Here is a 72,089-nt window from a genome sequence, read left to right as displayed (position 1 = left end):
TTATATAAAAGTTACGACAGCGCAAGTTTTGGTTGTATAGAAGTTTATTTTACGTTATTTCAACACAATGTTAGAATTACGTAAAATAAACTTCTATACAACCAAAACTTGCGCTGTCGTAACTCTATTATAACATGTGTGTTGCTTGGGTGGTCAAAGACTTACAGTTGATGGATAGTTGGATTTAAAGTTCCACCAACAGGCGGCGCTAGAGAACTTTCATACATCTCAGGATCCCTATATAGTGGAGCGGATCTGGTTGGATGGTTAGAACACATGACTATCACGCCGAGGACCTGGGATCGAATCCCACTCCCGACAAACTCACAAAATGTGAGTTTTTCCTTCGGAAGGAAAGTAAAGCGTGGGTCCCGAGATGAACTAGCCCAAGGCTAAAAATCTCGTTAATACAGATAAAAAAGGATCCCTATTACATAGAAATACGATTTCTTCGGCAAAGTTGTTTGGTAAGTAAAGGACTTGCAGTTGATTAACCAATAGATGCGAGATATTGCCACCAGAAGACGTCAGTTTCCATTTTGCAAAAGCAGTAAAGGGATTAGAATTTCTTGAAAAGTATTCTACAAGCTGCAACTTTTTCACTTTGGACACATTGTATTCAAATCAAATAGTAATCAAAGATCAATATATAATCCTTAACTTTCAAAATTTAATTTGATTGGATTCACTTATTCCTAAGATATAAGAGTTAATAGAACAACAGTCTAAAATATGATTCTGCTTAAAGCTTTCCATATTTGTGTAGAGCTAACCAATCAAGTCCAAATTTGTAGAAATTACAGATAACAAGACGAGGAACTATCAGTCAAAATTTGAGAATTTTTGATACATTTTATAAAAAGTTACGGCTTGTTGAATATGTTTTGGGTAATTAATGAAATTGGCATGCTTTTGAAAATTTGCAACAACCACCACTGTGTGGCAGAAATTAATACCATACGGCTATTAAACTGAAAGTCCTTGATCTACCAAACAACTTTAATGAAGCAGCCATCTTTCCAATTAATCACGATCCTGAGATAAGTAAAACTAAAAATGTGTATGCCCTCTAGTAGCCTCCTAGTGGAAGCATTTGAAATCATACGGCCCATCAATTGAAAGTTCTTGATCAGCCAAACAATTTTGTCGAGGACACCTACTGTCTAAATTGTTAGGATCTTGAAATATATGGAATGGATATTACGTCAGTGTTACATCTATTTTTGATATAACAAGAATCACCGACAAACAGACGAAACACCTACGAAATTGAAACTCATATTTCTCAGGACTCTAATTACTTAGACTTTAGACTTTTAGAATGTTGATGTCTTTGGAAAAAAAATTATCTTGTCAAGAATTTTCAGTTTAAATGCCATTTGGTTCAAGTTTCTAACTGACTAGTGGTAGTAGAAATTTTGAAAAATCATGCACTTTATATTTAAAAAATGTTCAACATGTTGTAACTTTTTATAAAGTGTCCAAAAATTTTGCCAAAAAATAGTTTCTCAATTAGTCAAAATTGGTTGAAAACTTTTTGAGAAATTCTAATCGTTTGTAAACTATTGTAAATATTTACGCAGCGAGTGCGTAGAACAGTGGAACGAATTCCGATTTTTATTCCAAAACTTGTTTTCCGGAAAGTTAAAACCGAAACACTAAATGACGATTAGACGTTCAAACAAACACCTTAACGATAAAACAGCACAATTTTCGAATCCTTGAAAAAGGTCCAATAAGGACCGAAACGTCGGGTTAAGAAAACATATAGTTGTTTTTAATTGACCAAATTAGACTGAAATGCCAATAAATTCCCCAAAGATATATTCACAAATTCGGGCAATTTTGGCTGATTATTCTGATTCTAAAATTATGCGCATTTTCGTGACGTTACAACGCGAGCAGAACCCTGTGAAACTGAACGGGCGTTGTAACAACGTCACGAAATGTAAAAATCCAAAAACGAATCCGAAATGTATATGTTTTATTTCACTGCATGGAAGAACAAACCAATAAACTTCAATGGTGGGAGAAATTTTCAGTTTAAATTAAAATCCGAGCAAATTTTTCAAGATGTTGGTTGCGCGGTAGAGGGGGTCGAATTCAAACGCGTTGTAACGTCACGCTACAAATAAGCATTTTAAACAAGTTTTTCTAATGAAAACTTTATGTTAAACAGGCCAAACATATCGGAAATTTTAGAAGGAATCTGAATATGACAATATATTTTGAGGTTTGCAGTCGTTTTTATGAATTATAGTGAAAAATCTGACTACGAATGCGTAGAAACGTTGTAACGTCACGGTAGAATGTGTCTTATCTCGACGGCGTGATGAAAATTTTAAATATCTGGCGGTGTAAAATAATGGATCTCAGCGCATTAGTTTTCGGAACAAAACTAGAAGAATATGGGTGTTAAGTATCAGCGAAAATGGGTGCCGGTGTCATTAACCTTCATGAAGGAGTATTAATACTACTGATAGCAATAACTTGGCCCTCCGAGCCATTTATCACAAAACGGATTTTCAATAGAATAAAGTCCCCCTTGAAGCAGGGAAGATAATGCAATGATGTATTCACAAATTCGGGTAAATTTGGCTGATTATGCTGATTCTAACATGATGTGCATTTTCGTGACGTTACAACGCGAGCAGAACCCTGTTTGAAACTGAACGGGCGTTGTAACGTCACGAAATGTAAAAGTCGATTATCCAAAAACAAATCCAAAATTTAAATGTTTTATTCCATTTAATTGAAGAACAAACCAATAAATTTCAATGGTGGAAAAAAAATTCAGAATATCATAAAAATCCGAGCAGATTTTTTAAGATGTTGGTAGCGTGTTAGAGAGGGTCGGATTCTAGCGCGTTGTAACGTCACGCTACAAATACGCATTTTGAACACGTTTTTCTAATGTAAACTAAATGTTCAATAGGTCAAATATATCAGAAATTTTACAAGGAATCCGAATATGAAAAAATATTTCAAGGTTTATGCTCGTTTTCATGAGTTATAGTGGAAAATCTGACTACGAATGCGTCAAAACGTTGTAACGTCACGGTAGAATGTGTCTTTTACACGTCATGATACAGAATAAGATGTTTAGCAACAATCGTTTTTTGTTAAATTTGTGGCTAAACTTATATGATGAAACTACTAGTAAATCAGTCTGCAAAAATTTCTCCTTCGTAATGTTTCACACAAGTACCTAACCATAAATTTTCTTATAAGTGGTTAGCTGTAGGTATTACCTAGTTGATGCAACGAAAAAAAGCGGGCTGTCGTTGCTCTTTTTATTTTAAAATTCAATATTTTCGACCCTATGTCAAAATATTAAGAATGGGGGTGAGATTGGGTCAAGCAAGTTATTGAGTGCACATAACCTTAACTAAAAATTCAACTTGTTATACAGTCCCCATTTGACGTTAGAGTGGTGCCATGTTTACCGTTTCTTCATAAAAGCACTTCTTTTTCGAAAATATGTCGAAGAAGTGTCAAGCGAGTGTGTTCCAACGTTTAGTGCCTAAAATCATTTATAACAATAAACCCATGCGTTTGGACAGCTCCTCTAATCATTAGCTAATCTTTAGTGTACTGCAATATTATCGTCGCACCACCAAATCGAAGTCGTCGCTAGAAGCACATGCGAAGTTGCAGCTGCGAAGTAAATTTGAATCTATTTTTTCTGTTGCGCATCATTAAGCTAATTAAGAGCAACAATATGCACTAATCCAAATTGAGTTGCGACATTTCTAAGTAGGTTAAAAATCGATTTTCGCACGTTCGGTCACTTCGTATTTCGACCAAAAGCATAATATCGTAAGCTCACAAAATAGACTTGATAGCGTTCTTCTTCTCCACTTATTTTTGAAATTTTAAGGAAATATCGTGAAACTACCAGACGGTAGTGGGACCCAGGAAATACTGGGGCTATAAAACCGGTAACATAGCACAATGTCGGAAAGTTTTTTTTTTTTTAATTTTATTTCTGTGTTCAATGTCGGAAAGCAAAGGAACGTCGAGATGCGACATACGTGATTGCTTATTGAGTATTTAACTTGAACTTCATGAATTAAGAGTGGCATATAAGGATCATTCATAAAATACAAAAAAATACTTAAGAACGAAAAATAAGTCTACCGTTGTACTAGGACTCACACAAAATTTATTAAAAAATCCATTTAAATGTTATTGCGGGTGAGGGTCTAACAATGTGAAACGTTGTGTAACATAACATTTGAACAACCCTTTATCTTGAGATGGAGTGATTTGCTTTGGCAATACAGGGGCTAATGATCATGTACATAAGAGTTTATAAAGGAGGGTTTGAATAAAGATTTCTTATGCAGTATACCGTATGCGTGATAATGTTTGCACCATCGTTTAATAAAATTCCAGTTTTACTTGTGAAGACAATGTATTGGTTTTATTTGCAGGCATTTAAGCTATAACTCATATCATAGTAGGCTGTGAATAAAAGTGTTGGTTTTCTTAGTTTTACACTTGCATAATGACTAAGTGGCAACCTAGCTCGTGATTTGTCCACGCGCAAATGTCGTGGTAGTGTCAAAGTCAAGATTAACAATTTTTGAATTTATTTTTTTATTTTGACATTGCCTAATGGTGTAGACATTGACACACAAACAAAACTTATAATAACTATTGATTCTGGAATTTGGTACGGATCGATAGGTTTTCGAAAATCGAAAAAAAACGGAGGTTGCGTTCGGGCAAATTCAAGACTTTCTTATATGGCGCTACTCGTAGCTCCTGGTAATAATGTAAGTTTTTTTTCTATGGTCGAAGGATCATAAAGGCCACCGTAATTTTCCTTTTCAATATGCCATGCCGTTAAATCGCTGATTTCGCGTTTCGTTGCCATTTTACTCATTGAGCGCATATAATTCACCCAAATCTTATTTCTGGTGGCAGCGATAGCTTTCTTAATCCATGTTAACCTTGGACGACCAGTGGACACCTTCGGGAATAGTTGCCCTTGCTTTTAATCGGTCTAAGACTGTTTTACGGTTCTCCTGAACACTCCTGAAAAAGTCTTTTTTAACATTTGCGCGTGGACAAGTCCCGACTACCGCTGCTACCCCTTCATGGTGCAAATTTTAAACTTAAGAAATCGGATTTTTTTTACCCGCAACCTACTGTGATATGAGTTAGAGCTTACGTGCATGCAATAAAAACCAAGACATTGTGTGTACAGGTGATATGGGTACCTTATTTGCACGATGGTGCAAACATTATCACGCATACGGTACTGAAAATATCATGTTTTTTCAATCAATCTTTCATTGCGCCCCTCCCTCATTGCAACCCTCCCTCTTCTCATGGAATTCGAAATATTAAATGAGGATGATTGTGGTATCTAAAAATAGTGATACAACATACAAACGTTATTTTATCAAATTTCAACCATGTTTTCAGTTGTATTAGCCCTCTTAGGTGGATGAATCATCTTTTAAAATTATCTAAGTTTTTATTCGTCATGGTTACATTGTATTTAAAGTAGGTTCACTAGATATGATCAATAAAATTAAATTATATTCTCAGATAGGCGATTTCGAATATTTTGACCCATTCTCACCCCCTCTAAGGGGTGAGATTGGGTCAATTTTCAATCATTTGTAGTTTAGTAAGCAATTCATATAATGTGATACTTTCTTGCTTAACTATCATTACCACATAGAAGAGTATACATACCAAATAAAAAGTTATTCCGACTTCAACTGCATTTGTTATTGTTTGTCAAACAATCTTTGAGTATCCTTTTTTGACCCATTCTCACCCCCAACGACGGTATCATTGAAAATAATGCAAAAAAATGATAAAATAATAATTTGAAAGAACAAAATAGTTGTGTGACTTAGTTTTTTTCCTGAATCGCAAAAAAACATGAAAAATATAAAAATACGAATAATAAATACACAACATTGAAAACAAAAAGTTAAAAAATCTTTAAAATCCTGCTTTTGGGGGCCCACTTTATAGGGTTTGCCCCGGGCCCCCCGAAGCCCAAATCCGGCACTGGATGTGCCTAGACAGAGGCGAATTTCCGGAGAGGTGCACTCAGCGAATAAAACTAACAAAATTCATAATAATACCTTATGAATTTTTACCATAACTCAACTGTATGAATACTATAAGAATACCTTATGTCAACTAGTTTTCATAAGTTTTCCTTATGACATGCAGGGCGCAAAATTTTCGAGCAGACGAGTTGAAGTTCACCGTGCGGCAATTTTCATTCACTTGCCTGCATATTCATATTCAGCTGCTCGATACTCATTTGTCAACTGAATGAAAGTCAATGAATATTTGTAAACATCTTACAAAGTGTTAAATTACTGATAAAATATTAACGTTTCGATTACATTTTACGCTGCTCTACACAGATCTTTTCCCATTTGATTATTGTGGAGTATTTTTGGAAGGAATCATAGCCATAAACGTAGGTAATTATGAAGATGTTTCTCGATCGGCTTCGTATTCAATGACTACGAATTGACTGACTGTGTGAAGAGGGAGAGCGAAAATGAATTTGTTTGTTTTGAATGTTCAGTGCAGAATCATTCAAATTCGTGCTGTTTTCAGTCAATGACTATGAACATTTTGCACCCTGATGACATGACATAAGAAAATCTTATGAAAATGAGTTTTCATAAAATTTTCCTCATGTCATTCATATAGTTCAATTATGGCAAAAATCTTATGAATTTCCTAAGATTTTTTAGTTGCTGTCGGGAAAGGCAATCTATCTGCCTTCTGGACACCGCCGGAAACTATTGGAACGAATCATTTTGTCGATGGTCTATACCGATAAACCAGATGACTCTGGGCTCTCGGATAACCAGTTATGCTTCCGGGAAGGGTCGATCGACGGTGAACCTTATTAGGGCTGTAACCAAAACGGCCGAGATAGCGCTCCAAAAGAAGCGAACGGGATTCCGCTATAGACGAGTGACAGAGGTGAATGAACGGTTATGTTTAAAGCCTCTCTAATAAAATAAAATAAATAAAAAAATATAGACGAGTGCACCGATGAACTGAATTCATCGCGTTCCGAGAATTTTGACACTACAGCGGGGTCGTTCCCAATCAGAATCAGAATTCAATTCTGATTGGAAATCTTTCACTTCTGATTGGAAGCGACCCCGCTCTAGTGTCAAAATTCTCGGACCGCGATGAATTCAGTTCATCGGTGCACTCGTCTATTGCGCGGTAGTCACGCTGGACGTACAGAACGCGTTCAACAGCGTCAGCTGAGCCGCCATTGAGTGCGCCATTCATAAACTAGGAGTCCCGGGAAGCCTATGCCGGATACTGGAGAGCTACTTCCAGAACAGAATGCTAATCTACGACATCGAGGAAGGCGAGAGCAGTTACAACATCACCGCGGTGTACCTTAGGGTTGCATCAATCGCGGCGTATGATGGCATATCGAGCCTCACACTTCCACCGGGCGTAAGCTGGTCGGCTTTGCCGATGATATTACGAAGGTGATGGTAAGCAAGTCTGAACAGCAGGTAGTGGTCGCCACAAGTGGGTGCGCGATAAACTTCAAGCTCTCACTGAAGCAATTGGTAGGCAAGATCGACGATAAGCTGAAATTCGAAAGCCACGTGGTATATGGCTGCAACAGGGAAAGCATGGCGATAATGGCATTGTCAAAGATACCTATAATGTCAAATAGCTCGGCAACAGTCTCGAGTAAGCGTAGGTTCGTTGTCATCATCAAAGCTAACGGAGTGTGAGCTATTCAAAGTAACCAAAAGTTCAGATAAAAGGGTTCTTTCTAAGCTAAGCAGCTTATTTCAGGTTTCTCGTTAGCCTTCTAAGCAGCTTCATTTTTAAGTAATTTTGGAACTTGAAAGTTCACATAAGCACGCTGGATAGCCTTCTAAGCAGCTTTTGGCAGAACTTTGACAAAATTCATGCAGAAACAAAAATGTGTTTTCAGAATCACACTCTGTTGGTGGGTTTTGTGATTCATGTCTGGAAATTGCTTCTGATATTTATGTTAGAATTATTATATTGCGACATTTGCACCCATTTAGACTCGGCCCAAATTCATTATTATCACAGTCGAATTTCGCACACGACTTCGCAGCGGCTAGCGTACACAAGTTCGGATAAGTTCATGACAGAGGTGTAGGATGCACAGCAGCTAAACAAAATAAGTTTGATTATTGCGAAATGTCGCTGGAAATTGATGATTCTGTGCATTTTCAAATTATCACAGCAGTCTAAACATTAGTGAGAAACCCAATAAGGCAACTGATTATTTTGTGAACCATTGTCACTTCAGCCAGCTTGCCTTCTCCAATGTACGGACAGAAGAGCTATATAAGGGAACCTAAGAAAGTGCACGGGGAGTTCTTACATTGGAGAAGGCAAAGGAAGTATCCTATTGGGTTTTTAAATTTAGAAAAATGAATTGTTTTTTCGATTTCATACGAAAGAGCATCTTTTTCTGAGCCACTATGATTTTTTTCAGATTTTTAGAACTTTATTTTGGTGCCTAAAACCAATTTCAAAGAGATTTTTCGAAATCACCTTTTGACAGCTGAGCAACTGCTTGACAGCTCCGCCCAGTACAAAATGCGACGAGGGGTGATCCGACAAATCGCTCCCATACAAACTTCAAATTGATTTTTAAATAGGTTCCCGGGCACCAAAATTCATGAAAATTTGGATTTCGGTTCAGTTTGGCATGCAGATTCCGAATATGGAATTATCTCAACACCGCTAAAGAAGCCAATTGCGAGAGTGCGCGAGAATTGTTATCGTTGTGAATAAACGGTTGAAAGTATTCGAAGTGTTTCAAGTGTGCAAGCGATCCGAACGTCTTCCCAAACTTGGTTGGATAGATAAGCCAACAATTTGGGGGCTCGTCCGGGAATTGTCGGAATCGCAAGTGTGTCGAAGGGCACGAGAAGATTGAGAAGAAGAGGGAATTATCAGGTCGAGTACTTCTGAATACAGCAGCCCAATTGTTTTAGCGCACAAAAAGGATGGGACCAGGCGTCTGTGCGTTGATTACAGAAAACTCAACAAATTGATCGTGCGGGATCATTTTCCAATACCATTGATAGAGGATATAATAGATGATCTTCATTCCGCGAGAGTATTTTCAACATTAGATCTTGAGAATGGATTTTTTCACGTTCCAGTAGATGAGGCGAGCATAAAATTTACGGCTTTTGTCACTCCTTCGGGGCAATACGAGTTCCTTAAAACTCCGTTTGGGTTGAGTATTATTGGCGAAAAGTACAACAGAGACGCTGCACAGTGGCGGGCCTCCATACAAAAGTCGGACAAAACCTCAAATGTTAACCGAAATTGCTAAAATTCACAGGTTATGATGATTTTAGTTCCCTAAATCTATTTCTGATATAGGACTTTTCATATATTTTGGTTTTACTATATTAGGGTGGTTCAAAATTTTGAAATCTGCTGATTATGAAAAGCATGTAAAAATAATCGATAATAAGCTATCACGATGTGCTTTCTGAACGTAGATTTTGATTAACCTTTTAATTTGGGGGTTCTTAAATCATGTATTGGTATTGAAATAAACTATAATTGTGTATTTGTTGCTGTTAGGGTAGACCAAAATCTACAAAACTACATAAATCATTAGAAAAAATCAAAAATCGTTTACCTACGTTTTTTTTTCCAATGGATCAATTCAGATACACACCAATGTTGGCTGACAAAACGTGATCTATTCTCAGGGACTGCCTATAGACCACATGACATTTTACGGTGGGTACACGGAGGTGTGTCAATTCAATCGTTATGGGGTCGGATAGTCTAATATAGTGAACTGCGTAAAATTTGAACTGCTTTTTATCAATCTCGTTTCAACAACTTCAAATATGCTCTTCCGAGTTTGCGTTGTAAGGTACAACGATCTGTGCTATTATTTGTCGAAGCAACCGAAACTACCCCATCTATAATGAATACACAATTCATATCCGAAATATTGAAGGGAGTTTTTGATAAACGATCATCAGAGATCGGTAATCATATTGATGAACAGTAGAGTTCCAGCAAATATTTTCAAAATCTTTATCACTCTGTGTGTTCAGTTTTACGCCGTTTAGTGAATTCCTTTTATATTTTATAGATGGTTGTTGCTTTGAACTGTAGCGATGTGCGCGTAGAAAAGAAACGCGAAGATGTCGACGAATTTGTGTCACTGAAGATCCGACCAGTTTAAGAAAATCAATGAGCAATGGTTCGTAGTTATTTTTACATGTTTTTCACGATTGTTTTTGTCTTTCTTTTATTTTGAAGGTTAATATTTAGTTGTATCTGGTGAAGCAACATGTAGGTAGTGTCTAAGTGAATAAAGGCTACTTAGTCATCACTCCTTTCCTCTCCAGCTTACTGTTTTTACCTGGATCACCCACTTTCTTGTGTTTTTCTATCAAAAGATAAAATAATATTAAAATAATAATATTTAAAAACGTTAAAGCTGTGGCAATTACATTATCAGACCCCCCCCCCCCCCCTCCCCTCCTCCTATGACCATCTGACTTGGTGAAAATTTCTTACAATAATGAAAATTACACTAAACTGTTAGTATTCTGAAGTCAAATTAAGCTATGTTAAGATTAAATTTAAACTTCAAACAATATCACTTCCCATGCGGCTCCATTGTGACCTGATAGAAAAAAAAATTCGCGCTTAGCGCAAAAATGCGCAAACAGTGACCTATATAGCCAAAAATTAGACAAAATTGCACGTCAGATCCGGGATACGGCGTCGTTTTCTGATGTTTCCTAAACAAGTACTGGATCTCTGTAATACGAAGTTTTTTCCAAAATTTCTTAAAAGTCATTATGTTTGCATATTGTAAAAACATACAAAATTTGTGATTGAATCCCAAACAATCCCTGAAATGTTATGGTTATCCATACCCAAAAACATAAAAAATATTGTCACACTATTCAAGTCTTCCTAACTTTTACAACGAACTCATAAAGGAAGCTCAAAAAATAAAGACAATAAATACTAATATTGTAGCACATAAAACTTCAACTTTGAAAAAATCTACAAGACTAAATATTCGACCAAATGACTTGAAAATTTGGGGTTTTCTTAGTTGAAGTATCTATAATGGGAGAAAAATATTAGAAAAATAAAATATTGAAGTCGATTTTTGAGGTTTTGTCCGGCTTCCGGCCACTGTGCGCTGATCCACCGAATATGCAACTGGACAAACCAGAAACTATTAGAAAAATAAACCGAAGTTCTGAACTCTTTTCTTTCAGTGTATGAATCGCAAAGTTGAATTTCAACCGGGCGCGTATTGTTGTATTCATGGAATTGTTAGACCCCTCGATCATGCATACGCCAACCTATATTGTTTCGATCTCTATAATTCAGTGTATACCCGAGCACGTATCTGAACGGACTGGAAATAAAAGGAACTCATTACTATCAGTTTAATTACGTTCACAGTCAATCTTAATCCGAACATCCGCGCGTAAAACATGGTGTCAGCGGGTTTCGTGTTGAAATTTAGCTCGTACGCGTGAAATTTGTTACGAAACGTTCGGAAAATGTCGATTCAAGATTGAGAAAAAAGTGCGGAGAAAGTACAGTCAGGCGCTCGGAATCGTGGCGAGTTCGTGAGACGGCTCGTTGGTATTGGTGTAAACCTGTGTATACGAAGTTGCTGCTGCTGTGGTAGTGTTGCTAACGTTGAAGTTGTTGCTGCTGCTGCCACCACCGGCGTGAACGGTACTCGGTGGATGGATTCATGGTTGTATAGTGAACCGTGTCAGTGTGTGCGTGATTTGTTTTGATTGCTTGTGAAACGAAGCGCTGCAAAATGGAAGAGATACGCCAGCTAATTTCGCAGCAGAACGCAATGTTTTCGGCTATCGTCGATAGGATGGCGAACCTGCAGTCCAATGCGCAAGTTCCAGGGCAGCCACAGCCAGTTCCTCAACCTCCGCCTTTGTGCCTGGAAGGCGATATGGAAGTGAACTATGACTTTTTTGAACGAAATTGGCAAAACTACGCCAATGCGATGGGCATGAATCAGTGGCCTCAGGGTGAAAATTCAAAGAAAGTGAGCTATCTGCTATCAGTGATTGGCTTCGATGCCCTGAAAAAATATTTTAATTTTCAACTAACGGCCGCACAGCGTGACAGCCCTGAAGATGCTTTAGCAGCAATAAAAGCGGCTGTGGTGCGTCCTCGAAATTTTAATATTGATCTGATGGACTTCCTGACCGTGAAACAGGAATCAGAGTCTATTGACGAATACGTGACCAAACTAAGAGTATTGGTTAAACCGTGTCAGTTGGGTGCGTTGGAGGAAAAGTTCATCATCTACAAGGTGGTTACTTCCAACAAGTGGCCGCACCTGCGGAAGCGGTTGCTGACCAACAAGGATATAACGTTGGAACGAGCAATCGACGAGTGTCGTCTCGAAGAGGTGACAGCGAGAAAAGTACTTCAGCTGTTCAGTGAAGAGAAAGGTGAAGTTTGCCGAATCCAGTCGAAAATCGAAAAGAAGGAGAAAAGGTGCAAATTCTGTGGAGGCCGTCATATTTTTGAGAAAGGTGTTTGTCCCGCTTACGGCCAGCGGTGCCGAAAGTGCGGCGGAAGAAACCACTTCGGGAAAATGTGTGAAAAGAACAAGAATAAGAAGAGAAATAAGAAAAAAGTGAAAAAGGTATCGGGTGTATCAAGCGAAACGGAGGACAGTGAAGCAGAAAACAGTGAAGTGATGTCGAGCTCGGACAGTGACAGTTCTGAACCAGAACGAGAAATCGGCAAGATATACAACAATGCCTCAAGTGGAGGACACGTTCTGGCCGATTTGCAGCTCAAGGTTGATGGTGTTTGGAAAAATGTAAAATGTGAATTGGACACGGGAGCTAATACAAGTTTAATCGGATTTGATTGGCTGAAAAAACTGTTCGGTGCCACAGATCCGGTTATATTGCCATCGAAATATAAGTTGCATAGTTTCGGTGGTGGACAAATTCCGGTTCTTGGTGAGATCAAAATTCCGTGCCGTCATAAGAAAGAAAAGTACAAGCTTGTGCTGCAAGTTGTTGATGTCCAGCATCGACCGGTGTTATCCGCTAACGTGTGTGAAACGCTCAAACTTGTGAAATTCTGCAACACCGTTTCGTACAAACTACCCGAAGACAAAAGTGATGAACCATATATATGGAAAGTGAACAAAATCGAAGCGAACAAAATTGTGGAAAAGTATGAGAGTGTCTTCAAAGGAGTCGGTAAGATTACCGGTGAAGTATCGATTGAAATCGACCCCAGTGTACCACCAAGCATTCAGCAGCCTCGCCGGATCCCGATAGCTCTTCGCGACAAACTTCGGGAAGAGTTGAACAGAATGGAGAAGGAAGGAATCATTGTGAAGGAGCAGCGCCACACAGATTGGGTGAGCAACATCCTACTTGTGAATCGGTCAACCTCAGGTGAGTCAGTAAGAATATGCCTTGATCCTATACCGCTGAACAAAGCCATCAAGCGTCCCAACTTGCAATTCAACACCCTGGATGAAATTCTCCCTGAACTTGGTAAAGCCAGAGTATTCTCGACCGTTGATGCCAGGAAGGGCTTCTGGCATGTGGCTCTGGACGAAAAAAGCAGCCTCTTGACGACTTTCTGGACACCGTTCGGAAGATACAGATGGGTCAGGTTACCGTTTGGAATTTCATCTGCTCCAGAAATTTTTCAAATAAAGCTTCGGGAGGTCATTGACGGTTTAGATGGAGTGGAGTGTCTAGCCGATGACTTGCTCATATTTGGTCGGGGTGACACACTAGAGGAGGCAATGGCGGATCACAATAGATGTCTAGAAAAGTTGCTGTCTCGACTAGAGCAATGCAATGTCAAGTTGAATCGTTCAAAACTGGCCTTATGTCAGTCATCAGTGAAGTTTTTTGAACATACTCTCACTGATGGCGGAGTTCGTGCGGATGAATCAAAGCTCGCAGTTATTAGAAACTATCCTCCACCAAGAGACCGCAAGGAGTTACACCGCTTTGTCGGCATGGTGAATTACTTAAGCCGGTTCATTCCCAACCTAAGCGCTAATTTGCACAACATCCGCCGCTTGATCTCCGATAAAGCAGATTGGGTCTGGGGTTCGACTGAGAATGCCGAGTTCCAGAAAGTCAAGTCGTTGGTTGCTGACATAAATACACTGCGGTACTATGACAGAGAGAAGCCTTTATGGGTAGAATGCGACGCAAGTTCATTCGGTCTAGGTGTTGTAGTTTATCAAGACAACGGAGTAATCGGCTATGCCTCTCGTACGCTGACTCAAACCGAAAAAAACTACGCCCAGATCGAAAAGGAGTTGCTGGCGGTACTTTTCGCCTGCATTAAGTTCGATCAACTGATAATCGGGAACAAAAGGACAACGGTGAAGACCGACCATAAACCGTTGATCAACGTTTTCAAAAAACCACTTTTGAAAGCGCCGAAGAGGCTTCAACACATGCTTCTCAACTTACAGCGATACAACATACATCTACAGTTCGTAACCGGCAAGGAAAATGTAGTGGCAGATGCGTTGTCTAGGGCTCCCAGCTTATCTCCAGTCGATTCAGAGCAGACCTGTAAAATGAGTATCTACCGTGTCTTCGGCGAAATAGAAGATATCAATCTTTGCAGCTACCTAAGTATCAGCGATGAGAGGATCAACGAGATCATCGAAAGGACCGCAGAGGACAACGTGCTGCAAACAGTATTGCTGTACATTCGGCAAGGATGGCCCGATCGAATTGAGCGGGTTCCAATGGAGGTCAAGCCCTTCTACAAGTATCGAGATGAACTTTCTACCCAAGATGGCTTAGTTTTTCGAGCTGATAGAATCGTTATCCCATTCTCCCTCCACCGTTCCATGGCAGACAGGCTGCATGTGGGTCACACAGGTATCGAGTCTACCTTGAAGTTAGCCAGAGAAAATGTGTTTTGGCCCGGGATGAACAACCAAATCAAACACCTAATACAAGAGTGCTCTGTCTGTGCTAAGTTTGCATCCTCCCAACTCCACCCTCCAATGAAATCACATGCCGTTCCCATCTACCCTTTTCAACTAGTGTCGATGGATGTTTTCTTTATGCTGTATAAAGGAAAGCAAAGAAAATTCTTGATAATGGTAGACCACTATTCAGATTATTTTGAGGTGGACTTGTTGAATGATATGACACCCTCTTCGGTCATAGAAGTGTGTAAACGCCATTTTTCCTGTCATGGCACCCCTCAACTTGTGGTCACAGACAATGGATCGAACTTTGTCAACGAGCAAATGAAAATTTTTGCGAAGTCCTGGGGATTCAAACACTCGACATCTGCTCCGTACCACCAACAATCGAATGGGAAAGCAGAGGCTGCAGTCAAAATTGCGAAAGATCTTCTACAAAAATCTCAGGAGTCCGGTCAAGATTTTTGGTACATGCTGCAACACTGGAGGAACACTCCTAATAAAATCGGCAGCTCTCCAGCGTCTAGATTGCTTTCCCGCAGCATAAGGTGTGGCATTCCAATACCCGCGACAAATTTGATTCCAAAGGTAGTACAATCAGTACCGGAGTCGATACTCCGTAATCGACGCAAGATTAAGTACCAATACGATAAACGATCACGGGAACTTCCGCAAATAGAAATAGGATCGCCTGTGTACGTCCAACTCCGTCCTGATACATCCAAGCTGTGGACACCTGGGGTTGTCTGTGATCGGTTGAGTGATAGATCGTACTTGATTGGCGTAGAGGGTACTAAGTATCGCCGAGATGCAGTGCACGTCAAACCTCGTAAAGAATCTACAGCCCCATTGATTAGTGAACAACCTATTCCAAACGGTTATCCTGATCGTCGTCCAGAAGCCAATATGCAACCCACTGTTCACGCAGCTTCTCAAGAATGTCACCAACCAACTGTGCCTTTGGTTATACCCAATCAGGAAGCAGCCGAGTTTATTCCGCCAACATCTGTGGAGTTGCCGACGCTGACAGAACCGCGGCTTCGTGATCCAGTAGATCCCGACCCTCCAGTGAAGAGAACAGAAAAATCTAAAACACCAATAACTAGCACGGACCGTCCGAAGAGAGAATCCCGTCTGCCAAGCAGGTTCAAAGACTATGTATTGTTCAAGTGACTTTTCGTTAAAGAAAGGGAAGATGTTGTATTCATGGAATTGTTAGACCCCTCGATCATGCATACGCCAACCTATATTGTTTCGATCTCTATAATTCAGTGTATACCCGAGCACGTATCTGAACGGACTGGAAATAAAAGGAACTCATTACTATCAGTTTAATTACGTTCACAGTCAATCTTAATCCGAACATCCGCGCGTAAAACACGTATATCGAAGTTTTCTTTTATCACGATTTCCCCCACGTAAAAGTATTCCGGCTATTTTGGGTTTGAGTGTCCACCCAAGGCCAACAAGTATTTCACCAACAGTATTTCAGCGTTTTATTAATGATATCTTTCGAGAGCTTATAGAGAGAAAAATTGTAATTATTTACATTGATGATTTGCTTATTCTTGCGAAAGATGAAAAGGAGGCTTTGGAGAGATTAAAAATGGTTTTAGAGATAGCGGCGAAACATGGTTTGAAAATAAAATGGAAGAAATGTCAACTACTAAAGACAAAAATTGAACATTTGGGGCATGTAATTGATAATGGTGTGATTCGCCCAACTCCAGATAAAACGTTAGCTGTGTATAATTTTCGAGAACCCACAAATTTCAAGGAGATTCAACAATTTTTGGGGCTAACTGGCTATTTTCGGAAGTTTGTAGAAGGATATTCAATTATTGCCAAACCACTTACCGATTTATTACGAAAAGAAATGGTATTTTCATTTGGTCCAAAGGAAAGAGATGCCGTAAAAAAGCTCAAAGATGCGTTATGTAATGAGCCTACGTTGAAACTGTATAGTCCATATGCACAAACAGAGTTACACACAAATGCTTGTAAAATAGGATACGGAGCTATTTTACTTCAAAAGTCTTCTAGCGAAAACAATTTTCATCCAATTTATTAGGCCGATGCAAATATTTAATTTGTTTTATGTCACCCCCCCCTTCAAAAATCCCAAAATACTGAAGGGGCGAAAAAAAAAACATGGCGTCTCATGACTCCATTTTCAATAGACAATTTTTTTAACAAGCAGCTATTTTTCAATAGTTGAAAAATATTTTTTCAATAGTTGGTAAAAATTCAAATTTTTCAATAGTTTTTTTTTGTTTGTTCCTTATTTATTTTTGTCCCCCCCCTCGTACCTGATGAGAGGTTTAAGACATAAAAGAAAAATAATATTTGCATCGGCCTTATTATAGTAAAAAAACGTCCTCTGCTGAATCAAAATATCCTAGTTATGAGTTAGAAGTCCTTGCAATAGTATCTGCACTGAAAAAAATTAGAGTTTACTTACTTGGTGTTCCTTTTTTTATTGTTACGGATTGTGCTGCATTTAAAATGACAATGGAAAAACGAGATATTTCTCCAAGAATTGCAGGGTGGGCACTTTTGTTAGAAGAATATGAGTACACATTCATTAGAACATCGTCCTGGAGAGCGCATGAAACACGTTGATGCACTTAGTCGTAATCCGGTTGTGTTACTATTACAAAGCAATTTTATAGAGCAAATCAAAGCTTGTCAAAAGAGAGATGAAAAACTTGCTGCAATAATTCAAGCTCTGGCAGTAGGCAATTATAGCGATTATTTTTTGGATCATGGATTTTTGTATAAAAGTCATGCAGGAGGAAAGCTTTTAGTTGTACCGAGATTAATGCAAAACGCTGTTATTCGACAGATTCATGAGCAAGGACACTTTTCAACAAGAAAAATGAGCGAGCTTATTATGAGAGAATACTGGATTGATAACTTGTCAGCCAAATTAGATAGGTTCGTGAAAAGTTGTGTTTCCTGTATTTTAGCAAGCCGCAAAGCAGGAAAAAAGGAAGGGTTTTTGTATCCAATTCCCAAAGATGGCATTCCACTTACAACTTATCATATCGATCATTTGGGTCCTTTAACTGCGTCGAACAAACAATATCGCTACATATTCACTGTCATAGATGCTTTTAGTAAATTTGTATGGATTTACCCAGTAAAATCAACAGCAGATGAAGTCTTGAAGAAACTCGATTTACAAAAGAGTGTTTTTGGTAGTCCAAAGAGAATTATATCTGACAGAGGTGTAGCTTTTACTTCAACGGTTTTTGAATCGTATTGTGAAACAGAAGGAATTGAGCATTTACTAATAACAACGGGAGTACCCCGTGGCAACGGCCAGGTAGAAAGAATTCATGGTGTGATAGTTCCAGCGTTGGTAAAACTTGCCATTGATAATCCAGAATCTTGGTATAAGTATGTAGGCGATTTGCAAAGATTTTTGAACAACACTTTACAGAGAAGTATTGGCAGGACTCCTTTTGAATTGTTATTTGGCACGAAAATGAAGACACGTGAGGATGTGAAACTAGCAGAAGCGGTAGAGCAAGAATGGATAAACCTTTTCGAAGAATCGAGAGATGAGATTAGAGAAGAAGCGAGAAAAAATATTCAGCAAGCACAAAAGAAGATGAAAAAAACAATTTGATCAAACTAGGAAAGAATCAAATGATTACGATATTGGAGATTTAGTAGCAATTAATCGAACTCAATTTGGAACACATCTTAAAATAGCAAAGAAGTTTTTAGGACCATACCGTGTGATTAAGAAGAAGAGAAATGATCGTTATGATGTAGAGAAAGTAGGTAACCATGAAGGACCCAATCGTACATCCACTTGTGCCGAGTTCATGAAGAGATTCATTCCCTTAGACGAAGATAGCGATGATGAAATAAATGAGGGTAGCGATAGTGAAGACGTCATTCGGGTCGAATGACGGTCAGGATGGCCGATTGTTAGAATTATTATAAGGCAACTGATTATTTTGTGAACCATTGTCACTTCAGCCAGCTTGCCTTCTCCAATGTACGGGAAGAAGAGCTATATAAGGGAACCTAAGAAAGTGCACGGGGAGTTCTTACATTGGAGAAGGCAAAGGAAGTATCCTATTGCGAGAGTGCGCGAGAATTGTTATCGTTGTGAATAAATGGTTGAAAGTATTCGAAGTGTTTCAAGTGTGCAAGAGATCCGAACGTCTTCCCAAACTTGGTTGGATAAGCCAACATTTATATATTATATTTATATTTTCACACATGTCGCCGCTATGTAGAATTGAACTGGATCCTCCTGCGTGATAGCCTGCCGACTTACCACTGCGCTGCTGAAGACACTTGACAAAGTCAAGTTAACTTCACTACTGTATCAATGTGCAAAACTAGCTGCCGACATAAAATCGATTCAAGTCAGACTTTACCTGCTGTTCACCCAATCGCAACTGTAGTACTAGGGTTCTCATGCAGCGACTATCGGTTCGAATCCGATGGGCGGCTATTTTTTTTTGCTCAAGCCCAATATTCCTCCTCTCCTCTCCTCTCTCTCTCCTCTTGTTGGCGTAACGTCCTCACTGGGACAAAGCCTGCTTCTCAGCTTAGTGTTCAATGAGCACTTCCACAGTTTTTAACTGAGAGCTTCCTCTGCCAATGACCATTTTGCATGTGTATATCGTGTGGCAGGCACGAAGATACTCTATGCCCAAGGAAGTCAAGGAAATTTCCTTTACGAAAAGATCCTGGACCGACCGGGAATCGAACCCGTCACCCTCAGCATGGTCATGCTGAATACCCGTGCGTTTACCGCCTCGGCTATATGGGCCCAATATTCATTGATTTGATAAATTCATATTTGTCTTTTATTCGTGTATGCCTAAACTGTTGTTTTCTGTGAAAGAAATAGACGACCTTACAGTTGAGGTCGAAATACGTATCTGTCAAAGGATGCAAATTCTTAGTGGAATTCAAAGGAACAGTACTTAACGCGATTTTCTTTTTTTATTTTAATAAATTTAATCTTCATTGAAATACAATGCTACTGAACTGAATTTTTATAAACTTGAAAGTTCCGACAAAGTTCCGAATAGCATCTTAAGCAGCTTTAAAGTTCCGCGAAGTTCAGATAAAGTTCCAAATGGAACTTTCTGGCTGCTTAAGAGGCTAACAATGAGCCTTGCCGGAACTTGTGACCGAAGTTCCAGCAAGGCTCATCGTTAGCCTCTTAAGCAGCCAGAAAGTTCCATTTGGATCTTTATCTGGACTTCGCGAAACTTGAAAGTGCATTTTGTCATGGGAAGCGGAACTTTTGGTTACTTGGGATGACGTTGATTACTTTGAAGTCCAAGAATCGGTCCTTGATCTCAACCTGCACACCACCTGCAGAGCTACGATGCCGAACCCGCGATCCTCCAGTAGATCGGCGAGTATGCGGGTGCTTATAATGGAGTTAAGAGATCGGCAGCTCCACATACCGAGGTTCCAATCGCAAGTCCATTTTAATCGTTGGGGTCGCATTTTGATGTTTGTCTCTGTTCGTATTATCCAGATGCTGATTTTACGTAGCAATATTTTTTTACTGCTGTCTCGCAGGGCTGGGCACCAAACCTCTATTTTGCGGAGCACCATAGTACAAAGTTGAGCTAAGAGTTTTTCCGTGTCAGCCGGGTTCCTAACATGTGTAACAGATCATGGTATTGTATTGAAGATATGAGCACTACCTACTATTTGGGTGAAGGACCCTATCAGTTCTATCTATAACGGATATAAACTAGAGGGCTCCAATAACACTCCTCAAAGCAGGAAGAAGTGTTTACAAATTTGAAGGGAGCAGGCGACAAGCGTGCAAAGCAGCGGCACTATCGTCTCAAGATCGCACATACTTCTGGGTTATGATTTTAATATCAATTAGCATTTAATAATAAATAATTGAAAAAACTGTAGTAACAATTTCATTCATATATTGCAACAATATCCATCAAACTAAAGTACGTTCCTACGGCGAGGATAAACAATCCAAACGTTCCAAGGACAATATTCTTCAGCAACCGCCACTTCATACATCCGTATCCCGCAGGCCATCGATACACCGTATCCAGCACGATCGGAGTCAGCAGTGCCAACGTGGCCGACCCAATGGATCCCACGAATCCGATGAACGGCTCCAACTGCGGTACGGTCAAGGCAAGACCCATCATGGCAACTACGATCCCCAAACGAATACCGATCTGCGCTAGATTGTGTCGCCTTTCGGGTATTCTATGGCTGATCTTCTTCCACAAGATCTCCATCGGAACGTAGTAGTAGAGTCCCAGCGTCAGAAGAATGGCCACCGCTGCTAGAATTTGTGTCGATTTGGCCAACCTGGAAAAATACAGTTCTAAATCGAGCTTCTGCGGTTCTTAGGGATAGTTGTTATTTACAGCTCCTCATTTGGTAAATTCAGCGTAACGGATCCTTTAGTTATCTCTCCGTATGTAGCATATCCGAAGAATCCTACTATGTTGTACATAATGGTTATGAAACAGATGGCGAAGTTGACAACCCCAAAAGTTTGCAGGAAATGCTGGGGTTGCTTCATTTTGTTCTCCACCGGAAGTACTATGCCGATTCCCTCAATGGCGTAGACTGCTGTGCTGTGAACGAAATCTTAGTTGTGATTAGAATTTTTAAACTTGTCTGGGCAAGAGTATACCCAAAAAACGACGGCAGGTTGCTCAACTCGGGCCAGAGTTTCCGATTCGATAGTGCAAGCGGTTCCTTGAAGATGTAATACAGCGTGATGATGAAGACCACGATGATGGACGAGTTGGCAAGCAGGGAAAATGGCACCAAGTATTTCAGCTCGCGAACTTGAGTTATGAAGGCAACCACACACGTTGTCAGCAGGATATATATCCGAACGCTCCAATCGATTTTCAGCTCGTAGTTGATCACGTCCCGGAGCGTTGTCGATATGAACACGAGGTATACGCAAACGGAGAAGTAGCTGATCACGAGCAGCATGTAGTCTATGTAAGCTCTGGAAAGAGATGATTTATCTTGGAGTGTGTATTGAGTTCACATATGTAGCAAATAATAATTATACCCAGAAAGGCCACTAGGGTGGCTTAAAGTGCTTAAATACCATTTTTTTCAAAAATGGGCCCACTGCTGTTTCACTCTACATGACGTCATGATACTCTCGTTCAATTTCAACCCAATTTGGCACAAATGTCCCAAATGGAGGATAACGTGCCTCTGGAGCCGGCCTTCTGATACCTGATGATTCCCTGATGAATATTTTTTCGCAATCCCCACTTCGTCACCACTACCACGGCGGATCAACGTTCTCAGCAGCAACCATTTATTTGGTCTTTGTAGTGTTAAGGACGAACGTCTTAGAATCCCGCTTCAACAGTGCATCAGAACCTCAAACGCACAAATCTCAAGAAGCAAGCTTCGAATAACAGTGCATTTTATTATTCTCTTCTTGCTCACTTGTAATAAGCTTAAAATAAGAAGATCAGGTACGCTGGTTTTGTTTACAAAGAGATTTGTGCGCTCAAAATCGTGAGTAGGTGCCAAAGCCGGCCATTGTGGCGGCCATTTTAGGATCCTAACAAGTCTATCCTTAATGGTAAATCCATTCTTCGCAGTCTCCCCTTAAAAGGTACGAACAACAGTCGATCGCGATGATGTCGATATCGTCCGCGAAGCCCAGAAGCATATACGACCACGTGACAGTGGTTCCGCTCTTCTGCACACCAGCTTACCTTACCGCTCCTTCCAGTGCTATGTTAAACACTAAGTTCTAAACAGCATCGTCCTACTTCAGTCCGTTTAAGGTTACGAACGATGATGCAATTTGCATCCGCAACCCGTACAATCGATTTCGATCCGTCAAGCGCCTTTCAAATAAGTTTAATCAGCTTCGCCAGAAAACCATGTTCGATCATAATGAGTCTGAACTCGTTTCTATTCACTGAATCATACGCAGCCTTGAAATCAATAAACAGATGATGAGTCTGCAAGTTGTACCTCCTCTCGAAATTTACCGAGAATCTGCCGCAGGGTTAACATCTGATCCGTCGATGATTCGCTTTTCCAGTAGCCTTGTCGTCCTTCCCAGCAGCCTTGTTGTTTTTCAGTTCTCTAATGGCTGTCTAGATCTCATCTAGCGTTAGAGGTTCAACAGTCTGTTCGTCGTCTTCGATTCGAATTCTGTATATAGATCTTCCATTCCCACCGTTCAAAGATACCTCGTAGTGCTCTCTCCTCCTGGTAGCCACCATTGTTTTATCTGTCAGCAAGTTTCCATCATGATCGTTACACATGACGAAAGAAAGCGCTGTTTTTTCTCCACACGCCAATGACGGTTTCTTGTAACCTCCGCATATCATTCTGTTCCTGTTCCATACTCTTTTGCGCCTGAGCAATCACATTTTCCTCATACTCTTTTTTCTTGTGGTGGTGGATTCGTATTTCACCTACTCTTGCTTCCCTATACCGCTTCCGGCAGCATTCTTCTTGTCCGTTAGCCTCTGGCATTCCTCATTAAACCACCCGTTCCTAGGTCGTCTTTGGGCAGCGCTGATGAACTCATCACTCCACGGATAGACTCCCACAGAGTGTTGAGATTATCGCTCTCGTTGATCTCACTTATCCGCTCGTTCAGCTGTTGAAACGCTAGATGTTGAAACGCATCGTTCACCGGTTTCTAAAGTCTGACAAGTTGATAACCGAACTTCTTACAAACTACGAGATAGTGATCTGAGACGATGTTGGGACCCCTAACAGTTCTAACATCAATGACGTCCGTCATCTACCAGCACATGGTCGATTTGGTTGTAAACTTCGCTGTTTGCAGGTGTCTCCAGGTGTGCTTGCGGATATCCTTGCGCACAAAGTAGGTGCTAGTAATGAGGTAATGGCCATTTTCGTGGCAGTAGAAAAGTTGGCTAATCTCAGGCCGTAGTCATAAGTGACGGAGTGAAGGCTCTTCGCACTAAAGTGTCCCGAGTATTCCAAAGTGGCGAATCCTTGTCGTTTTGACAGGTCTGCCTCGATTTGAATGTGGTCTTTGGCAAAGTTATAGCTGATAGAGTAGCCTAGGAGAATCGAGGGTCAACTAACACTCTAGGGCACTTGGAGAAATGCCATGGTCAATAGAATGAAAAACGTCGTTTTCCTTTAGTAATTCTCATACAAACTTTGAAGGGCTTGTGCACTCTCAATTTTCCACCAAATCAGCTCAGTTTTTGGGAGAAGACTTAGAATCTGATTACGAATCGAATAAGCGGTGTGGAGCAAAAACGATTTTTTGAACCACGCTAGTTTATACACATGCAAAAAGATCATTAGCAGAGGAATTCTTTTCAGTTAACAACTGTGGAAGTGCTCATACCAGAGAATAACGGTTAACACACATAACCGTTAAAGTAAGATAAAAAAAATCCCTCAACTAAGAAATATTATCAATCACCCAAATGTGGCTTACGAATTCCTCGTTAGCTTGCGATGCAGAAACAAACCATTACTTGGCAAATCCGGCAAATTTCCTTATTCCATGAGGTCCGTTGGCGAACACATTTTCAGCCGTTTCGGCAAAGCCCAGCACGGGTATTCTGCTACGTCTGCACGCCTTCTGGGAGGTACCAACCTGCGAAGACATAATTGGCGTTAGTATTCCGGATTATTGTGAGTAATAACTATAGACACCTTACCAGCAGATGAACGCAATGTGTATAGATGAGTGCTACTAGTACGGTTCCCAGGATACCAAACACGAGACCACCGGTTTTAAAGGCAAAAGGCATTGCCAGTATACCAGTTCCTAGCGAACCTTTCACCATGTGGATGAGCGTCCCGATGGATCTAAATCAAATGTTTCCTATGAAAATTCAGTTACATCCGCAATAATTTCAAATCACAGACAATCAGGCGCAAAATTACGACTAAAGGTAAACAGCAACGCAGCTGGCTGGAGATGTCAAATTAACTAGCTTGCATAGGTTCCATGAATCCAACGCAACGGTTAGAATTTCTCTGAGAAAAACACCACGTTTCATAATCTGATGTTATGATACTTACGAATTGGCTTTTCGGATTTGGCGCCTTTCGAATGGATTGTACTCATCATCACTGAAAAAGTTGAAAATTAATAACTTATAGGCTAATTTAGTAAATATATTTTAAATTACTTTTTGGCAGTTTCAAAACTGCTGCGGTTTTGTGTGGAAGCCATGTCAATGCAACTAGATCACCTAAGCAAGTTTTGCTATTTCCAGGGAAACACCACATAAAGGCCTATGAATTGTATGAATGAATTGTTCTATTATTCCTATCCGCAAACGATTGTAATCAAAATCAAACACCTTCACGAATCAATTAGGCAGCTTACTTACCTAACACGAGTGAGTACACGACATAGAAAGCACCGAACCAAGTACTACTGAAAACCTTGTGGATTTCTACGGAATCATTACGCAAGATTACAATAATATATATGATTTTGAAAACAAGTGAAACTTGAATAAGTAGATCACTATTTTCTACTGATTTTGTATTACCACAACTATAACTCTAACACTTGATGAAGCACTGATCACACCGCGCCAAACTTGGATGCTGTGGCACTATCGATTCGACAATCTAAAGGCTACTATTACTACCGCCAGACTCAGACACGCTGGTTCGTGGAGTTATCACAATAAACCACTCCATTATCTCACGAGAGATAAGTAACCATTACGACCATCCCAATCAGATGGTCATTCAACACGAATGATGGGCCGTTACTGCTTGTAGGTAATTGTAGTTGTAGATGTATTAATATGTGGGACGATGTAAGAACTCAGTGAAATGAAATTTGCACACTTTCAAGGTATGTAAGGAGTGTATCGTAAAGTAGTTGAAAATGTTTACAATAGCCTCAAAAATAGTTTAATACAAATTTTAAGTAATTTTATTTTTTGAGATACTGTATATCCTTGGAAAAAGAAATGCCTTTCATGATTTTCTATAAATGTTCTTTTGACTGGGCTTTTAACCTAGATTACTGAACGCATATTTTTAAATTTTTGCACACCTTCTAAAAAATTCAAATTGCGAAAAAAGTTCGATAATGTGTGAAAATTGTTAACTTTTTTGTGCAAATATAATAAGCTCCAGAATCCTCATGATATAGGCAAATTATTTTTTTCAAGAAAAATCTCCACTGCATTTAAGCGCAATTCTTAAAAATGAAAAAAGGCCATTTTTGAGGAACCCCTTTTTTGTATGCTCCTCCAAATCATGTTTACGCAAATAAAAAATACATAAAATGAAAAATTCGCATTTTTTAAAATAGGGTATGTTTTTTAATTAATGACGAGTAAGTTAGAGCAAAACATAGAATTTTATAACCTTTTAAGATATTAAATGCAGAACTTCAAAGTTTGACCAAAAAATAGACGTTTTTTGGAGTGGACCATTTTGTAGATATAGGAGATTTTTCTCTCGAAAATATGAATTTTGAAAGTCGGTGTTGAATGATATGTTATGTGTACATAACTGTTAACAAGCATCAATATTTTCCAGATTTTTTATCGTACAAATTTTATTCGCAACAAATTTTTGAAATGTTTGAAAATCTTAACAAAATTGCATTTTGTGCAGATTTTTATTTTGTGAGGTGTATTCATTTAACCATATTTTCAATAATACTAAACATTTTCCAATTTTTTTCAAGCTATTTTAAACTTAACTATATTGTGAAGATTTCATAGAAGAACCGAAATGAAAAGACCAACTCAGCTTCGAGATAGAGCATCCTGAACATTTTCAACTACTTTCCGATACACTCCTTATTGTTGCGCGCTCTCGTGTGGATTTTTGCTTAGCTATTAGGTAGGTTGTGAACCCTCTCGGTCTTTGGATACAGGGCGCTAACGATATTTTTTTCATTACATCATATCATATCTGTTGTTGTCGCTGGGAGCACTGCCAACGATCCGAGATGTAGCCCCATAGAATCAGAACAATAGCTGATATGGAAAACACCTGCCAAAGTATAAAGTTAGAACTAAGAGAGGAAGAAGCTAGTGCAAGTTTCCTAAATTTACTATTCTACTTATATCTAATTGAATTTGTTATTCTACCTAAAGATACTATACGATTACGTGACACAATCTTTAAAACTAGTGAACTCTTAGAACTACCTAATGAAAATTGAGTTATTTACAGTGTGCAGAAGATTAGATTAAATGTAGCGTCGGAAGAACAGAGTCCAGTGGTACTGCACAATAACACCTAAAGTGTAAGAAACATGAATTCCTAATATGATAAACAAACATTCATTAATAAATCGCTTTTTGCAGTTTAACCGTTATGTGTCCGACAAACTTTTTGCTTTTTTCTACACCGTGCTTTTTATATGGGCGCTGGGTACCCGGGTACCCTGTCGGCCACATAAGGGTTAAAGCTGCACGAAATCGTCAACTTCAAGCGTTCTAATGTGCTGCTCACAACTCGGTGTTTCGATGCCTTTCTGGGTCTGTTCCGTGCCAACATCTGTCATGTTTTAAAATTTGGTAATTTCACAATAAATGTAAATCGAACACGTGAATCTTATTCACTATTTCCTACGCTTTCTACATCTAATACTAAGCAGGAAAAAATGCTACCCATGCTATCGTTTCCAACATCCATTATTATAGTGGAAAACAGACGAATATAGAAGCCACCGCCCAAGTGGCGCGATTCCCTATGTGTTGAAAAAAGTGTCGAATAAATATTTCAAACAGCGAAAACAGCACTTTTGTTCATCATATTTTTGTTAATTGAACTATACTAATCGAACAAAAGTTTAAAGAAAGTTGTTTCGATATTTCCATCAATAGCCTTACTTACCTTACCGATCAGGCTAAGGCCGGGGTGGCCTCTGCTGTACATAGTAGCCGTCTCCATTCCACTCGGTCCATGGCTGTTTGTCTCCAGTTCCGTATTCTGCGTAGGGTCCGCAGATCGTCCTCCACTTGGTCGACCCACCTAGCTCGCTGCGCTCCACGTCTTCTTGTACCGGTCGGATGACTCTCGAGCACCATTTTAGTCGGGTTGCTATCCGACATCCTGATGACGTGACCCGCCCACCGTGGTCTCCCGATTTTCGCGGTATGGACGATGGTTGGTTCTTTCAGCAGTTGATGCAGCTCGTGGTTCATTCGCCTTTTCCAAGTCCCGTCATCCATCTGCGCTCCGCCGTAGATGGTACGCAACACCTTCCGTTCGAAAACTCCAAGGGCACGTGAGGTCCATGTTTCGTGCCCATAGAGGACGACCGGTCTAATCAGCGTTTTGTAGATAGTTAACTTCGTGTTACTGCAAAACGGTGAGTCGATAAGGAGAGCGTCCAACATAGCTCTGGTCCTCACAAGTTCCTACCTCATGCTTCCACGGGTCAAACGATGACAAAGACCGCCAGCTAAGAGTTGTGTGCTTAGCTGGTAGTGTAACCTGGGCACTGTTGTCCTTCTGACTTCAGCTAGATTGAGGAGGTACGACCCGAGCGTCTGTTCACCAAGGAGGTGCGGCTCAAACAGCGTCTGTTCTGGCATCCAGCGGCTGAATAAGAAACGCTGCACCACGCCTAGCTAGATCCAAGGTGGTAGCCCCATCAGCGTGGTCGTCCCAGTGTTGGTTGGGACGTTAAACAGAACTGGCACGATGGCCCTCCGGCGAGACAGGAGTGTTGGCGTAGGCCCAATAAGCTACCCGTAAAAATCCCCATTGCGAATAACATAGGAGAAAATACGACTCGATACAATCGGTAAAGCATGACCATGCTGAGGGTGGCGGGTTCGATTCCCGGTCGGTCCAGGATCTTTTCGTAAAGGAAATTTCATTGACTTCCTTGGGCATAGAGTATTTTCGTGCCTGCCACACGATATACAGGGTGCGGCAGGAAAAAATGCGAAAAGTTCAAGGCACTATTACACGCTAAATATGGGATATATATGACTATTTTTTTATGACAGTGTATCAGTCAATGTCTATATTCTAGCACTGAAAAATAAAAATGAACATATTTGATGTTTAACATGTGATAATGTAAGCCCAATAAGCGGGTATCAATAAACTGCGCGCCCAATGGTCATCAAACAAAATGACTATAACAGTAACAAAATTAGCTTAAATTTGATGAACAACCAGACCACACTGATCCAGAGCCATGTAGTTTCACATACCAAATGAAATAAGTACATATATTTGATGATATTGTAGAGAAAATCAAAAATTTTGTTTCATCAGATGCGAAATTTAGCGACCTGTGCGATTTCCTGCGGTTTGAAAATTCTGGTTGTCTTCATCTTCAGGCGCCGCCCTGTAAAGCTTAGTGACCAAAATGGGAAATTTTTTAATTAACTTTTCAGAAAACTAGCCTATTATAGATCATGGAACTTTGAAACATAGATTGGTTAATGTCAAATGGACGAAAATGAGGTTTGAAGTTGAAAAACACTTTCGCCAAGGGGTCGGACAGCTCATTGATACTGGGATTAATATTGGTTGATATTTTTAATATTTATTAAAATCCATAATTTCATCAAAGTAGCTTTGGTTTTCTTTTCAATGAACACCTGTCATAAACCAGGATGTTGAAGACAACGAAAGTCAAACCGTAGACAAACATTGGCAAAGAATTGAAGTATTTGAAATCATATTTCATTTTTCTATTTGTAGTACATCACACACAATTTTTACAGTTTCAGGAGCTGACGATACAAAGACCCACACCAAAGAGGATCCTTTGCTGAAGACGAAATCAGCTCTACTTGATGTTCCTTGAGATAACAAATCAAATACCAAGATCTCTTACATATAATCTTTCAATAAAACCTAATTCCTTTAAGGCAGATTCCATGCAAATATGTTCAACAAGCGTATGTGTATCATGCTCGATTTCCACGTAGCTGAGGGAGGTTTGGTAAATCAAACTCTGGGGTATATATTATCATAAGAGATTATTTATTTAATTATGTACCGACACGTAGAAGGCTCTCAGAATCTACGTGTCTATAAAAGTAGTGAAGTATTTCAGGGGAAAATAATTACGAAATGAGAACCATAGAGCTTGGGAGGGTAAAATTTTAGCCAGGGTTTCGGTTTCTTTGATGATTTGTTATGTTTCGAAAACAGTATGTTATTGGTATGATTTGGGTATCGCTTCCGAGGCAGGATAGTTTCATATTCAGGCCGCTTGATGCCACAAACTAAGCTGGCAGTACCAGCATACATTAAGCAGCATCTATAAACAAACGGTTGTTCTAACAAAAACCCAGGCTAACATAAATTTTGAATATACCCTGTGCACAAGATGAAGCTGTATGGTAGCGAGGACCGAGGAGTACGGAAATGGCCAGCGGTTTTTTATGTACAACATCAGGCTGTTCACAAAATAAGATCTGTACTAACTTCTGTGGCATTCTTGTTTGACATGATAACAAACAAAAATAACCATCACGGCACACTTGATCATTTTTGTGATATTTGGATTAATATTTTTAATATTTTTTGATATTTCGATCCCAGATCAGGCTGTCCGACCCCTTGACTTTCGCATTTTTTCCTGCCGCATACTGTACGCATGCAAAATGGTCATTGGCAGAGGAAGCTCTCAGTTAATAACTGTGGAAATGCTCATAGAACACTAAGCTGAGATGCAGGCTTTGTCCCAATGAGGACGTTACGCCAAGAAGAGAGAGAGAGACAATCGGTAAAGACCCACGCGACGAAATAAGGACTACGATTGGAAACTTGGAACATGGAATTGCAAGTCACTAGGTTTCGCAGGATGGACAGGATCATTTACGACGAACTACATCCCCGCTACTTCGACATCGCAGGAACTTTGTTAGACTGGACAGAAAGTGTGGAAAAGCGGGCATCGAGCGGCTACCTTCTACCACAGACAAACAGACGTAACACTCTGATAATTCTCATCGTACACCGATTTAACGGTCTTTTTCAAAATTTGATAGCTGGCCAACTGCCCAACCGTGGCGCTCGCATAGTTTTTGTTCGAGTTTGACGTTTGCTCACTACCGCCACCTAGTTGGTGGTCGGCCAAACTTAGTCCTTTTAGCATTGGGCGAATATGTTTCCGTGACTATGATTTGAATCGAAAAATGTTCGAAGTGTTACGTCTGGTTGTCTGTGCTTCTACCAAAGCTGTGGCACCACCAATAAACTGGGAACAGGATTTAACCCTCTAATACCCAATCCCGCCTTTAGACGGGGTATAGTTTGAGCATTTTTGTAATTTTTGTTTTGTGGAAAATCATTTTTTTTATATTTTTGGCTGATATTTAGGACTGTTCTGTATTTCTCAAAATGGTTTTTGGTGTATTTTAAAGCGTATTTACATTTTTTAAAAATCATTGAAAAATTGATGTTTTAGTCACCTTTTAGAAGTCATTGTTTATTTTGTATTGAATCGCTACAATTAACATATTTTAAATTTTTCCCAAATCATTCTATCCTTGTTTAATAGTTTGAGGAAATCGAATACACTCTAAAATAATTTTCCTTAAAATTACACGGAAAATAAAATTTTCTGTGAAAAAAATTTAAAATAATAATATTTCAACAATAATCATAAAATCTCAAAATGTTTTCATCTCAAAAAATCCGTTTCCCAAATTGGCTTCCAGGAAAAATATAAAAGTGTAGGGATGTTCAAAAATAAAAATTAGAAAAATCAAAAACTGAAATTCACGAAATTGAGAATTAAAAAGAATCATCTTCCAAAACATGTTTAAATCGATTTTAGATGACGAAAAATGCTATTTAGATCAAAATCAAAAATTTGGGTATTAGAGGGTTAAAGTGTGGGGCAAGATGCGACAACGTGTGATCGGGTGGCAGCCGATCAACGCAAGGATGTGCATGTTGAGAGTTAAGGGCCGTTTCTTCAACTACAGCATCATCAACGTCCACTGTCCACACGAAGAGAAACCTGATGACGAGAAACAAGCGTTCTACGCGCAGTTAGAGCAACCATACGAAGGTTGCTCGCCGCGTGACGTGAAAATCGTTGTCAGCGACATGAACGCGCAGGTAGGAAGGGAGGAAATGTACAGACCGGTAATCGGGCGAAACAGCCTGCACGCCGTATCGAATGATAACGGCCAGCGATGCGTAAACTTTGCAGCCTCCCGTGGTATGGTAGTCCGAAGCACCTTCTTCCCCCGCAAAGATATCCCCAAAGCCACCTGGAGATCACCCGACCAACAAACAGGAAACCAAATCTAGCACGTTCTAATCGACGGTAATTTTTTTTCTCGGATATAACCAATGTCCGCACATACCGCAGTGCGAATATAGATTCGGATCACTACTTAGCAGCTGTATGCATGCGCTCAAAACTTTCGACAGTTATCACCACGCGTCGAAGTCGAACGCCGCGACTCAACATCGAGCAGCTGCGTAACGTGGAAGTGGCTCAAGACTACGCGCAGCAGTTAGCAGTGGCCCTGCCAACGGAAGAGCAGCTTGGCGCAGCTACACTTGAAGATGTCTGGAGGGACATCCGATCCGCCATAGGTAGTACCTCGGCTACAGCACTAGGCTTCGCGACTCCGAATCACACGACTGGTACGACGGCGAATGTAAACAGTTGAAAAACGAAAAGAATGCAGCATGGGCGAGAATGCTGCAACACCGTACAAGAGCGAACGAAGCACGTTACAGACAGGAGCGGAACAGGCAGAACTCAGTCTTCCGGATGAAGAAGTTACAGGGCTGTTACAAAAGTGTCGTTTTGGAAACCGCAAAATCCGCGCCAAGCCATTTGAAATCCGCGCCGAGGTCATCAAATCCGCGCCAACACAAAAATATATGATTTTGATGACTCAAACTCATAAAAAGCCTGAATTTTTCAACTATTTATGGTTTTTGTTGCACTCCAGATGAAGATCATTTCTAAAGTTAAAACCGATTTCAACTATTATTAATCCATGATCTAAAATGCAACTTCCACATCAACCAAGAGTATAAAATTGTTGCAAACAGGTTAGTTTTTTTTTAATAGGAATAAGGCCGGAACAAATCTCGTTTTCTTCTTTTGTCACAGTGCTCGTTGACTCGTCAAGGGGGAGGATGGTAAATAATAAATGTATTCGATGGAAAAATATCCAATCAATTAAGCAAAATCGGTAAACTCATCGGATTTATAAAGAAAATTTCTGGGAAACTCAAATTACACCTTAAATATTTTAAATTTCTTGAACATTTTATTTGTCCCCCCTCAAAATGTTGATTTTCGACCAAAATTTTCCGAGGGGGCGGTGACATAAGAGAAAATCGAAATTTGTGTCAGCCAAAAAAGTTTTGAATAAATAGTTCTTTGATTGCTGGTCAATCAGGGTGACTACTTTTTTACGAGAATGGAGTTTTCTGGTCCCTGAAACAGTTCCAGTTCCAGTGAGAAAGGAGCATTCTTGACGAATCTTTGAAATAATTATAACCAACATTATGGTAGAAAACGTGCAATAAAATCTGTAGTAAGTCCCAAAAGATCGTTCGAGAGAACTGCAAGAAAATTTTCGGATTTTTTGTGTAGATACAAATTGAGTAATTGATTCTAACATAATCTATCGATTAAATAAATCACCAATACCAATAGGAATAATATTAGAGGGAGATATTTCTGGAATAGGGAACATTTCATAAAAAATGTCAGGCAAATGTTCTTGCTTTTGAGCAAACGGTATGTAGAGAAGTATTAATTTATTAGAAACTTATGATAAGAGTTTCTGGCCACTCCACACTCTTGGAAATTCAGTAAAGATTTCAGCAAGAATGTCGTCCATAGGATACCAAAGCTTCAAGTTTCCAAGTTAAAAATATCCTCCAAAAATTCTACCAAGAAACCCTTTATTAACTGTGCTCGCTACTTCCCTCTCAACGAAAGCTCCGATTGGAAATCAAAGATAAATTTTACCCTGACAACAGAAGTTTACATATTTTTGGGATAATTCACTCTGGTTGAACAAAAATCGATTCGACAGAAGTTCTACAAGTAACACAGTCTACAAAACCAATGATTTTCTTTACGAGATTCTACCAATTTAATTACAAAATTCAATCAAATGTTTATCCAAATTTTCCAGTGACGTCTTTTTGCAAATTCCACAAAAAAAACCGATTTCAGAATCACCAAGATATTCTAGAAATTTTTGCAGAAATCTTGCCATGATTCAATGTTTTTCGAACCTCGGACATTTCTAAATAAGTCCCGTCCAAAAAAAATTTATAGGAAAATTTAGCCAAAATATGATGGTTAAGACAGAAATGATTTCAAGAGGTTGACTACGAAATTCAGAGGAGGAACTTCTCTGTTTTCAAAAATTGAGCGTTTAGTGCAGTGCAACTTATCTACCACTCCAAGCTAGTGACTACTAACATTATTTTTACTCAATCTCAAAATTAATACCTAACTCAAATTTGAAAATGTTCTTTATTTTTTCTGATTATGTTGAGCTCAATGTCTATATATTTCATGTAAGTGCATTGAAAAACCCTTTCCGCAAAAACCGCGCCGAAATTATCAAAACGCGCCAAATCCGCGCGAAACGCAAAAACCGCGAAAAACGCAAAATCCGCGCCACCTGTAACAGCCCTGAAGTTATGACGAACTTAATTCGACCGTAGAGTTCTGCGGAGCGGAGTCCAAAGTAAGCACGATTTCCTACCAAAATGCGCCTCTGAATTTCTCTGCTGGTGTCGTTGTCGGCGGTCACCAGTGAGCCCAACACATTTAAATTAAATCGCCGACCTCAGCAAACGGATTGCCGAGAATCCAACAGCCGGGAATCCGGTAATAATTTTTACTGAATCTCGGTAAAAGTTTTACCGAGATGTCGTTAAAACTTTGCCGAGATCTCGGTAATTCAACTTTATACCGAGATCTCGGCAAAGTTCACCCAGACTCGGTAATGGTTTACCGAAATCTCGGTAAAAAATTTACCGAGAATCAGTAAATATTTTACCGAGATATCAGCTGTTGGATTCTCGGTAAACCGTTTACCGAGATCAATTTCTGAATTTAAGTGTGAAGTACACGAATTCGTCAACCGCCTCGATTTCATCACCGTCGATATAAATTCTGGGTGGCGGGAGCGGTGATTCCTTCCTGGAGCCCTTTGCCATCATATACTTTGTCTTCTACACATTAATGACTAATCCGATTCTCCTGGCTTCACTCTTTAGTCGGATGTACGTTTCCGCCATCGACTCAAATTTACGAGCAATAATATCAATACCATCAGCGAAACCAAGCAGTTGAACGGACTTCGTGAAAATCGTACCACTCGTGTTTATTCCCGCTCTCCTTATTACACTCTCTAACGCAATGTTGAACAGCAAGCACGAAAGACCATCACCTTGCCGTAACCCTCTGCGAGATTCGAAGGGACTCGAGAGTGTCACTGATACTCGAACTACGCACATCACTCGATCCATCGTCGCCTTGATCAATCGTATCAGTTTATCCGGGAATCCGTATTCGTACATAACCACATTGGTTTGCGTGAGAGGAATAGAGGCATCTCCAGTAGCATTTACACCCTTGCAACGATGTTGCCAAATTGTGAACATTCAAATGATTTAAGATGAAAACTTGGTCAAAACTTTGACGACCTCTTGGGACGATCCTGAGAATCACCGTGATGTCGTTTTTCTATTACTCATTATGTTTTGATTTAAATGTGTGTTTTTTTAATTGAATAATTTCAAAACCATGAGGCAGCGATGCTCAAACTGCGGCCCTCGAAGCTCGTGAAAGCGGCCCGCAGAGATGGAAAATGATGAAGATTGCAGCTGAGCAGACAGAAACCAAAACAAACCTACTCGAGAACAATAGGGACCTGAGAATACTTGCACTGCTTTATTCGTGAGTAAACGAAGTTGGCAAGCATTCGCATGTGATTCGCGAAGCTTCGTAAGTTTTTTGCATTTTGACAAAAAAAAAACGCATTTTAACGATTGGTAGCGCTGCTTTTCAAGAACAATGAAGCATAAAACATTAGTTTATGTTGGATCATTGGATTTGCTATTATAACCACAATAAAATGCACGTCCCGCACCTCCACTAGTTATTCACGAATAAAAAGTGTTTCTGTTTTTGTTTTGCTTCTTACTCACGAAGCAGGCGGGTGCGAATAAACTCACACACTGTTTACTCTCGGAATCGTGAGTAGGCCTTGTGTTGTCTTTACACTCGCGAATTGCTTCATGATGCGAGTAATTCCATCACTAGCGGCCCGCAGAGTACTTTGGGAGAAAAGTCAATCAGGATCGTGCTTCCGGTGGATTTCGAGGTCACAGAACGGACTGGGTTGACACTATCACACTGGAGTATACCACTAGATTCACCGAAAGAACTCAACTTTTGCGCTTTGAACTTAAATCTTTATTCTTCGACGGTTTGGATTTGACTAATTAAACATTATTCAATTACATCGCTTATCTACCCTACGTTATGTGAATTATTTCGTGTAACGGAAAAGATGCATGCTGATTAATGGCCAAGAAGAATATAGAAGTAATAATAAGGGCGAAGATATGGAATGTTCTCTGAAGTCAGAATCACTTCACACATTTTATTCTTAAACTATTTATTTTTATTTAGCATTTCCTCTGTTGTGTATTTAGATGAATTCATGTGTTCCTCATAGGCAATACTACAAATTTTAAAATTACTCACTTGTTTTTAATTGTAGTAGGTAGTAGTATTGTGGAAAGGCTAAACCTTACGCTTGAATGCTTAAACCTTACGGCGGAGGCGGCGGCTGTTTGCTGTGTGGTATGTTCATTTGGGATCATCCTGTCTGTGTTACTCATCTACCGAACTGCGCAATAAGTAGACTAATTTCGACAGGTTTTTTTTTACAATCGGCCGCCGGTTTACGCTCTGTCTACGGCGAAGACTCCGGTGTCAAGCAAGTTTTGTGGAAAGGATGATGTATGTTTTCTCTGTCTTTCCTTCTGTGTATATTTGCACGTGTTGCCCTCTGGAATAGTACAATCCAGTAGCGGTTTTTCGGCGGAGTGTTTGATGTTTTGCATTTTATAAGATCATATCGAAGGAATAACAAGCAGGGCTTTGTGAACTTGGTTAGCTTCAGACAATGCCGACGTGTTGTTAAAAATGTCTGTACAGATTTTTTTTTTTCAGAAATATCTCATTTAAATCACCAAGTTCTGAAATTTAAGATTGGCTAAAGTTGTATTAAAAGTTCAAATTTGACCAATCTAATCTCATGTACTAAGGAGTGTTTTGGTGAAATATAAAACTGTTTAGTTTTGTTACTGAAACATTGGAGATGAAAGCTTCGAAAAACATATTTGTGAATAAAAATAGCTGTACTGACATTTTTTTGACACACGGTAGCTAGATTGTAATTGGACAAACTTTACATTGATACTGTACCTTAATAAGAGAATAGTCTCTATAATTAGCACGATCTACTCAGCTTACGCTAACCTCTAGTAATTGTTGTATATTCAATAAATATTTTATTATGATAATTTTTATAAATACCCTTTTTACTAGACTTTCTTGTGTAGCAACTTTCTACCACAATTATGAGTGAATTTGATGCGTGATCGTGTGTTCTATTTTTTACTTAACTCTATACAACAACAAAAAAACTAGTCGTTTCATTCGATAAGGAATCCTTATGCTCCAAGTAGATGCATATTTTTCTTCACTTAATAAATTTGTTCAATCATTTTTTTTACAATCATTTGTGTTCCTGCCTAAATGTGACAGCTTTCTTTCAATGGAAGAAAACACTGTTCACAAACGTTTCATGCAATCTTCCGCCGAATGAACGCCCTCAAGCGAGCGCGAGAACGTTCGAATGCATCAAGCAGTGTCTGGTGCACTGCCTTACAATTCACCCATTTTGACGTAGGACTACGTCTGCTGTTCTCCTTGCGACACCAAGAGTTTGTTCGTGTGGAAAACGAAGTAAAAAATGAAGCAAAAACAAAAACGTTTACCAAATTTTAACTTGCTTGCACTGTCCGTTCATGCTCTTACACCATCCCGTGGAGTCAGTACGGGAATAGAGGGTTTGTGTGTATGTGTGTATTGCTGTGTATGAGTGTGTCTGTGTGTGACGTTCTGCTTGCTGTTACCGGGTATATTGCTGGAGTTGCGGAAAGGAGGGGGAACCTCTTCGTCCAAGTACTGGTGCAGAAATGATTCAGCCGCGAGAGCCGTTTAGATGAGAATCGGATTGGCTGCACCGGGCGCCATGAGCGGTCCGGGTCCACCGGCAAGTCCGCCTTTCTTGGCGAGCCGTCGCCGACCTCGGACCTTCCGGACGTACGCCTTGATGAGCTTCTGGATCTTTATCGGGTTGATTTCCCCTGTACGGCTGTGGCAAATCTGTGGAAGAATGAGTTAAAATGTGATTATTTTTTTTATAATATGTAATCAACCAGATGAAGTTCTAGCACGTTTTGTCCATGTAAAGCGCAATATAAAATCAATGCTGTGTGGTTGGCAAGGGCCCATATAGCCGAGGCGGTAAACGCACGGGTATTCAGCATGACCATGCTGAGGGTGACGGGTTCGATTCCCGGTCGGTCCAGGATCTTTTCGTAAAGGAAATTTCCTTGACTTCCTTGGGCATAGAGTATCTTCGTGCCTGCCACACGATATACACATACAAAATGGTCATTGGCAGAGGAAGCTCTCAGTTAATAACTGTGGAAGTGCTCATAGAACACTAAGCTGAGAAGCAGGCTTTGTCCCAGTGAGGACGTTACGCCAAGAAGAGGAGAGGAGGCTGTGTGGTTGGCCAATTCTGAAAGATGGATTTTCAACTAGAAAAATGGACAAGACAAGAAAAAAAACAGTCCGTCGTAAAAATAAATCGTTGTCCTTTTGTAGAGAATGAAGCACGGACCAAAACGATATGCGTAGATTCTAACAACGGTCAATGAAGCGCGGCATCAGATTGCGCCGATACGGTCGTAATGATGCAAAATGACGTAATCGCTACTTCAATTTTCGACGTATTTTGGTACATATCCAGTAAAAGGATAACACTATGATGTACTAGAGATGGTCGGGTTTCGGGTTTTCAAACCCGAAACCCGACCCGAACCCGAACCCGACGGGTACGGGTCGGGTTCGGGATTGGAAATTTTTAAAAACTCGGGTTCGGGTCGGGTCCGGGTTTAAATAATTTCAAAATTTTCGGGTACGGGTCGGGTCCGGGTTTGAATAACGTCGGGTTGAAGTCGGGTTTGGTACCAGTGTAAATATATCAGTATTTAAAAATATGCTTTATTTGTTATAACCGATACATTTTTTGAATTCGGGTTTTGGTCGGGTTTATTGATTAATATTTTCTCGGGTTCGGGTCGGGTTCGGGTTTGATCATCGAAAAGTTTTCGGGTTCGGGTCGGGTCCGGGTTTGACGGAACAAAAAATTCTCGGGTTCGGGTCGGGTCCGGGTTTTGAAATTGAAAATTGTTCGGGTACGGGTCGGGTTCGGGTCTGTAAAACCTGAAACCCGACCATCTCTATGATGTACCTACTATACTGTCCCTATTCGCATAACAGTCCCATGTTTGCTGGGTTTCCTATTCACATGGGACTGTTGTGCGAATGGGGGCAGTATATTACGATGCAAGATCTATTCGTGAATACAAGCGTAGGCGAATTTCTCTTTTTTCTAAACACGAGAAAAAGAACGTTAGGAGAGGGGGCACTTATTGATTTTCTCTCATCTCGCTCTTTTTGGGAACGAGAATGAGTGAGAAAAATAAAAAGCTGCCTACGCTAGTGATCGTAATCTAAAGCCTGTGGGGGTAGGCGGGGCATAATGAGCCCTTTGTATTTTCACTGTAAATCTTCAAATTAACAAAACAAATTGCTTGATTGTAGCCTTATTATCTAAAATCCAATGAGTTGATGACAAAACATTAATCAAAAAATCCGTTTTCCTTGAAAAATTAATCAAAATGCGTAAAGTGGTCATGTACTGGGAAAATATTATAAGAATCAGGTGACCTAAAATAAGGTTTTGGGTATCGAAATCACAACTTAGTGGGCATTTATCGATTTTCTTGATATTCCCTAGGCCAATGAAATGTATTTGTAACACTTTTCAACTATTTGTATAATTATTTTGTTGAAAATAATAAGTGGGGCAGAATGGGCAACTAGTGAAAAAATAATGAAAATGGTAAACATCTTCAACAACCTAATTTTAATTTTGGTTTTCTCTGTTTTGATGCATATAGTAAGGTTTTGTCTGTAACTTTCAATTTATTAGCTTTAAAATTTCAGTATCTGTATATGTATTATCACCGTTTAAAAATTCCTCAATAGAAAACTCATTGGAACCCCACAGTTCCCTACAAATTAAACCCCGTAATCCCTTCAAATTCTCATTGATTGTTGCCGGTATGCTTTATCATTGACAAGAATAGTCAATTAGCATTAGATTGTGTACAAAACTGATATTGATCATCCTGCCCCACCTAGGGTGCTCATTATGCCCCACACCTCCAAAACGCAACTCGCGATTTTATACGTTTTTAAAAACATAAAATTCTACAACATTTATAACTGTATTCGGAGTTTCAACGATTAGCTTTTGTCATTTAAGGTTTAAATAAGGATTGAACGTTAAAATTACACATTGGTTGCACTTAATTTACTGGATTTGGTGGCAAAATGCCTAAGCTGTTCATTATGCCCCGCCTACCCCTATCCGAAATAATTGGGGAAAAGATGCTTATCCTTTCTGGGCACGCTGAAAGTCTTCTAGCAATTTTGAGAAGATACAGGCCATGATTTCTGGAAGAAATTGATGATTTATGTGGACACCTAATGAAGGCTTTAGTGGAGGAATCCTCAAAACATCTACATTAAACCATCGAAAAACTAAAAGATTAATAAGTGGGAAAATTCCTGGAGAGAATCCTTGAAAGAATTCAGTTTCATAATTGTGGTGAAGAATCATAGTGCCTCCTTGTACATGGCGACCGTGTACTGAGCGGTAAAATAGCTCTAACTTATACATGGCGACCGTGACAGGACACGAACCTGGAATCTTCTGTTAACAATTATTCAGTGAAAGAGAATTGAAAGAAGAATTGTCGAAAATGAATATCAGGAACCAAGAATAACTGGAACGGAACGGTTATTTTCAACATTTTGAATATTTGCGGAGTTTCAGTACGCCATTCTTATTGCGATTGAATTATATAGCAAGTCAACTGGCTGGACACATCTGCAGTGTTGCGCTGATTAGGTATTATGGACAGTGCTAAACTGCCCACATTCACATAACAGTCGCATGTGAATAGCAAACCCAGAAAATATGGGACTGTTATACGGTAAACTTAAACGCCAAACTTACCTTCGGGACAGCACGTCGCATAATGTCCTTGTACTCGTCCTTGTTGATTTGTTTCTTATTGTAGAATGGTTTAATGACCAGTTTAACCTCTTCCACCACCCGTTCCAATCGGTTCAATTTCTTGAGGAACTGTAAAGAAAGAAAACAAAGCGGAAACAAATCCAAAACACGGATCGATTATTAGCAATTGCGAACATGTCACACAGGGGTGTAATTGAAAATTGAAACCGTGCCCTACCCTATCCTTCGTGGACAATTTGGAAAGATCTTCATCATCGTCACCCTTCGCCTTGGCTGGAATAATAAGAAGAACGTTAAGTGAACAGAACCACTTCCGGAAAACACATTGCTCACATACCTCTTCGCTTATGCTTCTTGCCCCGTTTGAAGTTATTGGCAGGCGAGCTTCCAAACAACGTATCAAACGTGCCGCCGCCGCCCTTCTTGGCTCCCTTCGAGAGAATCTTGGTCGGTTTGTAGGACTGCTTGACTGGTGCCGCCGGAGGCGAATCCAACTCGCCACCCGCCTCGAACAGATCGTCAAAGTCACTCGCCCCCGGCGAGTACGGCGAATCGGTTGGATTGATAAAGTCGTTGAATTTCTGACCCGCGGTAGCTCCCGGCGGCAGTGGCAGTTTCGAGATCAAACTCGACGAGTTGGCCGCCGTGCTGTACGATTTGATGGGGTTTGTCGACTGGTTGGCACCGGAAGTGCTGTAACCGACATTGCTGCTGGGCACTGGAGCCGACGAGGAAACAAAGTCATCGAAGATCACGTCCGAGTCATCGCCACCGTTGTTTTGGCTTGCGGACACGACACCGGAACCGCTGACAACGCCCGAGACGCTGTTCGTCGGTTGACTGATAACAATGTTGCTAAGGATTGTGATTTTGTTGCCCCGTGGAGCATCGACTTCACCGGATATAGCTTCGTCCTGGTTCTGAGAATCGGCCTTCGGGTCACCAGTACCGGAATCTGGGCCGTCCGGTTTGCCACTGCTGGACGGAAGAACAGCATCGTCCAGATCGGAGAGGCGCTCAATCGAGACATTGTCACGCCGTGGCGGTGACGGAGAGGGAGATTTCGTCGGTTCGAACGGATCGTATACATCCGGTGAGGGGGATTGTGGGGCCGGTTCCGGAGGGGTATTCGGGCCAACCATGCTGTAGGAGCTTTCGGCATTATCCATTCGTTCGGGAGTTTTGCCTTCATCCAGCTCGCCTGGCTCGTACAGGAGATTCATAGGACGAATATTCGAAGTTTTCGACTTGACTTGCATGGAAAACTTTGGCGCTTGAGGTTTGCTCTGCGAGGGCTGCGGTTGGCTGGGGAAGCCGGGAGGTGTTTTTGGACCAAACATGTCCTCTTCATGCCGCTCGGCAGGAGATTTCCGCATCGTCGAGGACGGCCCATTAGTACTGGATTCTGCGTTAACTTGTTGATTTCCAGCGGCACCGGCTCTGTTGGGGTCGGCATCCCGTCGGTCTTTGTCCTTCTCGTTGTCGCTGTCACTTAGGACAATTACCGCCCTGGGAGAAGGAGTCATTACGCGGAACGGTGACCGGTCCAGGTCGATAATGACCACTGGTTTGGGAGCTTCACCGCGAGTCTTTTTCAAACGCTCCAGACGTCTTCGCTTGGCCTTTTCAGCTTCGGCTCGCTTCTTAGCCATGTCTTTCAATCTCTTATGTGTAATCGCAGCGGCTTCTCCTTCGGCAGCTGCTTCATTCTCCTTATTTAAATTTTTGTCGTTAAAACTAACACTAACTAATATATTATCACCTGATGTAAATACTTCCTTCGAGGGTAGATTTTTGTCACGTGCCCGATCGCGGCGCCTAGCTTCTTTTCGCTTGCGCTCGCGTTCCTTTGCTTGTTTTGCCAGCGCTTCCTCGTTCGTCAGAATCACCGTCAGATTGGTGCCATTGGTTTTCGGTCGCACCGGTGGCGGAGGAGTCCACGAATTCTGCTGTCGAACCTTGGCAAATCGCTCGGTTAGGACTCCGGTGGTTTGCGCCGGCGGAATCGACGTGGATCTCGACCGAGACCGTGACATCATGGGCGATGCGGACCTCCTTCTGGTCTTCTTCTTTTTACCACCTGGGGACCTGCTGCGATGTTTGTTCTTCTTCTTGCGTCCCTTCTTGGTCTTTTTCTTACCGCGATCGACGCTAGGACTGCGACTTCTGCTAACCGAAGCTAGACGTTTCTTTTTCTTAGTCTTCTTTGTTTTGGCCCCACGAATGTCCGGAGTACGGGAGCGTGACTTGGGCGTTCTCGAGATTGACCGTGGAAGCCGAGCACGAGGAGGAGGGGAAGGTGTTCTTGAAATGGATCGTGGAATCAAACGTGGACGAGCGACCACTGGAGATCTCGAACGCTGCCTACTGATGGATCGCATTCTAGGACCTCTGGACAAAGATCTTCTTTCTTCGTTTCTACGGAACGGCAACGGTGAACGATTGCGTCCTGCTCGGAACCGTGGCGAAGGCGAACGTCTTCTGTTGAAGCGTCGTGGAGGTTCTGGACTCAGCGAAATTGACAATTCCCGACGACGCTCCGGTGTACGGCTACGGGTGCGACTACGACTGCGAGTCTTGGAACGAGGTCTCGGAGTAACGTCCCTACCGAAGGGATCCTTCATCACCCGCGGACGTTTCTCAATTACCGTGCGGACATCGTAACGTTCCAGCTCCTTCCTCTTGGGGCGACGCTGACGATTGCGTTCTCGCGAGCGGCGGTCGTGATTTTCCTTGTCGTTGTCATTGCGATCCCGTTTTTTGGTTTCCTTGTCACGATAGTTACGTTCCTTTCCTTTCTTGTTTACCTTCTTGAAGGCAAGATCCTTCTTCCTAGCACCAGAAGACGATGGTTTCGATGCCGAGGTCGGTCGAGCTTCATCTTCCTTGAACGTATTTTCATCCTCGTCAGAAATCATTTCCGTGTCCATGCCATCAATGCCTGAAAAGATTCGTTTCAATATACAGTTCATTGGGTTGTGTTACTTTTTCCCGAGTGTAGGGTTTCCGGTATTCGCGGAACAATTTGCGGAATGATTAAATATTTCCCAACTTTTTCCCACATTACCCGAACCCGACTATGTGGCCATCCAGAAAAAAGCTTAAATTATTACACTTACCTTCTTTCTGAGATGGTGGCGGTAGAGTTGGCGTTGAGCCACTCTTGTCGTGTTCCCGGCGAGCTTCCTGGTACTTTTCGTCCAGACACGGGGTGTAACTGCGATCCTCTTCACCTTGGGCCGAATTAGCCGGAGCAGCACCTGCACTGGGAGCAGTGGTTGTGCTTGCTTCACCGACCACAACCGTCTCGGCGTGTAGCCCAGCTGTCGTAGTAACAGCGGTTCCCGAAGAAGCCAACGCAGCAGCTACGGTTGTTGTGAGGGGCGGTGTCAACGCTTCCAGCTCGTCGGTCGGTTCCGGTTCCGGACCAATGGGTGCGGACGATTCCTCTATCTTTTTCAGTTCGTCGTCGGAATCGGAATCGAACGCATCGTGATCCAGATCGCCCACCGGAAGCTTATCGGTTCCATTCGGAATGTGTTCCTGGTCCGGCTCAGCTGGGGTGTCCGTTGGCTTCTGAGCTGCAGGCTCTTCATCGTCCAACTGAACCAGATCTTCGTCACGCTCTTCAAACTCATCATCGGTTTTTTGCTCACTGTCTAACGGATCGTACGGTTCCTCGCCGCCGGTCTTTGCATACTGGAGCGTTTCCGATGAGTAAACCGAAAAATTTGGGCAGTTATTGGCTTCTGAGGTCATTGTATACTTGAATTTGCCAAACCCTTTGGATGAACCCGGAGCAAGATCCGAGTCATCCGCAGTGGTGCTTTCTGGAGCGGGATTGATCGACGTCGGACCTGGCTGACCGGATGTCGACGCGGAAGGCAGTGGAATAGGTTCTGATCCAAACATATCGAACGATTCCTTCTTTTTCTTCTTTTCATCTTCATCCTCCTCACTGGGATTCTTTAGAGGAGGTAAATCCACAAAGATAGACATATCCGAAGGATCGGGAACGCTGTCATTATTATCATTGTTACCACCAGCACCTGCTCCAGAAGACGTCGAACTAGCGGCGGCGGCGACTCCAGACGAGCCTCCCGTTTCGCTGGACTGGCCATTTCGATTGGAACTGGTAGAATCAGCCGCCCCGGTGTTGGAACCTGAAGATACGGTAACACCGCCCTGGAAGTTGTGCCCAATTCCAGCTTGGGTTGCTCCCGGGGGATTCGAATCCTTCTTTTGAGGGCTGTCATTTTTGAAGATAATTTTACCGTTATCAATTTTAACATCTCCCAGCCCTTTCTTGGAATGCCAACGTTCCTGATTCTCCATAATACTGCCGAGCAGGTCAACCGATCCACTGGTTGAGCTAGCTTCGAATCCGCTCTTCAGAACTCTTCTACGTCCCAGAGGATTTCGCAGCGTTGCACGAATGCTGGAAATGGCAGCGGTTTCGCCTCGGCCTCCAAGCGAAACATCCGCTTCCAAGTCATCGTCGCCGGCATTCTCATCCGAGAAGTAATCCAGATCGTTGGCCCCTCCGAAGATCTTCAACGTTGGAATACCAGTGCTGAAGCGCTGACGCTGCACATCAGCTCCTTCTTCGTTAAGTCCGGATGTAGCTTCCCTGCTCTTGCGAGATGCCCGCTTACGCTTCGAACGTTTTTTGCTCAGCTTTTTCAAAGTGTTGTAAATCTTTTTCCGTTTGATAGCGAATTTTTCGTCGTCATTGTCCACATCGTACTCTGAGATAATCATCCTCAAAATTTTCCTCCGAGTTCGACGCTTACGACGCTTACGAACCGTTCTCGCCGGGGCCGCTCTTGCGGACGTTCCACCGACTGCTCCACTTCTGGCCCTTGTGGACGGACCGGGTTGATCCAAATCTTCGACGACGTTCAAGCGAACAGCCGTCGCAGTACGGGTGAGGATCGTTGCCCGGATCCGTTCGCTTTGTCTGGTTCGGACGATTCTCGGAGGACTGTTCATGCGCATGCGCAGCCGAGTCTGTCGAACACCACCGATCTCGTCGAGGTCGTTCAACAAATCTTCGACCTCTTCGTCATCTTCTGCATCGGAACCGGAGGCGAAACAGCAATCGCAGTACCATGATCCGGATGGAATTTCCGTCAGTGGAGGAGTCAGACAATCCATGTGATAGCCCAAATTGCACGAATCGCAAAGCAGCATGGAATCTTCGCGATCCGGACGGCGGCAGACTTCGCAATTGGTCAACTCATGATCCTCGACGAGGGGAACTTCATCCGGTGCCTTCACCTGCACCTCATTCTTGCGAACCAATTGTTTCCTATCGACACTTTTGTAGATGTTGATGACATCGAAGTTTTTGCGATCGATTGGACAGGTCGTGACATTTTTGGACCATTCCTCGATACAGGGAGCGCAGAATATGTGCTCGCATACCTCTGGGACACCGATCTCCTGGTCGTTCAGAGACAGCAAACAGATGGGACACTTTTCGCTGTCGTTGCTGCTAGTTGACGAGTCCGAAGCGTACCCTAGTTTGCTTACAAGAGCGGCAGCGGCCTGCTGACCACCGGAATTGAGTAACGCTTGTTCCTCGTCGCTGTTCCAGTCGGATTCCCACTCGGAACTATCGTGGACGACGGGCTGGAAATAGGACATGGTTGATGGATTAATATGGGTAATTTTCGTACGCGTTGTTGTGTTTAATCGAAACGAGTTCAAGAGGATTATGCTTGAGTAGATTTCCCTTAAAATATGACACAAGTTTTTTTTTAAACAACTGACGCATACACTGAGGGATACTGCACCTCCGAAAAATCATACGAATCATAATAAGTCATTTTCATACCACTTGATTTAATTTCTGTATAGGTTTAGGTACTATACGTTTCTCACCACATGCCAAAAACTAGGCCAATACGTGTAAAATTGACCTAGTTCTAGTGACAAGTGCCCAAACGGTACAAGACCCTAGTTATAACCTGATTCAGGATTCAAAGCGCCAACTATTATAGTCATACTGCTACTGTAGCAAGATTGTTATAAGAAGATAGGTTGTCTGAGTTGGTCATTTTATAGGCGAGGGACGCGCGGGGGAGGGTGGTAGGGGAGGTAGGTTGTTGCTGTTGTTTGTTGTTGTTGCTTGGTGTTGTTTGTTGTTGGAGTTGTTCGGTGTTGTTTAGTGTTGTTTGGTGTTTTTTTGGTGACGTTTAGTGTTGTTTTGGTATTGTTCGGTGTTGTTTGGCGTATTTTGGTGTTGTTTGGTGTTATTTTGGTATTGCAACCCGGCAACGCCAACAATATCACAACGTGAAAAGTGCCACAAAACCACAATACCGCAACCCAACAACGGGCAACGTTGTGTTGCAACAACAAAAAAATCCAAGATGGCCGCCATGCAACATTGGCGATCTGGATAACCTATCTTCTTAAAACAATCTTGCAACCCAACAACGGGCAACGTTGTGTTGCAACAACAAAAAATCCAAGATGGCCGCCATGCAACATTGGCGATCTGGATAACCTATCTTCTTACAACAATCTTGCTACTGTAGAAGGTGTGAAAGTTCTGGTTTTGTTGTATGGTCCCTTCTGTATTTGTTCTTTTGTCATGTCAAGGTTTAAACCATGTTATTGTTCAGATAATTGTTGTGCCCTGTAATTCAGTAATCTTTAGTCACAGACAAACAGACGTAACAGCTTGAACGATTTTCATGGAAATCCATCGCCCAGTTCACACTACCATCACCTGGTGGAAAAGTTGCACGAATCACTGTGTTGTGCCATATCGTCAACAGAAGTCGCTAGTGTGAAACGTCAAACGCATAGAAAAACGATGCGCGCGCCTCTGGTCGTGAAAACCACAACTATAAAAATTTTAAATGATCGTTAAAAGCGTGGTCGATGGAAATTTCGCAAGTGTTACGTCTGTTTGTCTGTGCTTTAGTGTATCTATGATCTGTTAGATGGTCGATGTGTTGGATATTTCCATTTTTGTTGATCCTCATTTTAGTACTGTTTTAATTTTTGAAAATTGTCTTTGTTCTATAGAAAAGATTTCATACAATCAATCGAAAAACGTAAAAATCTCTAATTTGTTATAAATAGGTTACGTAAGTCAAAGTCGAAGTAGTCAGTTTTTGTCGATTTCGTCAAATATATATGCGTCTTAAGTCCTAATCACTCGTTAACTTCGAATCTATAAGCAAGCATTCACTTTCACACTATTCGTTTCCTAGTTATTTTAATTTGATAATCGCAAAAAAAACATTATTAAACATTAGTTACTTGAAACATATTAGGGTTTACTCAAAAAAACTATCGACACATTCTACGGGCCCCGTATCATCAATACTCAATTTTCAAAGTTTAAATTTGGCATATTTCACATTTTTATAATATTCTACACTACTCTTGTCGTCCAAAAATGTATTCTACATGATATTAATGTGACAAAACATATTTATTGAACAACGGTTAAGATTAACAATAAAATCGTGATTATAAGGCATTTAGACACACTATTCATCAAAGCTGCCGTATTTTAAACACCAACGCACTGATTTTTCAAAAATCTCCCATGATTAACAGATAAATGTATGTAGATTGTTCAGCATACAAAGAATTTTAATTGTAATACTTTACAACTATGAGGTATGGTTGGTCAAAGTATAGGTTTTTAAAGCGTTGTAACGTCACGGAAAATCAACCTTTATGAAATTTATTCAAATTCGGAACAAGTTTCAAATTTGAAATTTTGTATGGTCTTTGTACTCCAGAATATCTTTCAAATGAGATTAAAACAAAAGAAATCGGTTCACTGACGCCTTAGTTTCACCTGGATGAAGTTTGCGTTGTAACGTCACGAAAAAAAGTTCTGTGGAAAAGACCAAATTTCTCTGGCTTGGACGACTTCTGCAGTGGACAAAGGTAGTTCTATATTCCAAACCAATTTCTTTCTCGTTGTGTATGAATCCTGTAAAAATGACACTCAAACCGATCATTTATATGATATCAGAGCCAAACAGACGAAACACTGACAAAATTACCATCTCGTATATCTCAGGGTATTGATAACTTCGAGAGTTGGTGTTTTCAGCAAAGTTGTTAGGTTGGTCAAAGACTTACAGTTGATGGATAGTATGGTTTTAAGTTCCACAAAAAAAGCGGCGCTAGAGAACTTACAAATTTCAAATTTCATGTATCTCAGGCCCCCATTACTTGGAAAGATGGTTTCTTCAGCAAAATTTAGTGAGTCAAGGACTTGCAGTGGATTTACCATTTGATGTGAGATTTCGCCACTAGAAGACGCTAGTTTCCATTTTGCAAAAGCTGGCAAACTATTAGAATTTCTCAAAAAGTATTTTACAAGCTGGAATTTTTTTCACTTTGGACATATTGTATTCGAATCAAATGGTAATTAAAGACCAACATATTTTTCATAAATGTTCAAAAATTGATTTGATTTGTTTCACTTGGTCCCAAGATACAAAATTTAATAAAACGACAGTCAAAAAGATGTATTCTGCTTGAAGTACTGCATCTTCGTGTAGAGCTAGCCAATCAAGTCCAAATTTGTAGCATTTACAGATAACAAGATGAGGAACTATCAGTCAAAATTTGAAAATTTTAAGAGTTACGGCTAGTTGAATGTTTTCAAGATAAATAATAAAATTGGTATGCTTTTGTAAATGTAAATGTAATATTAAACTGAAAGTTCTTGATCTACCAAACAACTCTACCGAAGCAACAATATTTCTAATTATTCAGGATCCTGAGATAAACGAAACTAAAAATGTGTATACCTTCTAACGCCTCCTAGTGGAAGGATTTGAAATCATACGGCCCATCAATTTAAAGTTCTTGACCAGCCAAACAACTTTGTCGAGGACACCAACTGTCTAAATAATAAGGTTACGTCTATCTTTGATATCACAAGAATCACCGACTCATATATCTCAGGACCCTGATTACTTAGAAAGTTATTTTTAAGTATCTTCAGTTTAAAAGTCGATTGGTATAAGGTTATACTTGCCTAGTGGTAGTTGAAATTTTGGAAAACCATGCACATTATATTTATTTATAAAAGAAAAGTTGAAACTTTTTAAAAAGTGCCCAAAAATTTACAAATTTTGACTGCTAGTTTCTCAGTTAGTCAAAACAATTAGTCAAAACTTATGAGAAATCATTTGCAAACTATTACAAACTTTTATTTAGCATCAACCAGTGGCGAAATCTCACGTCAAATGGTAAATTAGCTGTTAGTCTTTGATTTTTCAAACAACTTTTCCGAAGACACCAACTCTCTAAGTAAGGTACACCGGGGCAAGTTGAAACAGGTGGGGCAAAATGAAACGCGAAGTTTTGAAATAGTTTTCAATACATTTTAGAAACTTGTCTTTCGCCAAAAGATTGTTTGAATCAAAAACTATGTGTTATGGCATTCAAGCTGTTCATCATCATTGGATAACATCATGTTAACCAGCTGTTTCATCTTGCCCCACCCGTTTCAACTTGCCCCGGTACACCTTAATTAAGATTTTTTATCACTGTTAGGTCTATTTGTCTCTGAGATCACAGAAGTTGTTCTTAGGGTCCTAAGTGGTATGCAGATCCTCTGGTATGCTTTTCATTCAATAAATTCTCTCAAACAAATTATAGCATTTTTACTTGAATAGACGACATTGCATAGATTATTGAAGAAATGTTTATCTCGTCGGCGTGATGAGTTATATGCTGAAAAATCTAAATATCTGGCGGTGTGAAGTAATGGATCTCAGCGCGCTAGTCTTTGGGACAAAACTAGAAAAATATGGGTGGTACTAAACCGAAGATGGGTGCCGGTGTCATTAACCTTCATGTAGGAATATTCATACTACTGATAGCAATAACTTGGCCCTCCGAGCCATTTATCACAAAACGGATTTTCAATAGAATAAAGTTCTCCGTGAAGCAGTGAAGATAATGCAATAATATAATTACAAATTCGGGCAAATTTGGCTGATTATTCTGGTTCTAACATGATGGGCATTTTCGTGACGTTACAACACGAGCAGAACCCTGTTTGAAACTGAACAGGCGTTGTAACGTCACGAAATGTAAAAGTCGATTATCCAAAAACAAATCCAAAATTTATATGTTTTATTTCATTGAATTGAAGAACCAACCAATAAATTTCAATGGTAGAAAAAAAAATAGAATATCATAAAAATCCGAGCAGATTTTTTAAGATATTGGTTTCGCGGTAGAGAGGGTCGGATTCTAGCGCGTTGTAACGTCACGCTACAAATACGCACTTTAAACACGTTTTTCTAATGCAAACTAAAGGTTCAATAGGTCAAATATATCAGAAATTTTACAAGGAATCCGAATATGAAAAAATATTTTGAGGTTTACAATCGTTTTCATGAGTTATTGTGAAAAATCTGTCTACGAATACGTCAAAACGTTGTAACGTCACGGTAGAATGTGTCTATCATATATAAAAATAATGAAGGTGAAAATTAAATCACAAGTAAAGCAAATGTCGTAAATTATGAATGAGCAAATTGAATACACGATATACTACTAATTGTTGCATATTTGAATTGATTTTAAAATTAACGGAATATGTAGTGGAAAGCCCAGACAACAATTCAACGTCTGCTGATTCCAAAAGGATTCTAAGATTCATCACAAAACACAAATGTTTCCATTACACAGCGTAACAAAAATTTACTTTTGATCTGTCTCAAGAGCAAACTTATGTGTCTCTGACAAATTTTGGGCCGCTGAATCGGAATCTGGGCTCAGATTTGCTCCAGCACGTCACAATTTTGAGCTACACCTCAACTGCCCCCACTCGCATAACAGTCCCATCTTTGCTGGGTTTCCTATTCATATGGGACTGTTTTGCGAGTGGGGGCAGTCAATTTATAGTGCAAAATGTGCTATTTTGGGTTTTTTTGACTGCCTGCCATTAGGCATGGAAATTTTTTCTTTAACCAATTAAAGGATAAATTGGTCAATTGACATCTAAATTAACGACTCATGCAAAATATTTTGTTTTACCAAATCAAATTCGATAAATTTAATCATTTTATGTTAGTAAGTAAACTTGCATGCAACTTTTGTAGGGTGACTTGTATGGAAAATATCGTACCTAACATAAATCGCTTAATACTTTCAAATTCGATTTGGTAAATCAAAATATTTTGCATGAGTCGTTAATTTAGATGTTAATTGACCAATTTACCTTTTGATTGCCTAAAAAAATATTTCCATGCATAATGGCAGGCAGTCAAAAAAGCCCCAAATCGCATATTTTGCCCTATAAATTGAGGTAAAGCTCAAAATTGTGATGTGCTGTAGCAAATCTGAGCCCAGATTCGGATTCAGTGGCCCAAAATCTGTCAGAGACACATAAGTTTGCTCTTGAGACAAAAAAATGTTGCGCTGTGTTATGATTCGCAACGACCAGGGATGTAAGGTACCACCCTCTACGCCCACCCCAACATGCCCACCTGCGCGCCATTTACTGTTAGTTCTAATTTGTAAACATCCTTTGTTTAATGATTTTATATTCATTTTAAGTAATAACTTGCCAGATTTATATAGAAAAATGAATTTTCAATTTTTTCCACTTATATGGGTGTACATGGGTCACTGTGAATGGAGATTGATTTTTAGGGTACCCATTTACCATGCCCTTTTGTATCAATAAAAAAAATAAGTGGAATCGTACTTTCTTGGTAAACTTGCTTCGATAATGCAAAATAGATACCTAATAGGTGAATGTAATTGCTTCTTGGTGAAATAATATCGTTACTACATTTAGTTAATCGCTTAAATCACGTAAGCGCAGTTTTTATTTTTTTACTACTAATGCAGTGACTGAGCAAAATATTGCTTCATGTAAACACACTTTAGTGTCAAAATGGTACTGTAAAAAGCTTCTAACCCGCGTTTTGACATAGGAACAATCCATTAGTGTTATATTGGTGAAATTATGTGGTGGAAATTGGTGAAAATATATTCGAAGGCCCACGGCGAATGGAGCCCCCACGGTAAAATGGCCCACACTTATACGAAAAACAAAAATTTCGAAAAATGCCAAGTCTTACCCCCTAAATCAGTTGTTTTAAACTCCCAGAAGCTAAGTTCAAAATTTGAACAAAATCGGTTAAACCTAAGGGGGCGCTGAAAACGCTTGAATTTTGTATGGGAAAACTTGGCCAAATGTATGCAGAAATTTTAAGTTTTCGAATTTTGCCGCTAGGTGGCGCTGTAAATGTTCAATAATAAAACCCTTTGGTATTATTGTAGGTGACTATATGCCAAACAACTTTGTCGAAGACCGCAAAGTGATCCAACGCCTGTGAAAAAAGTTACACTCTAGGTAAAGTGAGGATAAACTTTATTGTTATTTTTCCAATACATGTAAACGTAAAGGAATAATATCAATAATGAAATCTCAATACTTTGCCTCACTTTGCCTAAGGTATAACTTTTTTCACAGCCGTTGGATCACTTCGCGGTCTTCGACAAAGTTCTTTGGCATATAGTCACCTACAATAATACCAAAGGGTTTGATTATTGAACGCTTACAGCACCACCTAGCGGCAAAGTTCGAAAACTTAAAATTTCTGCATACATTTGGCCAAGTTTTCCCATACAAACTTCAAGCGTTTTGAGCGCCCCTTAGGTTCAACCGATTTGGCTGAAATTTTGAACGTGGCTTCTGGGAGTCCAAAACAACTGATTTAGGAGGTAAGACTTGGCATTTTTCGAAATTTTTGTTTTTCATACAAGTGTGGGCCACCCTACCCCACCGTGAAAGGCGACTTGACGGTACATAAATTTTGTTTTTTTTTTTATTTGTATATTTGTTTTTTTTTCAAAAGTATATATTTATAAATTGTCAATTAATTTTTTAATTTGTCTTGGGATTCTAATCTAGCAGCAACTTGAATGCTATGACATAATTGTTGATGATCAGGAAGGCATCAGACAACTAAAAGATCCTCGCATTACACGCTACCTCCTGTCCATAGAAAACGCTCATCAATCGAGTTTATATGGATGTATGCTACCCAAATTGACGCTGTCATGAAAGAGCGATAAGATGTGGATTTATCGTGCGCCCTTCTGTAACACTTAATGAAACTTGTCGGACTTCTTGCAGTATAATAGTTATTCGGACATAGTTCGCTTCGTATCTATGCACTCTATTCTCCTACAATGTATACCTACCGTTTGTGGATTCTTCTGCGACTAATTGTCTGTCATAAATAGATCACGTTAGCGAAATAATGAAAAATGTATACGAAAAACTATTAATACTGGCAAATTCCTGTTGGAGAGTAGGTGCTTGATGAACAAGGAGGCCATGATATTTTGTACTTTGAAATACAATAAAATGATTCAGTTAGTTAGTTCCCAACCTTTGAACCGAACAGTTGTTCTAATTCAATTATTCGATCTACGGCAGATCCCAATAGAAAGAAATGCTACCCAACAATCACCAATACGCCAGTTTAATAGTAGGTCTGTCATACGTACGTATACTTGGACGTTCGGTAATTTCACCATCCCAAGCCGACTGGACGGAAGCTAAGCGTGTCCTGCGCTACCTAAAGTCAACCATGGACCACAAACTTACGCTGAAGGCCGAGGAACTCGGTTTAGAAGTTTACGTGGACGCAGACTGGGCCAGCGATGCAGCCAGTCGCAAATCAAATTCCGGATACGTGTTCCTGTTCGGTGGAGGTCCGATATTCTGGGAATCGCACAAGCAAACCTGCGTTGCGCTTAGCAGTACCGAAGCAGAATTTGTGACACTTGCCGAGTGCTGTCAGGAACTCACGTGGATCGTCCATATGCTTCAAGTTTCTCCATTGATGTCCCGACCCCTGTTCTGGTACACGAAGGCAACCAATCGTGCATCAAGCAACTGAAGTCAACAAAGATCAACAACCGCTCAAAGCATGTGGATACAAAATTCCATTTTGTCCGCAAGCTATACGAAGACAACCTTATTGATGTTCGCTACTGTAAACGCGGACAACGACAGTTCACTAGGCCTTTGGATAGGATAGAGAACGTAATCCTTCAGAAGCAGTTCACCAGCCGTGCACGGAACATGTCGTCCAGTAAGACACTGTTGCGTACTGACTCCGAAGGTTACGGTAGAAGGTGTGAAAGTTTCGGTTTTGTCATATCGTCGATTTTGTATTTGTTTTGTTTTTGTCATGTCAAGGTTTAATGAATGTTATTGTTCAAATTTATGTTGTGCCCTATAATTCAGTAATCTTTGGTGTGCCTATGATCTGTTAGATAGTCGATGTGTTTGTTATGTCCATTTTCGTTGACCCTCATTTTAGTATGTACTGTTTTTATTACCTTTGAAAGTTGTCTTTCGTCCACATCCCTAGCACTATCAGCATCGGTCTAAATAAGTCCATATTAAAGAAAACCTTTCATACACTCAGTCGAAGAATGTAAACATATCTAATTTGTCATAAATAGTCTACGTTAGTCAAAGCCGAAGTAGTCCGTTTTTGTCGATTTCGTGTTGATCACACGTTAGCTTCAAATCTATAAGCAAACACTGTTAAATGCTGCACTTCCCACTTTTAGTTTCTTAGTTATTTATAGAGTTATTATAGAGAAAATTGAATCACGAAAGCACATCAAATGTTGAGAACTATGTGTTAGCAAATTAAATACGCGAGATACTACTAATTATTTCATATTTGAATTAAATTTGTATTTGTATAGTGTATTTGATAAAATTAACCGAGGGAAGCCCAGGAAACAGTTCAAAGTCTGCTGACTCAAAAAAGATTCCGAGACTCGTCATAAAACGACTCTCGAAACCTTCCTAGACTCAATCGACCAGAACTGTTTTCTGGGTATAGAAACTACTAGGCCCCAGCAGGTCCCTCCTGTTTATCGAGCATTTCTGATAAATCAGCCATACTCCATCTGTAGCAGCCGGTTCGCAATGAACCGTTGGAGGTGCATTAAAATGTTAAAGGTGATATTTTCATTACAAGAATTACAATTAACATCCTTCACTTTAATACCGTCGAACCCTGTGATCTTGGCCAGGGACTATCTCAGTTCAGAAGCATTCTAACAAAAAACTATGTATGGATGAATTGAACCTTGTAGTTTTATCTGAAAGTTCGCCGAATAGCATTAGGGTCGCACACGCATACCAAATTCGTGAACGAGCTGTGAAGGCAACTCTCCACGCCGTGAATGTAATTTACATTCACGCCGTGGAGAGTTGCGTTTGCTGCCTTCTGTTGACTTTATTATTGGCGCTAGGCTAGTACATTGTTCTACAAAGTTTCAGGTAAAACAAAAAATAGAAAGTGCTCCATACATTAGTTTTTGCTACGATGTTTTTGAAGCAAGTTATTCGCAAGTGAATGTAAATGATTGCAAATGAATGATCCCATCCTTGCGGTAGACTCATATTTCGCCCTCTCAGACCCCCTCATTCTCGTAGATTTTTGTTCCAGTTATATTTCTAAATGTTTATAGAGCGTTTACTTTGGCCACTTACCCATAAGAGAATAGCACAGACAAAAGAATAGGGTAAAAGCACTAGACTTCGCCACTCTAGTCACTCTAGTCTTCACCCCCTCCATACAAATTCCACCATTTATGTATGCAATGGCGAAGATTAGAGCAGAATTTTAGGGGGCGAAGTCTAGTGTTTTTACCCTATGTAATTTAGGGACGGGCCCAAAACAGAAATGATTAAAATATGACAAACATCTGAAGCGCAATTTACCTTGCAGGAGCAATACACTACCTCTAAGTCAATTTTCATTAACGATGCAGTATTTTTTCAGTACACCCGATTCTTTTTTTGCACGGGTCTGGTTTTTGCTATAACCCAGTCAATTTTTAACCAATTGTCATAAAATTTTGTACACACGTAGGCACGGTTAGTACTATTAGTGTACAAAATTTCATGAGAATCCGTTAAAAATTGACCGAGTTATAGCAAAATAACGACCAGTGCAAAAAAAGAATCGGGTGTATTTGTACTTATATCTCACGTTTTTTTTGTGCTTTTTTAAATCTCATTATATGAGATATATGTATTATGGTCCACTGCACGAATTTATTCTGGCCTGCTTACTCTCACACGAAATTTGACGTTTGGGCGGTGTCGGCACCGCTCAAACGTCAAATTTCCTGTGAGAGTAAGCAAGCCAACATAAATTCGTGCAGTGGACCATAGGTAATTTGAAATCGTTACGCTAACTTTAATTCCGCATCACGCACAACACACATTCAAGCACGAGTTCACACACCAAACATTATCATCTCCATTTTCTTAGGTTCATTCACCACTTTCACCCTTAAAAAAACTGCATCACTTTTAATCCTTCTCCACGGAAGGAAGGGACGTAACCTTCTCATAGCATAATCACCCTCGTATGCCCAAGCCAGAGGACACCGCTCCCCTCCCAGAACCAAATATACCTGCTGCGTTCCACTCGGGCCCGCCTCGTCGTCTTCCACAAACTTCTTAGCCTTCTTCTTGCGTGCGGATTGTTCAATCTCGCTGCCACTATCGCTGTTCCCGTTATCCGCACCGGAAGACTGGTCACTGCTGTCGTCCCGCAGCCGTCTCCGATTGGCCACTGCCGCAGCCCTACGTGCCGAGCCCCTCGCCGAACTGGAAGGCGCCGGTCCGGCAGCCGTGGATGAACTCGGTCCCGTTCTGCGTCGCAGCCGACGACTGCTACGGGCTCCCCCTCCGGCCATGATGTCATCGTCGGAGTCACTCATGTTGCCGCCACCGTTTCAAATCTGACGTGACCTGACCTCGTCCGGAAGCTCCGATTCTTGTAGCAAATCTTTCACACACCGAATTAAAACAACAGAGAATAATCCTCACAGAGTACAGAAAGGCTGGCTCCCCCGCTTAGCCATTAGCCAGCCACCATTGCGGCGCTTAATAAACACAGGGACTTTTTCTTCTTCGTCACCTCCCACTCTCGGCGCACGACGTCGACGACGGGAAGAAAACGGAGAGGTAAAAATTGCCAACTTTTCCAACGCACTAAACACCCCAGAAACGGCACGGAATCCACACTCTGCCGTTCGCCGAATGTTCTTCCCGGGCTAGACTTTCTTTTGGTACACTTTTTGGCCACCACGAACTATTTTTTCAACAGGAATTCAACACTTGAAAAAACTTGAACCAACTCCAGAAAGAAAGGCTTGACGTACAAACCGGAGAGGTAGGACAAAAATGGCGACTTTGAGACGAGAGAGAGCTTCGAGAACACGAACGCACGAATTAAAAAAATAATCATCAAAATCGAGAGCATGAAGCCGCATATTGGTCTCTTGCTTGCACCAACGAACAGCGGAGGAATCTGACAGGCAGCCATCCCTTTTTGTCCTGTTGTATGCCAGTTCAGCAGTGGAGCACGTTCACACTGGTTTGGATGACAGTTCTCCGCGGAGCCCCATGTGGTGAAGTCAAGCCTGAAATTTTCCGGCAATTCGAAACACGGAAAGAATTACGCAGGATTTTTTTTTTTTGTTTTTGTTGGTTTGACAGCTCACTCGACAATAGGGCACTGCATTGTTTTGATTCTGTATGGGATTTTGACGTTTCTTGGCCTTGTTGTTTACAAGATTTCTGTGAGAGTGAAAGAGAAGGAGAGATTTTCATGCAGTGCCCTATTGGGTTCTTTAGGGGTATCCGGATTATTTCATAACCGGATTCTTCGCCCAAAAATTAGTCGAAATCCAAAATTTCATAATTTTTGGAGTCCGGGAACTATTTTTAAAATGCATTTAAAATTTGTATAAGGAAATTTTTTTGTTCGGGTCGAACTGCCACTTTATCGATTGAAATTTAAATCTATCCATGAAAATTAAAACGGTTTTGTTAATTAAACCATCAAAACAAAGGTATTGGAATCCAATAAAATCACGTTATACTCAGAAAAATTGGCTCTTTTGATTAGGTTATAGAAAATAGCAATATTTATTCACTAAACAACCCAATTCTGCACGAAATTATGCTGGCCTGCTTACTCTCAAAGAAAATTTGACGTTTGAGTGGTGCCGACACCACTCAAACGTCAAATTTCGTGTAAAAGTAAGCAGGCCAGAATAAGTTCGTGCAGTGGACCATGAGCCACGAAGTGACAACAATGTTGAAGATGATATTGATTTTCACGGGTTATTGGACGCTATCTCCTGTCAAAATTCATTCATAAAATCGGCTCGTAAAATGGACTATTGACCAATCCAAATTCCGAAGGGGTCGACAGTAACCGATTTGATTCAATTGAGGTGTTTAGTGAATAAAATATTGCTATTTAACCACCTATTTGGGATACGATTCGAACAGTATGCGGTATTGTTGAACCGTCTACATTACGGTTTGTTGGCCTACCCCATTAGGCCAGCGCGCAAGTCTACCACCGTAGTCTCTACATTGTTCGCAACCTTGCGAACAAGATTGCGGCAGTGATTGTACGGATGGTAGGGAGTGACAGGTATTCGGCCTGTCACATGGGTGAGTCGACAGAAACAGAAGAGAAGAATATGCCTTGATAGTATGAGCAACAATATTGTGTTAATTCTACTTAAAAATATCCTTAAACTAGTGCAAATATCCTAAAATTGAACTTAAAACTAGTGAACTAATTAATTAAATAAGTGTCTACTATTTACACGCCGAATTGGTAAGCTTAGATACATAAAATCATGCAATTTGGACTTAAATTTATCTATGCATACTAGGTAACCTAAACTCCGCTACGTTCCTGTTCCTCTGAGCCTAGAACATAGTAAATTGCTTATTTCCAAGTCCGGTAAGCTAAAATACATTTTCTTCGAAAGATTATATGTACAAATTGAACTCAAATTATTAGGACTACGACCACATATGCTATAGACACGAAGCCACAAAGGAACATAAACGTAAGTAAAACTATGTAAACCAATGTGAACTAACCATATATTGCACAAAGAACAACCTGCTGTACAGGGGTTCTCAAAGCCAGTTTGCGAGACAAGCAAACATAATTATAATGATAGTCTGTAACAATTATAATTTAAATATTTTCCTTAGGAAAATTATATCCTTCCCAAACACAACGGATTAAGTGTTTCATTCCCGTACCGAAGGATCATAATTTCGGAAATTTTCCCCCCGTTGGATCAAATCCAACAAAATATAATTTTCGTTTTTACGAAATAACAGCCGTCACGAGCATGTCAAGTCGTGGTTCGAAGTCCGACGGAAAAGGTAGCAAAGCGAGTGGCAAGAGTGAACGGCCGAAGGCCAAAGATGATGAGGTGATTAGTGAATTGGTCGGTGATAAAGGTAGTGATGATGTGGTAGTGGTCGAGGAAGGCAAGGAGAAGACCGTCGATGGATACACCTGCAAGACCTGCGGAGGAGGCGACACGGATGATATGGTTCAGTGCGAACCAGAGCTGGAGTTGTACCAACTGCAAGACTGCGACATGGAACCAGCGAACAACGTCAACCTCAGGTGAAGATCCTGCGCCGAAAGATGTCCACCAACAACACTCGTCCAAGCGTGCTTCATCTCAAAAACGAGTTTCCACGACAGGTCCGGAGAATCCATCAAACGGCAATCCGCCGTCACCGAAGTCAACAGATCCAACCGTGCATCCATCACATTCGTCACGTCATATGGGAAATCCGAGTCCTGGAGCGCCCCCAACAGCACAGATGACCGGGAAGAAGTTGTTCGTTCCGTCGTTGGAAGGGTTACCCGCTATCCAGCTAGATGAAGCATCATCAGAAGTCTCGTGTTCGTCATCTCAGAGGTCTGCTCGGAACCGCGCTAAATTGCAGCTACAACGGTTGGAAGAGGAAAGAGTCTTCGAGGAGCAACAAGCAGAACGACGACGGGTTGCAGAGCAGCTAGAAGCGGAGAAGCACAAAGCATTCTTGGACAAGAAGTACCAAATTCTGGAGGAGCTAGCCAGTGAGAGGGGATCGAGTCGATGTTCGAGTAGCGTTTACTCTCGGAGTCGTGTGGAGAATTGGGTTGAAAAAGGGCGTAATTCGGAGGTAATGCAGCAGTCTAATGAACAGCCAGCACGGCGGGAGCGGAGCCAACCAGATCTGCAACCAGCACAGCGGGAGTTCGACCAACGTCAGCCTGCCATCCGCATGTCGAAATATTTCAATCCCAACGTCCAACCACAGTCAACGAGAATACAGCCTGCGTTGAACCGAATAACCCGATCCTTAGCTAATTCGACGATTCTAGAGCCGAATCACGGCGCACTAGGTCAAAGTTGTCCCGTGCAACCAGATGATTACGATCCGTTTCAGCTATCACGCTCACAAATCGCAGCAAGGCAAGCGGTTTCCAAGGATTTGCCAACATTCTCCGGCAATCCGGAAGAATGGCCGATCTTCCTATCCATGTTCAATAGCACAACAGCTATGTGTGGATTCACGGAGGAGGAAAACCTTGTGCGACTGCAACGAAGCTTGAAAGGAAAGGCCTACGAAGCGGTTAAGTGTAGATTGATGCATCCTGGAAACGTCCAGGGCATAGTGAGCACACTGAAAATGCTATTTGGTCAACCGGAGATCATTGTGCACTCGTTGATCGGAAAGATCACTTCGCTACCCCCGATACGCGAAGATCGTCTCGAGCCGTTAGTAGACTTCGCCGTCAACGTGCAGAACTTCTGCGCAACGGTTGACTCATGCGGGCTAGAAGAGTACATGTACAACGTAAGTCTTCTCCACCAGCTTGTTGGGAAGCTTCCACCGTCAATCAAGCTAAACTGGGCGCAACATCGAAAGACGCAGCTGGCGGTCAACTTGGCGACCTTTAGTGAGTGGATCTACTCGCTAGCCGAAGCTGCAAGTACGGTAACATTTCCAACAGAGTCGGCACAGGAAAAACCGATGCGGAACGAGCCTCGTCGGAAAGGAAAAGGAGAAACGTATCTCAATGCCCATTCAGAAACACAGATCAGGCACGATGCGAGCTTCAAACCGCCAAAGCAGTCGTTTACAGCACTGGAGAAGGAGACGTGCCCGGTGTGCAAGGGCAACTGCAAATCCGTTGACAAATGCAAGCGGTTTCAGGAGTTTTCGAGAGAATCCCGGTGGGCAGTCGTCCGAGAGTTCGGGCTTTGTCGAACGTGCCTTCGGCAACACAAAGGAACCTGCAAGGCGAAACCTTGCGGTAAAGACGGATGCTCCTTTCGGCACCATGAGCTGCTGCACAACGAGCTAAAATCCAAGTCACACCAAAGCACTACTGCAGCTGGGAATCCAGAGTCTTCGCAGCCAACAACAAGCGGTGCCGAGCAGGGTTGCAATACACACCAGACAGTTTCTAGCTCGGTTCTCTTCCGCTATCTTCCAGTTGTTTTGTCGGGGCCAGAGAAAACGATTCATACGTATGCCTTTCTTGATGAAGGCTCAGGAACAACGCTGCTCGATCAAGATCTAGCAGATGAACTGCAACTGGATGGCACGCCAAGTCCAATATGCCTTCGATGGACGGGTGGTACCGAGCGCTGCGAGAAGGACTCTTGCATAGTTCGCCTACAAGTCGCCGGACGTCATGCAGATGCCGAGAAGTTTACCTTGGAAGGTGTACAAACGGTCAACGAGCTGCTGCTACCACGACAGACCTTGGACTTTGGGGAACTGAAGCGATCATATCGCTATTTGGAAGGATTGCCTATCGACTCGTACACCGAAGCTCGCCCTCGCATCCTTATCGGCACAAAGCATGCGCAACTGGGCTTAACCCTCAAGAGCCGAGAAGGAAAATTCGGCGAGCCGATCGCAACTAAGACACGGCTAGGCTGGACAATTTGCGGTAACCTAGGATTTGGAGACGCACCGAACATGTTCCACTACAGCTTTCACGTCTGCTCACTGAACGAAAGCTCGGAGGATGATCTACATCAAGCGATGAAAGATTATTTCTCCATTGACAGCCTAGGAGTTAATGCCTCGTCCAAAGTTCTGCTATCGACCGAAGATGAACGTGCCGAATCTCTGCTGAAGTCGTTGACCCGATTTTCAGGCGACCGTTTTGAGACTGGCCTACTCTGGCGTTATGACCGAGGGGCGATTCACTCATGTATTTTCGATGCAGCCCTGTGTATTGAAAATCGAATTGGTGTATTTTTCGCGTATTAAAACGTATTTTTTGTATTAGTGTAATGATTTGAACTTTTGTGAATAAAATCGAATTGATATGTATTGATGCAATCGTTGAGTATTTTTCGAATAAATGTGTATTTTTAATTCGATTTTCACATTTTGCATTAAATGCAATTTTGGGGCTTTTGTTTGTAAACAAAGTGAAATTCTTTGAAGTGTCCGAATGATGCATTCAATCAAACAGATCAAACTAAACTTTGCAAAACTAACTTGAGCTCTCATTACTTCATGGTGTGCCAGAAATTTACCAGGAAAACTATTCTACGGATAACTTGAACAGAAGCATACATTACCAGCAGGTTTTGAAAGAGCAACCGCCGGAACCAATGTTTCCGTCAACATTCTGAGCAAGTGAAATTTGATAGATTGATAGAAATGCAGCGCTTCCGTGATCAAGGAGCTGATTCATGCATTACTCTAGAAGATTATATGGAGGAACCTCCACGAATTTCTTAAAAAGTTCCTCGAGTAGCTGCACTGAGCACACTTTAGGCGTTTCATTGAAATCTCTGCTACGTAAATAAAGTTCCCTCTCGAACGCCTTCAAGAAATGAGTTGATTTTGTGATTTCCCAGGACTTCGTTGTGATATTTACGGAAGTTCCTTTTGGAGCTCCTTGTGGACTTTTTTTTAAATTCCTTAAGGATTCCTACCCGGAATCTCTTCACGACTTCCATGTCAAATACCTTTTGGGAGTTTTTCTGGGATTCCTCCACAATGTTCTTCTGGAATATGGCCATGATTGCCTTCACGGATTCCTAAGCGGCTTTTTTTCTTACTCCTTAACAACACGAGAAAGAGAAGGTTCTAGCTAGCTCGGATGGAAGAGGGGGCAATTTCAATTTCCGAAGCAATTCCTCTGTCGCGAAATACCACAGGATATCCTTTGTGGGAATATTTCCTAGAAATGCATCTTGTAGGAATCTCCGAATGATTGAATGATCATTTTCTCTTTGGAGAATCCTCGGAGGAGATTCAATTTCCCAATTCAATTTATTCTTGAAGGAATTGCCCAGGAATCATCATCCGTCAGTGACATCACAATGAATAATCTCTGCTGGAATTACTTTGGATGAATACTCTAAGGATTTTTTAGGTCAAATCTTTGCAAACGTTGCACTTGGAGGGATCTTCGATTGATTGCTCTCTTTTATATTTACTGCACATCTTATTTCATCATATTTCTGCATTTTAATCGAATTTGAACTATTATTGTATTTTTCATAAACTGGTGAATTTTTGCATTTTTATTTTGAATTGGTGCATTTTTTCGAATAAAGTGTATTGTCAAGTCAATTTTGAATTTTTCGCGTATTGATGTATTTTTGTGTATTTTTTTCAGTCGTGTATTTTCGATTCAGTGGCGTAGTACAGTGAATCGCCCCTCGGTTATGACAATGTCCGTCTGCCAGACAGCCGCCCTATGGCTTTGCGTCGCCACCGATGCCTGGAGAAACGCATGGCGAATGATCCTGTTCTCGCAAAAGTTTTGCAACAGAAGATAGGTGACTATGCCACCAAAGGATACATTCGCAAACTCTCTGATGAAGAAATCCGGCAGCAAACCGGCGAAATGTGGTATTTGCCTGTCTTCCCGGTAACCAACCCCAACAAACCCGGGAAGGTCCGAATAGTGTGGGACGCAGCAGCGAAGGCCCATGGAGTTTCATTGAATTCCGTCCTTTTGAAGGGTCCTGATTTACTTTGTTCCCTACTCGGAATTCTTTTACGCTTTCGGCTTCATCCCGTTGCAGTAACAGGAGACATCCGCGAAATGTTCCACCAAGTACAGATTCGTCGCGAAGACCAGCAATATCAATGCTTCTACTGGACGGATGAGAACGGAGAACTAGGAGTTTACGTTATGGCGGTGATGACCTTCGGCGCGTGCTGCTCACCCAGCAGTGCACAATATGTCAAGAACGTCAATGCGGAAAGGTTCAGGAGCGAATTTCCGGAAGCATGCGAAGCTGTCATCAAGTCCCACTATGTCGACGACATGTTGATAAGTGTCGCTACCGAGGAAGAAGCAATCCAGCTAGCGGAGGAAGTTCGTCACGTTCACGCCCAGGGTGGCTTCGAAATCCGCAACTGGATTAGTAATTCCAGAAGAGTTGTGGAAGCACTGCAGGAGCAGAGCACGGATGCGGAGAAAAGCCTAGACCTAGCAACCGAATTATCCACCGAGAAAGTTCTAGGGATGTGGTGGAACACAGCGGCTGATGCCTTCACCTACAAGATCGGCTGGAATCGCTACGGTGAAAAGTTACTCAGGGGCGACCGACGTCCCACAAAGCGTGAAGTGCTACGAGTTCTAATGACCATATTTGACCCACTCGGACTCATCGCCCACGTTCTCGCCTATTTAAAAGTCCTTTTACAAGACATCTGGCGATCTGGTGCCACCTGGGACGAGCAAATAGAAGACGAGGCTTTCGAGAAGTGGCAAAAATGGTTGACTGTTTTACCGCAAGTTGAAAATTTGCGAATTCCCAGATGTTTCTGGCCTGAGCATCTGGTCAACGACGCCGATGAAGTTCAGCTTCACACGTTCGTAGATGCTGGAAGAGACGGAATGGCAGCTGTGTGTTTCCTGAGACTCTCTAAGGATGGGAAAAACTACTGCTCACTCGTCACCGCAAAGGCTAGGGTGGCCTCTCTTAAGCTGACATCCATTCCGCGCCTAGAGCTACAAGCAGCAGTGATCGGAACTCGCCTATCGCAAACCGTGCGTGATACTTTGCCGATTCGGATCAACAGAAGATTCTACTGGTCAGACTCTCGGGATGTGCTATGTTGGATCAGCTCTGACCACCGACGCTACAGCCAATTTGTCGGTTTCCGCATCACCGAGATTCTGGAGGTCACTGAGCCTTGTGACTGGCGATACGTACCAAGCAAGTTGAACGTAGCTGACGATGCTACTAAGTGGGACGGACTTCCTGAGCTGTCAACAGAAAGCAGGTGGTTTCGAGGCCCAAGTTTTCTCTGGCAAACTGTGGATAAATGGCCGCCCTCTATGTCCCCGAAGGAAGCAACGAACACTGAGCTGAGAACAAGTTTGCTAACTCATCACTGTGTTCCGGAACCACTCGTTCCCATACAGAACTTCTCCAGCTGGAAGCGATTGCAACGCGTTGTGGCACTGGTACAACGGTTCATCACGAACTGTCGCCTGAGAATACAACGCAAGCCCATCGTCCGTACACCACTCGCAAACTGCGAACTCCGCACAGCCGAAGCGCATCTTATCCGTATTGCGCAACAGGAAGGATACCCGGAAGAGCTTCGCATACTACAAAATGCGCAGCAGAAGTCTGCAGAGTCACCAGCACTTCTTCCTAAGTCAAGCCCGCTGTACAAGCTCATCCCATGGATAGACGACCGCGGCATAATGCGAATGAAGACACGTATCGCCGCCTGCCAATTTGCTACCGAAGATGCGAAGAATCCCATAATCCTTCCTAGACAGCACCACATTACCACATTAATAATAAACCACTACCACAATAGTTACCACCATCAGAACCACGAAACAGTGATAAATGAGCTGCGCCAAAAATACCAAATCGCTCGTTTACGCTCGTGTTACAGTCAAGTTCGCCAGAAATGCCAAAGATGCATGAACGAAAGAGTTAAGCCGACAATTCCAATCATGGCTGACCTCCCACCCGGGCGTCTTGCGGCATTCTGTAGACCGTTTACCCACGTGGGCGTCGATTACTTTGGCCCTATTGAAGTTGTTGTTGGCAGAAGACATGAAAAGCGTTGGGGAATGTTGGCAACATGCTTAACTATCCGAGCCATACATATAGAGCTCGTCCATTCACTCAGCACCGATTCATGCATAATGGCCCTTCGGAATTTCATCGCTCGACGGGGTCAGCCACGAAAAATCTACAGCGACCGAGGAACAAATTTCGTTGGAGCGAACAGAGAGCTGCAGAACCTCCGAATAACAATGAACCATGACGAAATTATGAGGGAGTTCACAACCACTGATACCGAATGGGTGTTCAATCCTCCGCTAGCACCACACATGGGTGGTAGCTGGGAACGGTTAATTCGAACCGTGAAAAACAACTTGTCAGCTGTCTGCTCTACCAAGGCCCTGACTGATGAAGTCCTGAGGAATCTCCTAATCGAGATTGAAAATACCGTTAATTGCCGTCCCTTAACACATGTACCAGTTGATGACGACTCCGGCCCGGCCTTAACACCAAACCATTTCTTGGTCGGTTCCTCGAACGGTACAAAACCTTTGGTTAACCTTGATGACAGTGGCTACGCTCTCAGGCAGAACATGTGTACGTCACAGATCCTAGCGAATACGTTTTGGAAACGATGGGTAAGCGACTACCTGCCGGAGATTACTCGTCGGTCAAAGTGGTTCCAGTTAACCAAGCCTATTGCGACCGGAGATATTGTCGTGATTGTCGACCCGAAGTTACCCCGAAATTGCTGGCCGAAAGGACGGGTCATCTCGACGAAAGAAGGACGCGACAGTCAGATTCGATCAGCAACTGTGCAGACAGCCTCTGGAGTCTACGAGCGTCTCGTGGCGAAATTGGCGGTCCTGGATATACAGCGCGTGGAACAGTAAGCCAACCGGATGTTGGCGTACCCTGGGGGAGTGTTGGCCTACCCCATTAGGCCAGCGCGCAAGTCTACCACCGTAGTCTCTACATTGTTCGCAACCTTGCGAACAAGATTGCGGCAGTGATTGTACGGATGGTAGGGAGTGACAGGTATTCGGCCTGTCACATGGGTGAGTCGACAGAAACAGAAGAGAAGAATATGCCTTGATAGTATGAGCAACAATATTGTGTTAATTCTACTTAAAAATATCCTTAAACTAGTGCAAATATCCTAAAATTGAACTTAAAACTAGTGAACTAATTAATTAAATAAGTGTCTACTATTTACACGCCGAATTGGTAAGCTTAGATACATAAAATCATGCAATTTGGACTTAAATTTATCTATGCATACTAGGTAACCTAAACTCCGCTACGTTCCTGTTCCTCTGAGCCTAGAACATAGTAAATTGCTTATTTCCAAGTCCGCCCGGATAAAAACTAACCATAGAGTGTATGGTGAAAACCATTCCTGCACCATACAGTGTACCAGCTACAATAAAGTGTATTGTAATGATATGGTTCGCCATACTATACATTTACATTGGATTTTTATGTAACAATATATTATACTGTTTCTCTTACGTTTGAACCATTCACCTTTCCGAAACATTATTTCTCCGTGAATTTTTAATTATTTCTGGTGTTCGATTTGAATAGGTCGTATGTTTGCTGTGATTCCTATATGCAGATTCGACCTATTCAAATCGAACACCAGATTTATTCAGTTTAAGATTTTTCCGTGCTTTGTTTTGTTGATGTTTGTGACTTTTTTGATGCAAAGGAAAGGAAAGAGAAAAAAGTGAATAAGTTGAAACATCAATTTAAAGTCAATAACATGTTTAAATCAGTGGTAAATCAGATGTCCTAAGAACTGCAGGTCCAAGCAGGGGTCCAAGAGATATGGCAGGCTAGGTGTGTAGAGTGTGACGAGAGAAATACGTATGTAGGCCAACCCGGAAAGATGCAGGTCAGATTACCGTAAATCAGTGGATGAGTTCAACACTATTCTTGCTGTATTTGCATTTAGGGGAGTTTTCTCCTCTTCTCTCATGTGAACTTGCCTTCGACCACAATCGAATCAAATGCGATTGACAAACTTTATCTTTGACGTAGAGCCATCTTTAACATATGGACTGGACTGAACACTGAAATGACTTTTAATATAGGTTCGCTGCGGGTTCGCTTTTTAACCTAACTTATATTTGAATCGAACTTGACAGTTATCTCATGAGTTGTTATGTATTTCAAACTTTAGTCAAACTTGGTCAAACTTTCGCCTCAATATTGCAATAACAGTTAAGCACGCTGTAATGATACTTATGTACCTCGTCACCCACTTCATGCAACTACATTAGTGGTCTAATGACACTTAGCGCGCTCGGCACAGTTCATGCCGCTCAAAGTGTTGCCACAAATAATGCTAAGTTTGCAAAATCCGGTTGTCTGGCTGGTGGGGCATGGGAGCCTAAGCTTCAACTGTTAATGCAATCAGAGACTACTCAGACTTAGACGTGGGCGATCCTATATATGAAGGGTTATCCAAAACGCTCTGGAGAATTCCCGCATTCTAATAAATCTAATAAGCCTAAGATGCCATTAACAGGAGGAAAATGACAAGATAATATAACAATATATGGTTTATGTAATGTAAAACAATACAACATAACAAAAGAAAACCATTCTAAAACCATTTGATTAAATGTATAACCAGTAGTGAAATTACAATTTAAAACAATTTATTTACGGTACATTTTATTGTTTGAAACCATTCATGTACCATACAATGTACGGTATATTTAAACCCACGTATCAGTATTTTGAACAATTCATTAACAATAAAATGTATGGTTTTGCATAAAAATATATATGGAGAAAAATATTTTTTTATATTGTTACGATACTTAACAACCTGTATAATATATTGTAAAAATCTTATTTACAATTCACGGTATGGTGTTTACATTACATCTAATTGTTTTTGTATTTTTTATTTTTACAGTGGTGTCTATTGTAAAAATATGGTTCTAAATAGTACTGTTACAATACAACGTTCGGTTTTTCTACTATATTTTTTATTCGGGCGGTAAGCTAAAATACATTTTCTTCGAAAGATTATATGTACAAATTGAACTCAAATTATTAGGACTACGACCACATATGCTATAGACACGAAGCCACAAAGGAACATAAACGTAAGTAAAACTATGTAAACCAATGTGAACTAACCATATATTGCACAAAGAACAACCTGCTGTACAGGGGTTCTCAAAGCCAGTTTGCGAGACAAGCAAACATAATTATAATAATAGTCTGTAACAATTATAATTTAAATATTTTCCTTAGGAAAATTATATCCTTCCCAAACACAACGGATTAAGTGTTTCATTCCCGTACCGAAGGATCATAATTTCGGAAATTTTCCCCCCGTTGGATCAAATCCAACACGGTTCGTGTATGGTGTTGGTTTATTGGGAGCGTACCGTAATACACCAATGCGTAACAAAATGCGCCAATGCGTATGTCAATACGCAAGGCTAAATCGAAAATGCGCTAGTGATTCGCCTCTCGGAATGACAGTTCAATCGATAATGTGACAGTTCGACCCGAACAAAAAGTTTTCCCCATACAAATTTTAAATGCATTTTAAAAATAGTTCCCGGACTCCAAAAATTATGAATTTTTGGATTTTGAATAATTTTTGGGCGGAGAATCCGATTATGAAATAATCCGGATACCCCTAAAGAACCCAATCGCCGTACGATAAGCCGTAATTTTGTTTGATTTTTTGAATTATTCATAATTATTTTCATTACTGAACATCGATTTCATGATTCGATCTTCTCAGAATTTCTCCATTTTCTGCCATTTTCCTAATTTAAATCGATTTTATACCAATAAAATGATAAAAATGGAAAATATCAGAAAAACCGAACAAAATGAAAAAAATCATTCGAAAATCGGAGAAAATTAACGCTGCAAACGGCTAACATCTCTTAAAATGTTACGACGTCGTGACGCCACGTCGAAAATTTTGACAACTCTTCCAGGTAAACAATCAGCAGCGTCGGCTGATGCTCTGCAGCAGGAATTGCTGGAGTTACCGAGTGCAACAACGAACACCTCGGATATATGGGAAATATGTTATTGAGAAGATAATATGTTATATATATTATATTTACTGTATCATGTCATATTTCGGATTAAAATAATTCATAGACTATGTAGACAACAATCACTTCCGTGAACAGCTGTTGTTTACAACCAAGCTCCAACCTTGGCTCCAACCAGAAGAACAGGGAGAACAAAACAAAATAGAGAAAATTTGACATTTTTGTTCAGAGATGTGCATCGATTTTGTTCGATTTTATGTGGATATGCCAACCACAGCGAAACAGACGTAACACTTAGAACGAATTGTATTAAAAATTATCGTCACAAAATCGTATTCGCCCAATGCTAATCACGTTGTGTTTGGACAAGCCATCGCTAGATGGCGGTAGTGAACAAGCGTCAAGCAGGAGCAAAAACGATGCCAGCGCCGCGGCTGGTCAATCGACCAACTACCGAATATTTAAACACAGACAAACAGACGTAACACTTGCGAAATTTCCATCGACCACGCTTTTAACGATCATTTTAAATTTTCATAGTTGTGGCTTTCACAACCAGAGGAGGGCGCATCGTTTTTCTATGCATTTGACGTTTCACACTAGCGCCTTCTGTTGACGATATGGCACAACACAGTGATTCGTGCAACTTTTCCACCAGGTGATGGTAGTGTGAACCGAGCGATGGATTTCGATGAAAATCGTTCAAGGTGTTACGTCTGTTTGTCTGTGATTTAAATCAAC

General features: G+C 41.0%; 2 protein-coding genes across 2 annotated transcripts; both read right to left on the bottom strand.

Annotated features, from left to right (window-relative positions):
• Window positions 1-20,911: 20,911 nt before the first annotated feature.
• LOC109422330 (proton-coupled amino acid transporter-like protein CG1139) lies at window positions 20,912-25,717 on the bottom strand. Its single transcript, XM_062860274.1, has 9 exons — window positions 25,519-25,717; window positions 25,354-25,419; window positions 25,150-25,255; window positions 25,040-25,090; window positions 24,673-24,823; window positions 24,487-24,608; window positions 21,663-21,989; window positions 21,391-21,603; window positions 20,912-21,331 (listed from the first exon to the last, which is right to left on the bottom strand). The coding sequence occupies exons 3-9, from the start codon at window positions 25,191-25,193 to the stop codon at window positions 20,920-20,922; spliced, it is 1,320 nt and encodes a 439-aa protein (XP_062716258.1). The 5' UTR covers window positions 25,194-25,255; window positions 25,354-25,419; window positions 25,519-25,717; the 3' UTR covers window positions 20,912-20,919.
• Window positions 25,718-36,586: 10,869 nt separating this feature from the next.
• LOC109424426 (PHD and RING finger domain-containing protein 1) lies at window positions 36,587-58,671 on the bottom strand. Its single transcript, XM_019699531.3, has 6 exons — window positions 57,874-58,671; window positions 44,517-47,031; window positions 41,735-44,338; window positions 41,615-41,670; window positions 41,377-41,505; window positions 36,587-38,384 (listed from the first exon to the last, which is right to left on the bottom strand). Exons 1-6 carry the CDS (start codon window positions 58,180-58,182, stop codon window positions 38,217-38,219), a joined length of 5,781 nt encoding a protein of 1,926 aa, XP_019555076.3. The 5' UTR covers window positions 58,183-58,671; the 3' UTR covers window positions 36,587-38,216.
• Between the last annotated feature and the right edge of the window lie 13,418 nt (window positions 58,672-72,089).

The sequence above is a fragment of the Aedes albopictus genome, chromosome 3 (assembly GCF_035046485.1).
Source record: "Aedes albopictus strain Foshan chromosome 3, AalbF5, whole genome shotgun sequence".
Classification (NCBI taxonomy): Eukaryota; Metazoa; Arthropoda; class Insecta; order Diptera; family Culicidae; genus Aedes; species Aedes albopictus.
Note: the sequence above shows the minus strand (reverse complement) of the source record. Positions and strands in the feature narration are given on the sequence as shown.

Excerpts from the sequence above, each read along its gene's own strand:
- LOC109422330 (XM_062860274.1), bottom strand. The coding sequence starts at position 25,193 with ATGGCTTCCACACAAAACCGCAGCAGTTTTGAAACTGCCAAAAA. Across the intron at positions 25,091-25,149 it reads AGTTTTGAAACTGCCAAAAA|TGATGATGAGTACAATCCAT; the intron begins GTAATTTAAAAT and ends CAACTTTTTCAG. Across the intron at positions 21,990-24,486 it reads AAATTTGCCGGATTTGCCAA|AGCTTACATAGACTACATGC; the intron begins GTAATGGTTTGT and ends ATCTCTTTCCAG.
- LOC109424426 (XM_019699531.3), bottom strand. The coding sequence starts at position 58,182 with ATGAGTGACTCCGACGATGACATCATGGCCGGAGGGGGAGCCCGTAGC. Across the intron at positions 47,032-57,873 it reads GCCCGAGTGGAACGCAGCAG|CCCGTCGTCCACGATAGTTC; the intron begins GTATATTTGGTT and ends TCCTATTTCCAG. Across the intron at positions 41,506-41,614 it reads AATTGTCCACGAAGGATAGG|TTCCTCAAGAAATTGAACCG; the intron begins GTAGGGCACGGT and ends CTTTCTTTACAG.